Source organism: Anser brachyrhynchus, assembly GCF_964034855.1.
Source record: "Anser brachyrhynchus genome assembly, chromosome: 9".
NCBI classification, from domain to species: Eukaryota; Metazoa; Chordata; class Aves; order Anseriformes; family Anatidae; genus Anser; species Anser brachyrhynchus.
In genome coordinates, this window is record NC_137703.1 from 26,241,218 (window position 1) to 26,302,165 (window position 60,948).

The 60,948-nt window shown below is 41.8% G+C and overlaps 1 long non-coding RNA gene across 2 annotated transcripts; it reads right to left on the reverse strand.

Annotated features, from left to right (window-relative positions):
• Positions 1–30,674: 30,674 nt before the first annotated feature.
• Positions 30,675–43,154, reverse strand: LOC308199745. 2 transcript variants are annotated; one of them, XR_013954903.1, is made up of 4 exons: positions 42,298–43,154; positions 41,602–42,208; positions 31,989–32,047; positions 30,675–31,534 (listed from the first exon to the last, which is right to left on the reverse strand). It is a non-coding gene; the product is annotated as an uncharacterized lncRNA (long non-coding RNA). The 2 variants fall into 2 exon arrangements; XR_013954904.1 differs by having other exon boundaries at positions 30,675–32,047.
• Between the last annotated feature and the right edge of the window lie 17,794 nt (positions 43,155–60,948).

The following is a 60,948-nucleotide window of genomic DNA, read 5'->3' on the forward strand; positions in this document are numbered from 1 at the left end:
CTAACCAGCATAAAATCTGCCACCTCAAGGATCAGCCCATGGGAAAAGTCTGGGAAAAGCAAATCCTGTGTTTTCTCAGACTTCCCTAGGAGAAATGATGCTCCAAATAAATTACAGACTTAAACATTGGTACTACACTGTTAAACTCCAAGAGCCCTGTCCACATCAACAGCCAAATGCTGGCTAGCACATAGTCCTAGGAACCAAGGGAAGCATGAGCTTTTTGCCCTCTTAACTCCACCAGCAGTGGGACAAGCAGCTTGCTGTAAAATTGGAGTGGAAGTAGATGGGAAGTCTTCTCAGTTACAGTAACGTTAGTCTGGTCTTCCCAGCACAATTCCAGTGGCCACAGAGTGGTGATGGTGCAAGCAGTAATGCTGCTTCAGTGATGCTCCTTCCTGCCTGCCCCACTCTTTCCAGCACTCCTGCTGCAACCAGGCAGTCCTGGTGGCTTCTTTCTTGCCAAAATATTTCTGCCACTGCAATGATTTTCCTTTTGAGAAAGGGAAAATATTCCGTCTCCCTTTCTGTTAAAAATACAGTCAGGCCTTTCCCATCTTGATAAAAGAGCAAGGATGCTCTAATGTTGAATATGTAAATATATAAAATTAAAGGACAACCTTTCTTGAAATTAAAAGGCCATTTCTTTTTCTTATACTTAACATAAACCATATTGTGAGATTTTTTTATACATTATTCAAAAATATTGAAGCATTAAACCATGTATTATGTCACCTAGGGTCCAAGTGGAAACAAGCAGTTAATTATCTAGCCTCCAAATTGTAGCAGTGCTTACACAGGAGCCAAAAATCAACTGTGAAGAAAAACAGCACATTCAAGAAGCAAAATTAGACATATGCTGGATTGGATTTAATAGAATATAAAATATTTGTTTTCTTTATGAGAAGACAAACTGATAAATCTTTATGTCCTCTGATACATGTAGAATATGGAGTTTCAGATTTATTTTTGCAAGTAACAAACGTGGTGTGTATCTCTTAAATTCATAACAATCTTGGGCTAAATCAGTCTTGCAATTATTATAGTGCAATTTCCCTATCAAGAAATTCTGTGGACTTACTGTTTACCTTTCAGTTGATTTTATTTGCCAAATTATATACCAAATGGTCCCATGGGCTTGCTGAATATATGGGTGCTAACAATGAAAAATGTGCATAGTTTTAATACCAACTTTGTAAATTGCCTTAATAATAGCTTGTATAATGTAATAGTATTTTCAACCAGTACTTTTAATTTCTAGCTCATAAAGCCTTTTCATTGAACCCCAAGGGTGTAGCTATAAAAGTAAGATTTAATTTTGTATATAATGTGGCCTAAATTAGTTTTAAAGCAATAGGAGAAACATGCAGCTCAAAGAGATAAGACTTAAATTATTATAACTTGATGAAATTTCCTATAGCAAAATTAATCATTATTTCCATTTTAACATAATTTGACATAAAAATATAAGACTAATGTAGATCTAATCAAGGTATACATTTTAAATGACTTTACTATAAATTATGGATGCCATAAAAAGAGTGTTGCAATACTCATATGACAGTAAATATTTTGAAGACGCTTCCAAAGTGTAAGTTATTATTTCTACCCTGTTATGAGCTAATAAAGAAATACTACCTCATAATAATGAAATGGTATATTTACATTCATATGTTTGACCATAACTGGAAGTTCAAACCCAAAACCTGACAGTGCAGTCTCATGGTTGTCAGTCTTTGCATGCTTGTCAACCAGTTGTGACATTTGGTCATTCTGTATCAAAGTGCTTTTCCTGGACTCATGTGGTTATGCAAAAAAATCAGTTTCTCAATTTCTAACACTCACAACTGCAGAGAAAATCTAACAAGCATGAATGATAAAGCAGCTGAAAAGAGACAGCACATAAGGTCCAAAATTATCTTCTCAGACTTTTTTTTTTTTTATCTTCAATTAATTATACTTATATTTGTGCAGGGTTTTGATGCATTCTTGAATGTTTGCGCTTGGCAAGGATACCATGTTGACCATTTTAAACACATGGAAAAAAACTTCGAAGTCAGCAGACTGTTGCAAAATCATTTCCTCTGTAAGAAAATATTAGTGTTAAACAGCAATTTATTTTTTAAGTGCACTACATAAAGCAGGGCCCAAAATTTTCCCTGCTATGTTGTCTCTGACTCTACAGGAATACATCATCTGCTACATAAAGCAGGGCCCAAAATTTTCCCTGCTATGTTGGCTCTGACTCTACAGGAATACATCATCTGCTACAAGCTTTCTACTGTAAATAGTTCTCTTTGGCCTTAAAAAGACACTGGTCACAGCTCTCCTTGCAGCTAAATCTGATATGACTTCAAATCAGAAAAGTATAGGAGAATAAAAAAGGAGAGTTTTATTAGAATATGAGAAGATTTTGGTTATTGCCAGTGTTTGCAGCTTCAGAATGTTCTCGATATATACTAAAAGTTTGTTCCACTAACATGTTATATGATGATCTCAGCTCTGTGATGTTAATACCTACATATCTGGCTTCGTCTTGCAAGGTTTTGTCTTTTGTCTAGTACTCTGAAAAATTCTGAAAAGAAAATTTAAAAAAAAAAAAAACGGGGTGGAGGGGGGAAGGACTTATTCAACAAAACCATCCGCCACATGCAGTGACAGACAGACAAGCTACCTCAACATGTTCCTGTAGTGATGTACCCAACCACCTTTCAGACACAAATGACTGCATCCCAATCCATCAGGAGACTGGACTTTGAAAAACTTTGTCTAAATAACACTGCAAGTTCCTGACTCTGGCCAAGGACTGTTAGAGTAAATGGTAAAACTTCCCCCATTTTTGGTATGAACAGGCTCAGACTCATCAAGGTTGGCTCTGTGGAATATCCTCTGTCAACATTTCTTTTTTAAAGTTCATTTCATCTTTCTAAGCCTTATTGATTTTTACAGCAACTGCTGGTCTGACCCCAGGAATTGAATAACAGGCTGCAGCTCCCACAACAGCACCTTCCAGCCTGAAGTTTCACATCTTGGATATTCTGAATATCTAAATAGCCTTGTTAACTATTTGTGTATCTCAAGCCTTGTGACTTTTTCACTGCAAACAAAAACAAGTGTATGTATCAGGCAACACAAGTGCTTATGCACATTAATTACACATGCACATTTATATACACCAGAAGGAGGAAATGTCATGTTAGCTTGTACATTAACGTCAGTACTACTAACTTAGCCCATCGTTTGCCCAGCTGATGGGGCTGTGGGAAGCAGGCAGGGCAGCTGGGCCCTGCCCCTCAAGCGCTGCAAAGCTTTAGGCCTTGGAGGAGTCGCTGCAGCCTCCTGCCACTGCAGGGCCCAGGAGGATGTTTGGATTATGGAAGCAGAAACATTTGTAGTTCAGAAAGTTAGGTAAACAGTAAACAAAAGCCACTATGAAATACTTGTTTAGCAAGGTGTCATCTAAGTGGGAGTTAAATTTGTCTGGACTTTGTCCACTTCACTCACTTGATTTAGTTTAATGGGATTGTATGGCTGGGTAAGGCCAAAAGACCTTAAAAAATCACTACCCATTTTTAACAACATAAGAATAATATTTTACAATATTACTCACCTTTCAAGCTGACCTCTTTCCCTACCATATTCTTAGTAACGTTATCCTGCAACCAAGCCAGCATGGCCAAGGCCCTTGGGCAGGGTCTGCATGGGCAGGTAGCAGGAGAAGTGCAGGAGGCTGCCAAGCTACAAGTCGATCGCTGGGCATTGGTCACACGTCCCCCCAGCAGCACTTTCATGGATTGACTGTGAGCTACTGACAGGTAACCTCAAGATGGCATTCATTTCTGTCTGAATAAGCGTTATTTTTGTTTGGCATGTTTATAGGTTTTACTGAAAATCCACATTTCTCGGTCACTCAGGTGATTTTTTTGTTCATTTGTGCTGAGTTCAGCACTGGGAGCAACGGTCACGGCCAAATCACCACCAGACAGCAATTCAGGAGGACAATGGCAAATTCAAACACAGGATTTTTTGTTTGTTGCTGCATTGCTGGCAGCAACCAAACGGCCAGGAAAGGAGCACAGCCCTGTGCTGCTTCTCCTTGCTGCTCTGCCAGAGGTGGCCCAGGCATTTCCAAGTGGCATTCAATGCCAGAGCTGAGCTGATGCTCCAGAAAGACTTTCTAAGCATTGCCAAACAGCGTTTGAAGTGTTAACAATATGCTTTGAAATTAGTAAAAACTGTTGTATTATTTCCTTTCTACTTTGATACAGATATTTTTGGTTGCACTCAAAAGAAAACAACAATCCTTGAAAACTTTTTTTGGTTTTCCCTTTCTAATCTGTAAAACTTCCAGTCATCCAGTCTGGAAGCAGAAAGAGTATCTCACTATGCAGGGTGATCAATTACAAATGATAAATAACAAGTAGCAAAGTGCTGAAAATCCAGGCATTATGATCAGCTTGCAAACATCCTTTGTGCTCAGCATTTCACTAAAGTGCTCATTGAGCAACCATGAATAATGAACACAATAGTAAACAAAAAAAAAAAAAGGAAGAAGAAGAAGAAAAAAAAAGAAATAAAAATACAACTTTGTTCAGTTAAATACTGGCAAGGAATAAAGTCAAATAAATTATTCCATATGATCAGTTTTCCCCTCCAGTTACTGCTTTATCCTCCTCTCCATGGCAAGAACCACAAGGACCTGTCTGCTTTTATCCCGAAGTATTTTGACGATCTATTGGAGCCTCCCCCTCTGCCTGCAGCCCCAGTTTGTCTCGTGGCAAATATTTGGTGGGCTGCAGCCAAGCTCCCCTCTATGTGTGAGTGCTCTGAGCTCACCAAACAAGTGTGACGATTTTTCAGAATACAGAATGAGCTCCCTTATTTCATCAAAAATAGGCTTATATCAATGCCCAGATTTAAGCCAAAGATGCCTAGCAGTTCCCTCATGGGGAAAGAGTTAAAATTCCACTGCTTTGGACAAAACACATGTATTTGTTCAAGGAAAAAAGTTATAACAAGAAGATATGCACGCCTGATGATGAATGAAAGCCTGTTTGTACCTAATGTATCGAATAAATTGTTCAAGAGCAGTTAATTTCACCATTTCAATGTCTTTATGAGTTATCTGCCACAGAAGTACTTGTTTTAAAAAGATGAGTTGCCTGGCAACCACTTTAACGTAGAGCAGCTGACTTTTCTGAACTTTGGGAAATGTTTTATTCATCAGCTGGTATTCTGTGCTCACTTCCCTTCGTTTCCAAATTCCCTTTTCTGATTGTTTACATGCTTTTTACATTCTGCAGAGCAGCTTCATGGTCTATCCAGTGCCATGCAATAATGGACATCGGTTTTTGCACAACAGACACTGGTTTTTGCATAAGTCACTTAAAAAACAGTAGGCATTCATGTTGCAATTTTTATTTTACTCATATTCATATCAAAATGTGACTGGACCTAAGTTAGTCTTCTGGTGCCAGAATGTTTGGAAGAGATGTATTTTTTTATATATTAATTAATTTAAAAATTGATATAAGACATTACATTCCTCCAGGAACAGCCCACAGGTCTGTTAATACCAGTTTGCAGGTAGGGAATTAAGGCACTGGCAGAGAAAAAGAAAGACAAGAATTGCTTCAGGTTACAACGCTTGGTAAAATTACAAGAAATCAAGGAAAAAAAAAGAAAAAAAAAGGAAATATACAGAAGACAAGTTCCTGCCAATAATGAAAGAGTTCCCAGGGGAAATAACAGCCATCTCTCATTCTAAGCCTTTTCCTCTATAATTTGTGTGGCAATACAGAACCTGAACAGACCAAAAGAAAGACACTGACATTTTGACCCACCTATCTTTTTGAAGCCTTCATTATCAAACACAGTTTGATGAGGTACCCTCATGTGTTGGTTTAATTCTCCGTGCGGGAAAGGTGGCATTTGATCTCTGGCTAGGGGACCCCATCTCTTGAAGTGCTCATGCAGGGCTATGTACCTCCAGGCCTCCACTGTGGTGGGGATATTTTGGTTATTTTTGGTTATTTTGGATAACAGTTTACAGAAAGATAATGATGCTCTGAGAGGGGTTCACAGTACTCACACCCCCAAAACCTTAGGTAGATAGGTTTCCTAGAAGCACCAATAATGCACACTGCTCATTTTTAACACACTCTCTTTTCTAGGACGGTATTTTTTTCTTACATGTCCATGTAAATGATCTTTAAAGGTGTAAGAAAAGAAAATTTCCAAAAGTAAATGAGAAGGAGGCAAATAAAAACAATAACCCAGGCCGTTGGCATTACACATCTGGTGGTTTCATTTCATGTTTTTCCTCTGGTTCTGACTTATTCCTTTCAAAGTAAGTTAAGACAAATTGTTTACTATTTAAGAACAAACAAGCAGTCTTTGTCATTAAAACTACTCAACAATTCTCCTTATAAAGTCATCAAGAAACACACCTCAGTGTCATCTGAGGAGGACTGGAGTGGGGTGTAGTGTGCAGGAGAATGTTCCAAGCAGCACCGCTCAAGGCACCTCCACCCCAAGCACCGAGCAAGGCAGGGGTCCTGCTTCCTGCAAAATGGCACACGACCATACAATCTACATTGTCACTCAAAAATGCCCTGAATTAAAAAGTCCAGGCAGATATAATGCCACTATCTCCTAATTTTCAGATGTATGACCATGCGGGCTGTGGTGCTTTTTATTCTCTCCCAGTCTTAGTACGCTAGGTAGCTATATACAAATATTTTTAAAATTAGGATTGAAATCTTTATCCTAAAGAAGCAAACAGGTTTGTTTAAATCACTATCAGAATTCCCAGTGAATTTAGTAGAATCTATGCTTTATTGCAGGACTTTGTCAGAAAAACTGTTGTTGTATGTTTGGTTTTTGTCTCAGAAATACAAGACTAGCTGAAAGCCTCAAGTTGCATTGCTGTACAGCTGCACTCCTCAGAGAAGCATCTCAGATTTAGAATGACTAAGTCCTGAAGATGTTTACATGTATGTTAACACACTTAATTTGTAAGGCAGAACTACAGACACAGACTGTTCCAAAGCTCCGGACATATTTGTGTCTGACAGATATTTCGTAATTACAAAGCAGTACCCGCACATCATAGTCCTGGGAAAGGAGCCTGGGCTTTAGTCCTTCAGTACAGGCTTACAAAAACCCTTTTCATAAATCTGATTCATATCAAGAGCTTTCCTAAATATGAAGCCATACACAAGCAAGCACATAATTTGCATCTCGTTGCAATTCTGTGTGGTTTTGGCTGCAGTCAAGGGACTCTTTGCCACGATCAGTCAAAGCAAGCCGAAATGCAACCATGAAAGTCTTTTGACTGGCAAAGACCACAAGCTAGAAAAAAATGTGCAGAAATGTAGAAACTAAATCCTTCTTCCAGCTGTCATTTCCAGTTAATACATGGATGTAGTTACAAAAATATTTGTAATTCTTTGTAGTAACAGTAAGTTAAAATTCCCACTAATTAACAGATCTCTTCATCATTCTTGTCTTTTTTTTTTTTATGCTATTCCTTTCCCTCTGAAAGTCGCAATTTCTCTTACATATCTTCCTTACACATATTAGGACCTATTTGTATGTCAGTGAATATTTAGATTCTATTCATGCCCATACAATGACACACATTTACACCACTGCATTTGCATTAAATTATCTAGAATCTCTCTGATTCTCTTCTGGATGGTTGGAAGTCACCTTCCAGGTGCCTATGAAATGGTAACAGAAGCTGTTAACACCCAATCTTTCCTTCAAGGAGGAGAAATGATTCCCTCAAGTAAATCTGTGGTTTAATGGTCTTCCTGTGCCCATGTTTGGCCTGCTACACATTTGGTCTTAACCTGTTTCTCCTGTAGTTACTTAGATAACTGATGAGGTCTACTTTCCTGTCCTCATGGAGGAAGAGTCAGATTCACCGTACAGATTAAGTAAAGCTTCCTAAGAATTTAGTGCATTCAGCAATCAAAAACTTAATGGGAACTTCTTGATTTCCTTCAAGTCTTTCTAATTTTCTGTAGAAAATCCAAGAACTAAAAACTAGACAGGTTTTGTTATGGAGTCAGAAAATATATAAGGAAAAATCCAAACTCCTTTTCCAACCTTCAGACATTTTTATAGTTTCCATCAGCATTCCTAGTGAAAATTTTATTTTTGTTTTTCTCTGAACAGATGCATTGTCAGAGGCAAAATGGACTTCTCACTGGCCCCAAACATGGCCAAGGTGCTGCTTAGATCTCCTGTGTTTCAGGGAGACTCAAAACCTGAATACAGATGTAAAAAGAGTGATATTCATAAGGAGAGAGAGAGCAGGAAACGAGGTATGAAAACATCCTGTCCTCTAGTACTGTTCTTTCTTAGAGAAATGTAGGATGGCAAATAAACAGAGGATTTCAAGGTATGTATAGATGCCCTATTAGGTCTTATGGAAGGGGATGGAGCACTCTGGCTCCGTCCAAGTCCCAGACAGTTCCCCGGAGTCTGCAGCCCCTCTCACTTCCACTGTAAACTGCAAAAGCCACTACTCAGGATCAGATTTACCGCATGTGTGTCCAAACTGCAGGGCCAGTCTGGCAATTTCAGGCAAATGAGAAATTTTCGAGCAATTTCATTGCTCAAAAGAAACAGTGCTCAAACGGCATAAAGATAAATGTCTTGCTTAGATATGGTTAAAACGCAACTTCTTAAAAAAGTTTACTTATTGACCTGCTCTCTGTTGCACACTTTCATGGCATGCTTTATTTATGTATCTATTATTTTATTATATTACTACTATTACCTATTATCTGTTGTTAATATACTGATCATATACCTCTATATCTGTCACATATCTATATGTCATTCTATTCTAAGACTACTTCTCTGTGTATGGAGAAGAAAGTGTCTCAGGAGCATCTGACCACCACTGATTAGGTACCAGTAGCTAATGCAGATGGTACCAGTTGGTGGACTCATTACACTGCCTGCTCTCCAACCCCAAATACATTTTTAGAAGACTTAAGGAGACAGCAATTACGTGAGGTAATGGTTATTCTTAGCCTATTATCTCTCATGCAAATTCTGCTTCCATAAATAAAACCTGAAGGATCCGTCAACACATGGAACGCACTCCAACGTGTCCTCATGGCACGAAAATGAAATAGGATCTTCAGATTTGTTTTCAGCTGAGTAAACATGGTGATTTTTAGGGTAGGCCTTCAGAGGTTTCCTGGTTTAGTAAATACATGCAGATGGTAAAACAACTTGACATAATATTAATAGGAACGCTCGCTATCCTTTCAAGAGTTATTGTTTTAGTTCAGTTTTCTAAAGGAAATGAATTTGTTGCACTGTAACTTGATATTATTACTACAAACTCAATAAAAATATTTTTTTAATCGAAAAGGCTCCTGGTTTTCTTAAATATAATAGTAATTGAGTCCACATTTTCTGAGCTATGCAACAAACAGCTTTTTATGCATAACTTGTATTCCTCTTGGAACACGATATATTTTCAAAGGCATTGTGGAACAAAGTGCATAAGCAGTCAGATTTGAATATAACATATTATACCATTCAATCAGCTTACTACAGGCCATAGCCTGAAAAATAAAATTATACTAGTTAATGCTTGCATTTGTGCTCCAGAGGGAGATGGTTAATTCTTCAATAAACATTAGGAGGATTTGCATCTGCCCTGGCTGAGAACATTAAAGATCAACATTTTTCCTATACTTAGGGCAAAACAGTCTCTGTAAAAAACAAGTTTATACAATATTAAAGCTGCAGAGTTAAGCATATAAAAATGAAGATAGGCACAGTTAACGATGAATATTCGACCTTAATTCTGTCTTTCAGTGTGTTTGCTTTAAGATGTGGCTTGTCATTGTGTAATCACTGCATTAGTAATATAATTAAAAATATGAAGCAGTGCAAGATATAGGGCAATTATGTTAAATCTTCTCCACTGAAAAGAAAATTTAAATAAATTTACTGTATATGTGGTATATTCCAAGTTTACACCATACTGTGGCTTGGGTATGAATTTATCTATAACAAGAAATGTAACATTTCTTATTCCTCACTTAAGAAGTTACTCCAATACTCTTCAGATACGATATAATCAGGGAACAGGAGCATAAAAAGAGATGCATGCACTCACTACATTCTACATAGATGACAGATGTTTTCAAACTTTAGGACGCAAATGAGTCAGTCTGAATACTAACATTTTATACAAAACATTTTATTCTTGAAAGTCCTAGTTTCCAAACGCTGGAAATATCTTTTATTTCAATAAAAGCCATTGAATAAATAGAATAATATAGTTTTTTAATGAGTTTCTTGAAAAGGCAATTCTGTAATCTATTTATAGTGAAATAAACGTATTTTCAAACCAGAAATCTGAAGCATGGAACCGCTACTAAACCCAAAATATCACTTCATATTACATTAAAAAAAAAAAAACTTTTAAACTTTTAAGTAACAACTGTATTTGTCTCAAAAGACAAATATCTTCCTTAAAAATCTTTCAAATTATTTTGAAATCAAACTGGCAAAACAGTCAAGCTGCACCTTACTATACCTTTCTGGTTCACAATGGCAATGCCCCCACACCCAGGCCTTGCCTACATATAGTTTCTGCACCAGAATAATTAAATCAACAGGAAAAATGGCTCCATTAAAATCAGTACCACCTTGTATCACAGACAGAATATCACTGGCACAGAGTTTATTTACACCACTGCTTCTTGTTTTTGTTAAAGCTATGGTGAAATAAAGATCTTTGCAGCTAATGCACTTGTGTCCACACTAGGCTGTTACTTTGATTTAAAGAGCATCTGTTCTCCCAGCAACTTAGCTAAATTGTTAAAACAATGACATAAAACAGGGCAGAGAGAGCTAGATGATAGAAACGAACAAACAAACATTCACCTCTTGTTTTTATCACCTTTTGTTTGGATTAAAAACTTGCAGATCATGCCTATGCCTATAAGTCACAAAAATACAAGTGCAGTAAAAAAGGGGATTTAGAGTGCTTTGCAGTGTTCACCTCTTTTCAGTAAGAGCAGCAAAATGTAGAAATATAAAGAAAAATTGTCATCAGTTCAGTAGTGTATGAAAGTGTCTTTTAACAAGAAAATGTTCCTCTTTTAGTTTCTTCTCCATTCAAAAACAAAACAAAACAAAAAGCCCCTTGAAACTTTTCCTCGTTATCTGTGATTTATTTCCTATTCCTGGATCTGGAGTGTAATAATGGTCCAAATGTAATAGCCTTGACCTTTGCAGCTCTTCCCAGGGAGGTCACTGAGAATCTCGTTTAAGTCACGAGCAAAGATTTCAACTTGGCAATAACATGATGCACTTCGATAACACCTTACTTTAAAATATATATAAGGGCTTTATCTGCTGGGACGCATCCCCTGTGGTTAGACGTACAATCAACATATTTTTACAAGCAGGAAAACTGAGGCACACCCAGAGTGAAGTACCCCTGACTGAAACTGGCAAAGATGGAATGAGAGGTCAGATTTTCTATATCCAATACTCACTTTAACCACAGTCCCATCCTTCCTCCCAGTACTGTCCGTGTCTTCCCATAACAAGACAAAGTTATTATTTAAAAATTGAAGCGTGGGAAGGTTTGTGCAGATGAATACTGCTATTACTGCTCCTCTGTGGTGCTTATTTGAAAATCCCAAGGAATTTCCATCTCGTTAGGCAATGCCCTGTCATAAATTTCTTCTCTCCTCTCTCCTGCCTGCTTAATCCTGTTGTCTCCTTTTCTAATGCACTGCACATCAAGACTGCCATTTTTGGTACAGTCTGAAATTCAGTTCTCTCTTTCTAATTATGGGAGTCTCAGGCTGTTAAAAGAAAACTAAAAGTAGAATGCTGTTTTCAAAAGGGGCAAGTGAACTGCCATGAAGTGTGCCTGGAGACCAGACTTATCAGTGAGGAATGACTGGTGTCTTTTCTCCCACCATTTTGTCAAACCCATAAAGAAGAAACAAAATGGCAACCACTAATATTCAGATTAATAAAGACCCATATGATTCCCAGCTGTTGACTATAAGTGGCAATCCGTGTGCAGTCTTTGTACCCAATGTGGTTTTCACAATACCCATATTTGTTTCTGCCTCTCAGTCAAGCTCCAAATAGGAACTGGTATGTAGTAGGATCTGCGCAAATAATTTATTGTCTGTCATACATTTAAGGAACTGCAAAAAGAATGTGAAAAAACAAGGAGGAAGGTTTTTGTCCATTAATCAAGACCTTATAGAGGAATAGAATGGAGTTTTATTTGTTAATACTGAACAGCGGTTAATGCCTTTGGATTTCATGACTTTCCATAAGGCACAGGCATTCATATGGCTCTCACATTTTCTGAGAAGTCATGCAGAAGTTAACTTAAGTTTAAGCATTTACCAAAAGCTGCAAGGAGCGCTGTTTTCTTTGAAAACATTCATGGTTCTCCTCACTGTGTCATCTTTTTAAAACACAGTCTAGGGTCACATAACCAAACATGTATTAAATATTAATATAACACATTTGTATCCATTCCTGTTTATTTTCTGAGGGAGCTTAACAAAAAGCATTGTGCAGCGTGACAGCATTAGCTACATTATCTCCTTTTAAATTATCTACTTTTAAATGCCATCTTTCAACTTCATAGGGTTCCAGCTAATTGGAAAACCAAAAGGAGGGAGTACTTTGCCTGCGTGCCCCCACACCCAGCTGGTCAGCCCTGCCGGCTCTGTCCCCGGGAGGTTTCCCACCGCAGGACGATGCCGGGAAGGAGGCAGTGCCACCCTCCCAGCCGTGGGAGCATCGCATTCCTCCGCCGATCAGCTATCGCGGCGGTCCCAAGGGTGTTGCTGCAGCCGGCTGTAACTTAAAACAGCCTCGTCGAGCGCGCTGCCGGCACCCCCCAGCCTGTGGGAGCATCTTGTACGGCCTCCTTTGAACACCCTCACTCCTGAGTTCAGAGCCAAGGCGGGTCTGGCCACACACAAGGTTGGGATCGTGTGGAGGTGCGGGCCAGGCTGCTGGTGAAGCAGTGCCTGGGGGGCCGTGAGGTTGTCGCTCTTTAAAGAATAATAGTGGTTTACACATAGTGACTTCATCTGAACTGCACGGTTTTGCAAAATCAACATAAAGGTAAGGCTGCTTGGGGAACAGCTTATAGGAATGGAAAAAAAATCATTTTATTTCCTGCAAATCAGGAACATGTGTTTACTAGTTAAAATGGACTTGTATGTTAACTCTTTAAGGCCTAAACATCACATATCTGGTAGAAAAAGGACGAGGATGACAACTGAAATTTATCATACGTTTGCTATGCAAAAGAACCAGATTGCAGATTACAGATACATTGCTAAAGAGATGCAGTTTCACAATATTCTTCCTTTGCAAACTATTCTTCCATTGCATAATTTTACAAATTATGCGAAAATATTCCTATTGAAAGTGAATATGATTTATACTAATCACTCAGCAGCAGCTGGAATATGAAGAAAACTTGATGCATTTACTGTTTGAAAAACAAGACACTATATTTATGGACACAAACAGAAATCAAGACAACAGTGCATGGGAAAAGATACAAAAATTTTAAATCAGGGATTGCATTCTCTCTTTCACTAACTACATCATTAAAACAACAATATGAAACAAAGCATGGCTTTGTATTTGCTTTTTTAGTTGGCTGGCTTTATTTAAATATTTTCAATGGCAGTCACTGGTATTTAAAACCTGATAATACACCATTAATGTTGCATTCAAACATGAGAACAGGTTAGCAAAGACTGATCATTTTTATATGCTGGCTCCATTTTGATTATATCAAAAGTTTCAAGGCAAAACTCTGGGTGAAATCTACAGCCTGGATTATAGAGCAAGTCCCTTCTAATTGTAAGATAGATGAATATTACAAGAAGACTTTTCTATCTCTAATAATGAATTGCCTTAGTAACTTCTACAAATAAACACCATTTATAAAATGTTAATAAATGCAGTTCCATTTATCATCTGCCTCACATATACTGTTGCATCTACACCACGTTTAACCCATCAGCCACTTGTTACAGTGTTTGCAGCTGCAAGTCTAAAGGTCCCAGCTTGCAGGCCCTCTCAGGACATGCTCTGTACTCCTTAGCACACATGCTGATGCCAACCAGCCACACATCCAGACTCCAGCTGCTGCAAACTCAAGGACTTTGTGCCATGCAACCACAGGCCTAAAGGACAGAAATACATGAGTCCTAAATACACTGGATTTTCTCCCACTGTTGTTCCATATCATTTATTTTGACTTGTCATTTCTCTCTTTGCTATAGGTGTGCAAACCCATCAGGACCTGAAGGTGGCAAAGGTACCTGAGTCAGTCCTGATACCCATGGGCTGGGCAGGGCCATGGGCAAGACCTTGCACTCTGCTGCACTCACAGACACACTGACAGATACGTTTTTAGGTTTTGAACCCATCGAATCCTTACTTTTCCATCTTTAGCAGTTAAAGACAACTTAAAGATCCATGCTGTTTAGTTGCCAAGGCTAAGTGTGACTCATGAGCAATCTGCCAGACTGTGGTTTTATATTTGGCAATGGTGCTGCTTAAATGAGCTTATACTGTCCCTCCAGCGCCTGTGTCCACCCCAGAACTCATTTGTGCTGCAGCCACAAATGCAGCAGCATCAGCACAACATGGGAGCCTTCTCTTTCGGCAGCTCAGTACTTGGGAAGATTTCGAAAGTGCTCATGCCCCATTTTAAGCTCTACGATTCAGCAGCCAGATATCAAAAAAACATGTAGCTTTCAGCATCTGTTCTGAAAATGTAGACAGTTTAAGACCTAAAATCCCAACAAGTGTGTGAAGCACCTTGGAAATTCTGACCTGCTGAGAACAAAAACAGATCAACCAAGAGGGTGCTCATCTGGTGTTGGAAGGTAAGATATTTGTCATGGCTGCCCTTGTGATGGGACAAAAGCTTCAGAGATGACAAGGCCATGGGTAATACACAGGGTGAAACCTGAAATAATTGACTGCTCGAGACAAAACAGCAGTCTCTGGAAGGTCTGAATTTGTCATGAAGATAAAATAGGGGAATTTTAGAACCATGCAACATATAGCAAGACGTCTTTTTGGCAATTTTTTTGTTAAATCTTTAACCAAAGTAACTTTCATGATAAATGTTTCCCCAAAAATAACCAAGTAACCCCAGGTCTTTCATTGGCCTTTCCCTTTCCTAATATGGTCCCAGCTTTACCGGCTCGTGTCTAAACCTCTATCTGTTTGCCATAGACCCAAAAAAAAAAAAAAAAGAAAAGAAAAAAAGAGTTAAAATGTTGATTTAATTATATTAGCCTGTTTTGGTGGTATAAAAAATCCTATGAATACCCAGAACAATGTGTGAGTGGGGAGTGTGTCCCTTGTAAGCACTGAAGTTAAAATGTTTCTGTTGGCTTCCAGTTCTATAAAGATGGTAACTTTTAAATTTAAGCACATGCTCAATTGCTCTGCGGCAAAGGGATGGGATTACTCATGGGCTGAACGTTAATTTCTGGATATTGAAGTACAACACGTACAGAAGTGGAAGAGATAACTGTGGCTGTGGAGGCTTCATAATACCAATTGCATTAGACAGTATTTTGGAATGGTTGCAAAAGGCAGGTAATAGTTTACTAAATATGGTCATTACATACAGATATGGCTCTAAATACCAAAAGTGAGTCATTTATCTCCTGTCCCTGATTTAACTAAGGTTTATTCTGGTACCAGTCAATAATACACTAATAGCCTGAAGTTTTCTGGTGTATTTGACATGGAAGTTTTAGGAGCAGTTAAAATATAGACCTCCTATGACAATAAATACCTGGATAACAATTTGGTACTGTATTGAAGAGGCATACTCACAACATGAGCTACATAAACTCATTCTCTAAATGGGAAGATTTTAAGAGATATCAAGTACAGATGTTTCAAAGTAGAATTTAAGGTCTCCCTGGGTGTTTCCAACTGGTGATCATTATTATAAGCTTAATTCTTCACAGACAGAGTTCAGATTCCAGTTATCCACCCAAGTTTTCATCAAGGAAGAACCACTGTTATGTTTCAGCAGTTCTTTGCACCCAGTGCCTAATATAAACCATGAACAGCTGTAATTTCACTGCCCAATCCTTTCTTATACCCTTACAACATTTGTCCTGTTAATGTAGGTTAATTCTGCAAATAACACTTCTGTAAATTGTTCTTGCAAACTGCTACATCATTTATGTAAGGACTTCTGTGAACTTTGAAAAATTAATGCCTTTAATTTTAGTTGATGGCAACATCAGCAGAGCTCTGTAAATTGCACTTTAATGAGATTTTGCTACAGGGGATAATCTGCTACTGACAGAGTAACATCTTGAAAACATCTGTAGACCTATAATTTTTCTATGACGATTAGATCCCACCACAAGAGTCCAAATACAGTGCAGAAATAAAGGAAAAATGTAAAGTCCTAAATGAATATCCAACCTGTTCTTTAAAAAGAAGAGACATGCAATGAAAAGTTTCATATGCTGAAAATAAATCATTTTTTCTGACTAATTAACATTTAGCTTTATTTAATTAAGAAAGACTATTACTGTCTTCACTGCTGTGCATCTGTATGTAATGAAGCAAACAGCAGTAGGTATAAGATACCACAGAGGGATATGCCCAAGTAACCCAGCACTATAGGTGAAAAGGAATGTCTATTATTGTTAAGTAACTGACATCAGAGCCGCTCTTTAATATTGTCATAAATAAAAGAAAGATTTTCACAGATGCTTTCACATATGGTTTCTTATTTGTCTCTGATGAAGACTGGGAGTTAGATTAGATGCCAAAATTAAATGGTTTAAATGGACAGCTGCATAATGCAAGCTACTAAATAACACCTTTTGAACACTTTCTATTTATAGTAAGTTCCAAGTCACAGACAGATGACAAATCTTATTTTGCTTTTACTACTGTAGGTTGTTGCTATAAAACCATCACTTTTACAATACCATAACTTCAAGGTACACTGCAGTCTATTTGAAAGTGCAGAGCACTCAGGATCATCATGGCAAACAGGAGTGGAAAGCTCAGAATCCAAGATTAACTTTAATAGATTAACTTAATCATTGAATATGCAATTCATGATTATCTGTAATAGAGCTATCCAGGATGAACTGGAAAGGCAGGCTGAGAGGGGACTTCAATGCAAACTGCTGGAGAATTTTCAGTCTGTCATAACCCAAGTTCAAGTGAAGTGATGGACATCAGACAAGGCTCTCACTTAATGCCGAAGTGATAATCTATCACTTACCAGCACTAAGGTATTATATCTTGGGGATAAAACTTTTCATTAAAAATATTGTATTTGGTGTAAGCAGAAATGCAGGTGTGTAAGTACTGGAGATGTTGCTATGCCAATGTATTCAAACTGGCACAGGTAAGCAACATTCTAGCACAATAAAAATACAGAGGGAAGAAGAAAAAAAATCTATAAAAAACTATATGCGTTGAGTTCAGTGACTCAGGTCAAAAAAGGCCTGCAGCATTTCAGGATATGTATTGTATAACTGTATATCTGGATAAGACTGTATAACCATTACATTTTCCTTGAATTGTTTATCTGTATCCTACGTAATGATAAAAATAAGAGGAAGTAACAGTTCACAAGTATGAAATCTGCATGAATTATTCTGGAAAGGAATTGGAACTGCCAATCTTACTGGGCTCAGAAACCTGCTCCTGAGGCAGTACTGGTTATTTCCAGCAAAATGGAAGGAACTAGCTAGTGGACAATTCTGAAATACTGTCAGTAGAGACATCATTTCCAGAAACACAAAGATAAAGAGGTATCTCTTGAAAGATTAATCTGGTGTTTCTACACAGCCTTTCCCACTCTCCATGAGAGTCAGCAAAGCAACATTTAATCCCTTTGACAGGAACAGTGCAGCCCAAAATGTGCATCCCTCTTTGTACCTGACATAAGTAGCTAATGAATATTAGAGATATTTAAACCCCTTCCCCACCATTTCAGCCTTGCTATGGCTCCACACCAGGGAATCAGACAACTTTCAAACACACCTACCCTCTTCCCACCCTGCTAAAGAAAGCAGGACATGAAAAATAGCTTCAATCTGTTAGAATCCCCATTTTACAGTCAGAGAAAATAAACCAGGATGTATATGTTTTGTAACAGAAAGTTAAAGAGAGGAAGGATGCCAACACTCCCAGCTCCAAAACTAGTTATGTGGATTATGCTGCCTCCTTATAGTTTGGTCTCACAGTGCACACTGTATTTGTCAATACCACATGGTATTCATCCGTTTTGCTTTTTCTAGACAGTACTTTTACTGGGTAGCAGCATACGGTTGATACCATTAAGAAGAAACTAGCATTTAGTGGTGACAGTAGTTGCCTGTAGCATGGTACTATGTAAACAGAGGTAATGAGAACTTTACCACGATGTTTATAAAGCCCTTTAGATAGCCAAAGCACCTTTCATGCATTCAAATAAGTAATGTCAACACAATGTGATCCCCATTCTTCAGAGAAAAAACAGGACTGAGCTCCAATTCAGAATTTCCTAATACCATTTGCTTTACTTCTAACAGTTTAAGTCTGCTATAAGTAGCTCTAGGGAAAAAGTTCCAAGTGGCATGTGTTTTATTAACTACATTTTGTAGGAATTAATACAATTAAAATAGTACATTTTATGTCAGTGTCAGCTAAATTACAAAAGATACCATTAACAAAGACCTGAACCTAAAGAAAATGTATTTTCACTAATCTCAGTGTTTCTGCAGTCTTAGTGTAACAGAAGCTCTGAAAGATACAGATGTGGATGCACGTAGAAACATTTAGAAAAGACTAATGTAAGTTTGAAATGACTTTGAAAAGTTTGTAAGTTTGAAAACAGTGAGATATGACAATAGTCTTTAAAAGCAACCTCTTACAAGTTTCCCCTTTTAATGATTCTTTTGGCTTGGAGAAGTCTCCTTTTCTTTCTCTACTAAAGTGCTAATGCAAGGGGTGTAGCATCAGCTTTCCAGAAAGTTTTGTTTTTTGTTGCGCTACACCATAAATGATTAAACTACAGAGGGAAGGGAAGCTTCGTCTGATACTTTTTATAGGAAAGTCATTAAAGCTTATGCGCACCTTTTCCCATCAAAAATCTGAGGAAGCTCTCAACAAGCAGTCATGTAAATTTGTAGCACACTGGGCAATTTATTTTACATGTCAAACACGAGCAACATAACCAGAATATAGCACATGGAAAGCCACCAGGCAAGCTGAAACTTAGAGTAAAAAATGTCTGAGCACTTGAAGAGCTCTGGAACAAATTTCTATGCTGTTATTTCTATGGCACCACGTCCCGTGGTTGTGAAAAGCTCTGCCTTGAGGGGCTGAGTAACCCTTCACCTACAGTACCAGAGTGCTCCTGCCCCACTGCTGCTCCTAAAACAGATGTCTTGGAAGAGTATGTTTGGTTTTATGCTATTCAAGGATTCCTTCAAACAGAGCAAGAAAATAAAAAATAAAAAATCAGCACTGTAAGACAGCGTTACATTTTCTTTGCACCACTCTGTGCAAAGCAAGAGAAACTTTTGAGTACTGTCCAGTTCACTTTATTTTGCTTCACGTCTCATTGACTCAAGCAGAATAATGAATACTATCAAAATAGAGCCCACTAAGAGTGATAGATTGGTAAATGGCTGGCCTTTTTGTGCAATATATATATATTATGAATGTATGCACTTTTTATTATCAAATGTACTTTTTATTAAGTGTCTGTCACTACCAGCATTCACATTATTTTTTGTGAGTGCTTTGTCAGTATGTGTTACCATTCAGTGGGTCTCAAAACTAACAAAGTTACTAGAACAGGAATTATACGGCAAAGACAGCAAAAGCAGGTAGTGACGCGTGAGTGTTTACCTGATTTCTGAAGTGATTGTCAGATTAAAAATCTAAAGAACCCACTGCTAGGGAAAAAAGGTCAACAGTGTCATGAATATCAGAAGCAACATTTTGTAAGGCTGAGTTCTTAATAAAATATATGTAGTATAAAGCACAACTAAAATGTTTGAAAAATTGAAAATAAATCACTTTGGATAAGGCAACCGAAAATAATAATGCTGTTTTATTTCTGAGTATATCAAGTAATTAAACAATTTAAATCAGCCTAAAATGCAATAAAAATGCAGCATTATGGCAAGAATATTTATCTGTGAGTAACATCTCCATACTACTATTGACCATAGAAAAAAAAAATAAAAAGCATTTACTGAGGAGGGGCAAGTATTTTTAGAGCCCATATGAACCTAACTATGGAAAAAAATTGCATTTGGGAGAACCTTAATAGAAAAGGGAAGATTGAAATTAAATTGCATCACAACTCAGAAAAGTATTCCCAATATTATATTACCATCTGATAATAAAAACATAAATGCCAAAAAAATGTCAGCTACCTTCCCCAAGACAGAAGTGGTGAACTATGCCCACTGAACAAGCGTGTGGCTTATTTTCAAGGACAAAGATCGGGATCCAAATGATTGCTGTATTATCACAACCCAGAGAATTTATTATCTTCACTAACAATAAGCCAGGAAGATAAAGTTTATACTTCACTGAAGGATAATGCCAAGATTTATAACTCCTAGATGATCTTGAAGATACTGCTTAGATAAGGCAGTTTGGAATAGCTCTCACATTGAAATGTAGTTGAAAATGGTCAAACTAAACAAAAAGAGTCTCTCTGTACTTCAGACAGCTAGGCCACATGCAAATAAAAATCAAATACTTTTTCCTGCCCTACGAATGCTTGTCAAATGGCTGGGTAAAATCTAGGGAGCTCAGCCTTACCAGGAAAACAGATGTTGCCTCATCTGGTTTGATGCTCATATGGATGTTGAAGTCTCTAAGGCTAATAGTACAGTTCCAACAGTAGCTCTGACAGAGTTTCAATGAATACATTTGTGATATATTTCATACACCCTGATAGTCTATACACCCTTGTAACTACAAACTTTGATCCTTCCCTGGAAGTACAGGAAACACCTGGATAGTCTAATAAACTCCACTACACAGTTGACCACTTTGTGCACTGCATCCAAATTGTAACCAGGTCTCAGAAATATGAGATGTGGATCTCCATTTCCTCTGTATCACAGGCTTCGATGCAATACTCTCTATGCAAAAGTGAGCCCTTGGGGAGGATAGTGATGGAAGAAGAGACACAAAACAGATGAAAGAGAGTCAGTAAACCTGAATGCATTTCTTTATAATGTGTTTCTCTTCAAGCAAGAGGATTCCTTTCCCCTGTATGCCTTCTTTGCTGAGTACAGATGTAGTAACTGGGCTTTTACTGCGCTCTCTACTCCTTTACTCTTCTTTCTTCTCAGGAACAAATATCATTATTTCCACTTCAGGTTGTCAGTCTCAGTCCAGAAATTTTGAGCATGAGGTATTTTGGCCAGTGGTGACTCTGACCAATACAGAACACCTGGCTTTCCTCACCCCTGCCATATTCTCTTTTCAGCATCTCTGATTACTAGACAAAAGCAGAACTTGCAGTACAAGTCAGAGAGGAAAACAATTCAAGTTTAAAAAAAAATCTTGACATCAGTCATTGATCCACATCAATGTTAAGACACAACTTTGTTACACTGTTTACTATGGATGATTTACGTCAGCTTAATGTTTTTATACCACTAAGCTGATTTGGTAGGTCACCCTCCTAAAAGACTAACTTGCTGTGTTCATGTTTATAGGTTATTGTAACTTTAATATCTTTGCATTCCTTCCTCTTTTTCTATTTTCTTTTCCTCAATTTTTATTCATTCATCCATTTATATACTGAAATAAACACAACAAGCAGTAGTGCATACTTGGTTTGTAATGGCATTATTCAATCCTAAGGAGAAGGGGCAATACCTGGTATGGAAAAGACATCTCATCTCCCCTTTCTCTAATTTTTTTGTTTAAAAGAATGTGTTACACAGCTGAGATTCTCCCAGTCAGAATATGAATCTGTATTGATATCTCTGGCCAGTAACTTTCTATCTTACCAGAGACAACTAACCTGGAGAGTTAGGAGAGCACACACAACTAATCCCATGGGAAAAAAACATGCTGGAGCAAGTTTTATCCTTTACGTTTCCAACACACTGCTTACATTCCTTGTAGAAAGTTACCACCCTGACAGATAGGTACACTAACCTTTTTTCAAGAGAATGCTTCAGGTTTTTCTCCTGTCATTCTGATCCTGAGCTCCTTGTCATCCTTATCTACCCCAGAATTGGCATGTTAGCTGTTTGCTAAGTGCCACACACAAGCGGTATGATACAAATGTAATAGCAGATAATGGTCCGTAATATGGTTAAGCTAAGCTTAACCACACCTAAGCTGCTTGTGGTAATGTTACATCTTGTCAGGGTTTTGTAGTACGTTGCTTGAAAATGATGTTAGAGCTAATGGATGCTCATTGCATGATTATTCCTATTTTATTTGAGAATGAGCACTATATTTGCTTTTATCCCAGCTTTCAGCATCACTCAGAGTCTTTTGGATGGTTCTGCTGAACAGTGGTTGTATAGGGAGGCTGTTAAATAGGTCCCAATTTAGGAAATGCACTGAGGTACTTTTCCAGCCTTCCCTCCTCAAGAACAGATGTGCTTTACTATATCAGCATATCTTCTGCTCACCTTACTAAACACACAAATTAGATTGGCTGATGGGTGTAGATTAAAATTTGGCATGAATTTCCTTATACATTTTTTACCTCTGGATTTTTTTATTAGCTTTCCTTTCTCATTTGCACAGGCATTAGTTCTTTTTCTTGGTGCTCATTTAAAACATTGGTTTTTAAGTTCTCTATTGCTACCTTATCTGAGTTGCTATTATTCTCCTCCTCACTTAATATTTGTATACTCAGTAGGGCAGACCAAATAAATTAGTAAAACAAGTTCTTGTTTCCAAGAAACAACTGTAGTGTCCATGAAAAGGTTCAATTATAGTAGAATAGCTCTTCACTTCTTATAAACAACATAAAATATATAAAAAAATAAATGTTTTTTCAAGAAGTTTTCCAGCAAATTAAAAATATTTTATGTAGCTACAAATTCCAATCAAGGTAATAATATAAAATAATTTTTAAAACTCAATTAAAAATCCAGATTAATTCTGAAGTGAGTAGACATACGTTTGCCTCAGTGTAATACACACTGCATTCATTTCAAATGAAGGGAAAAACAGTCTTGGATTATTTTTTTTTTTAAAGAGTAAATCAACATGAATGTTGTTTATGCTCCTATTTTTTTGCTTTAGAATCGCTAGTATTTTATACTGGATTCATGCCTGGTCCCCAGAATCTTATTTTAAACTCAGCACAATTTTGCAAAGTTCTGCAGGCAATTCCTTGAAATTCTTACAGAAATAAAACCATATTTCAAAATGTATGTAATAGAAATAAATTATAGCACTATTTCATAACAAATAAAATTAAATAAAACTGAATTAGAAATTACTGAATAAGGAAATGTTCCTTAATTGCTTTTAACAGGGGCCTAAGAGAAGATAATTTAAGCAAGCAATGAACTCCCCACATTTACTTTTGACTAAGCTTCTACTTTAGCAATTACAATTTGAAATACATTTTTCAAACTTTTGATTTAATGCAGTTTATCAAAACTGACTGCATGTCTTAATTGAACCTGCCATTAGAATGTTAGTTTGCATCCTCTAGTTTGCAACATGTTTGCAATACACACGCAGAAGGGAAAACCATTTTACTATTAATGAAAAAATGTTTCTAAATATATGTGGCATCCTTCCTCACATGATAACAAGCCACCAATTTACGGTTTGGGTTCTTGTTTTTCTACTCACTGCTGATTGAATTATGTTTAGAATATATTTTTTAAATATATTTAGAAATATGGTATTTTTCTTGAGATCAAACTAAGGTGTCTCTTCTCTATTCTTACTACTGCCAAGAGTGTGATTTACACACAGTTTAATTATTCAGATGTTTATTATGTTCTACATAATGAAATTTGGACCCTCATATTTTTTTCCTACATGCTCAGTGCAGGCTGCAATTATAGCCACAGATATCTGTTTATTTGATGAATTTTGCTTCTTCTGCATAGTTTGATAAATATGGAAATAAGTCAAAACCTACTTTATATACAGTAATTAAAGTGAAAAATCTAGTCATGATGCAAATCCTTAATTGGACTCCAGGAGAGATATGCAGAATTTCTCTTTAATAATATGGAATGACTGGGGACAGAAAAACAAAGCACACTAAAATATGGTTTAGAAGCACAATTAATCACAAAATAGAAAACAACCAATTTAGCATAGCTCATTCAGTGACTCTCAAGGCTCAGGTAATGTTCTTTTAATCATCTGGCTCTAATATTAAGGTTGTGTCATGTGCAGCTGAAATAAAACACAATATATGTGCTGATCTTCAGTGTGAAACGTTCTCTGGTGTAATTTGTAAACACAGCCTTTTCACACTAAAATGCTCAGTCTAGTTAATGACATGTAATTGAACGATCAAACCAATGTAAAATGTTTAACTATTATTATTTAATGTATTAATTCATTAGCAGAAATAAGCCCACTTGCAGTTTTTTGCAGGGAGTACGTTTTTGTTAGCTATATATAATTCATTTTGTTTTGTCATTTTATTAGAACAAAGTCATTATTTTTGCTGATGTTCCAAAGAAGAATATAGTTGTTAAGCGGTGTTAAATTGATGGGTAGTAGCACAGTGTAGTCAGGACTGAGATACAAGTCTTTCGGAAAGAGAAGTCTGCACAACCTAAGGAAATAAATGTTTTCTTTCCAAGCTCTGAACATATATTGCTCTAATCAGCCAAAATTAACCATCACTGTCACTTAATTTGATTGTAAAAATATTATTCTCCATATAGCTTTGTGTAATACCCCACTAGGGGAATATGATCACACTTCGATCAGAAGGTGTTGGATTTATTGTGTTTAAACTATAAATATAATTAGTCTGCTTTTGCACTTCTCCTAAATAAGAAATACCAGAATTACGGTTTTGTCTTCAAATGGATTATAGACATCAAGTAGGAGCCAGAGGTCATCCTCCCACACTGCCAAAATTATTGGAGTAAAAATCTGCTTCCAGACCTACAGCATTTGCCAAGCGTTCAGCCTGCCTGACCCAGTGACGGCCGCAGAGCGCACCAGAGGCTCTGTGGCTGAGACATGACCAGGAGGACCACTCTTCTGTTACCCAGATGTGCCCATTGGTAGAAACCATGACTGCAAGCTTCCATGCTGAGAGCAGCTGAAATTAGAGAGGCTTGATGTCCAGTATTCAAAATCACTGTTAAAAGTCTTTCTAAGTCAGGATCCCAACTGTCTTTGACAGATAAAAGGAGTCTTATGCAATCTAGTTTCAATGTAGTCTACTCTTGACCACCCTGAGATGACCTGGCACCTCTTCATGCACCTGCCGTAAAACTTAAAGGCTTCAGAAATTCCTTTCTTTGAAGTGTCCTAATAATAACAGTCTAACCTTTGATGTTTCTTCCTGTACCACATGCTTGAACTTCTTATAATCTAAAGTGTATAACCTTCAATTGCTACACACAAACTGGTTGCACATCTTGAGAACACAACACTATAAACCTAACACAAACTGTAGTAATGATGTTTTTATTTCATTTGTATTTAGCATTTTATTTATATAGCATCATAAACCTAAATGCTTAGCACAATTGGGCATTAACAATCTAGGCTGATTAGCACTGAGCAAAATTCACCTTCTACAGCCTGAAGACAGGAAAAACTCATGCAAAATAAACTTGCTGTGCAAAAACGATATTTTAGAAAAAGATCTTTTTCACACCAAAAATCAAAGAGAACTTCTGTTTCCAGTGACTTGAGATCACTTTCAGAGAGTATTTTTTGATGTATAAAAATTACTGGACCTTGAAGAAGTTAGAGAAAGTTATTTTTAAAAACCCTTCTTAGCCTGATTGTTACCTGAGGTTTCTGTAAGTTTTTACAGAGCCCTCTGAGAATGTCTGTCCAGTTCTGTTTTATGTTACTTCACAGATTTTTAACATTCAATAGTCCTTATCCCGTGCAAATGTTTAGATCTAAAAAGAATTGTTTCTAATCTCTATTTTTAACTCATACATCAGGGATGAATTTTATCCAAGATGCATCGTTTATATAGCTCTGGGGAGAGAAAAAACACATCCTCCATGTAGCCCTAGTCCTGCAAAGGCTCATGAACAAGCTGAACTTCCCTTGCTGTAAGCCATTCTGCTGAAATTGTGTGCAACTGCAGAGTGCTGCTCCAGCATTATTTAAATTCCTGCTTTTCCTTTTAATCACTCTTTTGGGTGGTCATTTCCAGCTATTTTTCACCTTATGGTTTTCCAAAACTTCGGGGCATTAAATCTAAATCTTGCCCTTTGGTTGGAGATTATTTTTAAGATCAATTTTTTGTTCTTTGAGAAAACTGAGCTTAGGAAGTAAAGAATTTAAACAACAATTATTATTCACATTTTAGGGTAATGTGGTTTGTCCAATTGCTTACAACAACTGCAGGGTTCACTTTCTTCATAACTAATTTTAAGTCAAAGATTTGCAATGAAATAATCATCAATGAAGAGAAAGGTCTTCTTGAGGGGATATAGATTGCCCTAGTACATCCACAAGGAGAACATGTTCCTCTCTTCAGTTTCAGTTTTGTTACTAGATCTTTGCAATGGATCTATATTGATTTCTATTCAGCTGAGTTCAGAGCAAGGTTCAGTCTATTGGTCTCCAACTGCACGATTAACATCTAAATTTACAAATTACCAAAATGAGAGCAGATGCAGCTACATCTATGTACCCAGTAAAATATCTATAATAAAACAGGAAAAGGTTTGGAAAAGGGGTTTGGAGAAGGATAACCAGTATGATCAAAACTCAGCAATAGCCTCCAAGTATGGGTGGGTTAAATAAATGATGTTCAAACTGGAAGAAAAAAATTATAGATATATATATGTACTTAAATGACTAATGGAGACATAGTAAAGCTCCATAATATCAAGAATAATGTGAACAGGATATATAAGGAATGAATGCTCACTCTAAAACTGTTGAGGGGCTATCAGATGAAACTTGTAAATGTCAAGTTTAGAATTAAAAAGAAAAAGGGCATTCTTGATATACAGTGCATAGTTAGGGTAAGGAATTCTTTAACCTGGAAGACACTTGGACCACCAAAAGCATTTGGAGATATTCATGGAAAAGAAACCCATTAGGACTAGTAAAGAGAAACATGGCATCTCTACAAGAGGAAATACCCCAAGAAGCTTGGAGTGTAATTCTGAGAAGTACCACTGCACAGTTGCTTTTGTATTCTTCCCTAGGCATCTTTTGATGTCTCTAGTCAAATACAGGATATTGGGCCAGATGGACCTTTATCCTGACCTAGTGCAGGCACCCCTACAGTTTGAAAGAAACTGTACAGCTATGTGACTCATTTCAGTGTCTTCAGCAATAAGGTAAAAGATATAGAATATTGAGATTTAAAAAATTCTGAAGAAATGGTATATCTATGTACACAGAAAAAAAATCAATTAGATTTCTCAAAGACTATATGCTAAGACTATATGCTACTATATAATGAGGGAACCAGACACTTCACTTAAGAGTTTAGTTCAGAATATCCCTTGTTAATACACTACTGGAGGTAAAAATAAAAAATTGGTAAATGTTGGGTTATTCATACTGTTTTGTGACATTTGTCTTTTAAATCACAAAGGAGCCTCCTAAGTGTTTCTAAAGCAGAGTGAAATCAGCATTTGCCTATACACTTTTACCCCAACCTCCAAAGATTCCTCAGATCAGTTCCAATTTGTGAATTGATTCTTGGTGATGTTTTTTCTACTATTAGTTTCCCACAACTCAGTGCAGTTTTGCAGACACCATTTCACATAATAAAGGCATTAGCACCTCCTTGTTTCAAAAAAAGATATCTCTCCAGCCTGAAATTACTTTTGCTGCAGTATCACTTTACAAGCTCTTTCCTAATTTGCTACTCCCTATAATTCTAGGTATTTTCAGTCTGACTGCTTTGTAAGTATCTCCTTCCATTATGTAAAGTGGTTTCTTTTCAGATTCTAGATTGTAGAGCTACTCAAAGTGAACAAAATTTTTTCACTTGCATTTTTCATTATCATGGTGCACTTAAACCATTTCTTATGGAACTTAATAATATTCTGTAGTTGATTAGAGTTTAAAAGGTCTACATTATTCCTTCAAATATGTACAAAAAGCTCCTATTGACTGACTTTAATTAACTGAATTGATTTCAATTTAATGGTCTAAATTCATTCTTCATCTAAATCTACTGAAGTCTAGTGAGCCAAATATTGCGTGACACAGCTGAATTCCACATCCAAACCCAAGGCAATATTTTGATGTTGTCCATTACACAGATGAACAAACTGAGAATACTCAGCACTGAAAATTGAGTAACATGCATATGCTGAGCTATACGGAAATTTAGACTAGAGTAGGTTAGTCCTTACGTTGCATAACTATAAAAATTCTCCTCCTAGGCCTAGTGATTACCACCCTGAAATTCTGGAGTGGGGTCACACAAATAAGTCTCCCTTAGACTTCAGTAGAGGTCAGGGTTTCCCTACACATCTGCAGAATAACAGCTCTAACGCAGCGGCACTATGTTTATTTAAAGAAACTCAAAAATAAAAATAAAGCAATTAGGAAGCTTTCCAAGAGCAAACAAGTTGAGCAGGAAGAGAAAAAAAAAAATCAAAGAAAGCAGGAAGCAAGGCAAAAACTGTAAGTATTTACATCTACATATGGAGTTTGAAAATGCAGGTGGTTTCTGTTTTGCTCCTATTTACTTCAGAGATTGAAATATCCAGATGTCAGTACAAAAATATACTTGAGAACTGTAATACTTTAAAAGAAATTGAAAGTCATGCTCCGTCTATACTACCCTTTAACTGACAGTTTATCAGAGACTTAAGCAGTTAATACAATAGTTGTAATAACAAAAGTAAAAACTGCAAATTATTGCTCTTTCCAATGCCCAGCCTAACTTAAAATGAGAGTCAGCTTGTTGAGTCAATGACTTCAGAAAGATTTGAATTAGCTTCAAGTTAGAATAATAGTTTTTAGTAATACAGCTATTATATCTCTAAGAATGAACGTGCTCTGTCTCTTGGCTGTTTGGCCAGTTAACCTACTTTGGGACAAGAACAGCTGTGGTAGGTAAAACCAAGGTTTATCAGCTGGAGTATCCTATTTTAACAGTGGTTGATAAAGGATGCCTGGGGAGGGAGGTCAAGCATATTGCAAGACAAATTGGAATAGTCTCAATTTCAGCCATTTGTTGCACAGAGACATCCTGAACCACTTCCTGAATGCTGAAATTGGAGTTTCTAGCTCTTGATAGTGTTTTCTTCTATTAAAATGTCCAATCGTTTGTTTAACTCGTATAATATCTTAGCATCCCGTGGCAAAGAGTTTCACACTACATACTGTGTGGAAAAGTTTAAAATAACCCAAAGTTAATACTATCACCTAACATCATCACTTGAGCCCCTTCTATTCTTGTATATTATAATACAATAACAAATAAATATTAAGGTATTTTAGTACCTGCTGCTCGGCAATTTTAAATGCATCCTATATTCTATAAAGCCATCGCTGTATGCAATTTAAGTCATATTTTAGAAGATTATACCAGAAATACAGATAATATGCAATTGATAATATTGTTTTGATTGAATAAGCTGAATTAGACCATGAAGGAAAACATCAGTCAGTTAAGTTGGAAGGAGATACCTTTCTTGTTCTAAACCCTGGATTATTCTACAATCATCAAGCATTACTTTCAACACAACATTGAGGAGAAAAAGCAATGTTTCTTCAGATGTACTTCTGGGTTCAGGAGCCAAAAAACACCATCTGAGCAATATATTTTCCAGCACAGGTGTCTGACAAACACAGGGACTCACCTCATCTGCTCAGTATACTCAATCCTGTTTAGAAATTGAACAGTGTCTTAATATTTCAATAGCTTGAAGTTGTTTCACTAGGTCATGATGAACTAATCTAAGGCCACAATGGCTGAACTATTAAGTGCATAAATGAAAATAAGCAAATAGTAGTTATGACTAAAAGCAAAAAGAAAATTGCATCCTTCCACTGCCAAGCAGAAATTAAAAAGTCTTAGCTACTACAGTACCAGGCTTTTATGACCAAAAAAAAAAAAATCTAACAACTTCCTCCTGATGAGAACAAAACCCAACAACGTTCATATCTTTAATTTTTTTTTCAATAAAATATTTTTTTCTGCAATCCTTTTGATTTCTACACTTTTATATTTCCGTTATAGACTAGTCTGGGTTGAGAGGTGATACAATCTGAGGTCACCACAGGATTAAATAGCAATCTTTGCTGCCACCAAGCATAAAGTTTGGGGATCACGATGGCACACCCAGCACTAACTGAGGTAATCATAAGAGATTTCATCTCCCATGTCTTCTTATTTGCCCTAACCTAGGTATATCATTTTGGTCTTGTTCAGGTGTGTTGGTGACAAGCCAAATGAATTAAGAATCCATCAGTACTGTTAGCGTAGCAACCACATAACCACCAAGTGATTATATGAAGGTGCTTTATTCAGCGCTGGAAGCCGGGGCAGGTGCCCAAATCTGGCTTCAAGTCCCGTTACTTCCCAGACATTATTTATACATTCAACATTACGTAAGGTATACATATTCATTACAGGTTGCAACATCAGCCTCGCATTCCATTCTAATTAGCTCCCCTCCCCTTTGCACATGCGTGGTGCACTCTGGTGGTCGTCCAGGTGGTCGTCCAGGTGGTCGTCCAGGTGAAGTAAGGAGTCTTCCTCTCCGCTAAACTTTTCACCTTTCTCACTCGACGCATGCTCCCTCCGCTCCTTGGTTCTGCTTCAACTCATTTCAGCATTTCCAGGCCCTTATCCAAGGTCAGGTTGTACCTGTTCCCTCCCAGGGTTCCCCTTCAACGATTCATTTAAATGTTCAGTGTACTCCCTAAGTTTCCAGTGTACATAGATTAATTGATAATGTAAGTACATTTGGCAATGCTTAATTATACTGTATGACCCATCACCTAAGAGACATTAGTAAAACATCCATTCGATTCTCCCCAACACTAACAGTACCAGCTACAAATAAGAACAGAGCCGTATATGCTATCTGTATTCTAAAACTATAATGACATCTGTTTCCACAGCAATCCTGATAATATCTTCACATATTCATTGAGCAAAAGGGCACTATGAAGAAAACAGAAGTGTTTATAGAGCAAAGACTAAAGGTTAGTCTCATAAGAGCTTGTTGGAGACAGTGCTTGAACATGCATTTTCCCACAAACAATGAACAATGGTGATTTACAATTTCATAGAAGCATTGAACAAATCCCTTCAAAGGCAGTGGAGGTGCTTTTCCTGGGCAGAGAGAAGAAATATTCAGAATACATTCTTTGTCCTAAAAAACAACCTTACTTTCACTTGTATACTAAAATTCAGAAAATTAGAATATTTTCTTTCCAGTAACTTCCCTACCCCTCTCTATGGAAAAAAAAAAAAATTAAACCTTAAGAACAATTATGTTTATCACAAAGCTGTTGCATAAGCAGAGATAGACAATCTACTTGCTTTTGCATTTAATATTCAAGCAGAAAGAAGTCATCATTTGCATAAAATTAAGGAGTTGCCTGAAAACTAAGTAGTTGACATTAATGTGTTCCGGCTTAGAATATATTTTTGTATGACTATGACCAATATTTTTATTTAAATATAATCAGTTCCAAGACCAAAAATGAAGATGTTGGTCATGACCTTCACAAAAAAAGCCTCATCTTCAGAACTCAATTCAGTGGGGGAATGAATGGGCTCATACCTTACAGGGTGGTAGATCACTGAGCTCTGTGTTTGTGTTATCACTTCGTTCAACTGTACCTACAAAAGGTAAAAGTTTATGGTAGCTCCTGTGTGATTTTTATTCACGTAGGAGGGAGGAAAAACTTGATACACTAATTAAGAAGATCTAGGAAATACTGTTATTGTTCTTAGAAGGATGTACTTTAATGCATATAATCATAATGAAAAGATGAAAATAAATGAAGACCTTAGAGGAGAACTTTAATGGGCAATTTCTGTCTGCTTTACAGGAGGTGATAGTAAACTAGAGGTACATAAAATAAAGATTGCAGAACCTAATGATTTTTATTAAAGCTTTGGTGAGTTTTTCAGCAGAGATGGGAAACTCCAATCATGAAGATCTACCAGCCCTTATTAAAAATCTATACACAATAGTTTGTATTAAGCTCTCAGCGTCTTAGACTCAAAGCAAAAATGAGTTCAACAGTTTTTCTTGACCATTGTGAAACAAGCAAGACAACAGAAAAAATTCCAGTCCACAAAGATGATATTACAGAACTGAGTACATTTGGATGTACTGCATTCCTAGAGCACCTGCAGTATTCAGAACTCCATTACCCAGAATTTATGGAGAAAGTTCTTTTTAGAAAAGTATTTTTCTATTGACAAACAACTTGACAAATACCTCATTTAAGCAAGAGAAGTAATTTTATTGGGCATAAACTGATTTTCCTGCAATACTGGACTCGATTACTTTGCTAAGTAACTACAACTCCCTTTTGGCACTTTATTTTAGTTTTCCCTTGTATGTTTTGAATGCTTCTCCAGCTCTGTACCATGAAGGTCACCCACACACTGACAACAAACAATTTACACAAAAAAAAATTAGTCCCTGATCTCCATAGAGGGAAGAGAAAAAGACGTCTTAAACGAAGCTTCTCTTTTCTTTGTCTTTTCCTCCTTTAAAGTCTGTTCTGTATCCTTGAAGAGAAGGGGATCCCATTTGTGCCTGCCTACAGAATGGCTACAGATCCATTTTTATCCTACATCCTATACACAGAGTTCATGAAGCTCTGCTCAGGTAGTACTTCACACCTGAGAAGATAAGCCGGTCATCACTTAATATTTCACCATTCAAGGTGACTTCAAAAAGTATATTCTACTGACTGAATTGTAAATGGGAGTTGAAGTAACCCTTAGCTTACCCTAGATCAGACAAAGACTAAAATTATTTAAACTTGAAACCATGGCAGAACAGTCTTACAAACCACTAAGGGATGCAACTCAGAATTTAGCAGAGCTGAAAGAGTTAACACTATGTGAAGAGTCCAAAAAAACAGTAACCCAGAGACTTTCTGTCATCAGTACGTCTGAGTAGTGACCACAACAGAATGGAAGGGATGTCTGTCAGAACTTAAGTGGATGAACTATTAATCATAGAATGGCTTGGGTTGGAAGGGACCTTAAAGACCTCTAGTTCCACACCACCCCACCCCCCTCCATGGACAAGGATGTCACCCACTAGATCCTTGAACACCACTAGGGATAAGATACTTAGAATGGGTGATGCTTTTATAAATAGCACATACAACTAATAGTATATTGAGGATATCAAGAGGGTGCTTCCTTGGAGAGAGAAATACATGTTAAAGTACAATTTTAAACTACAGCTTTCATACCCCAATCATTTTGTTCTCCCTTCCTAGATCCTAAACAAGAAAATCAAATTATATTATTTGTCCTCCAGACTCCTTTCCTCAGTCCCAAATTGTCTCCAATGTATGGTTCAACACCAACATAACGGGGGTTGAATCTATAGCTGGAAAAGGAAGATTGAGCAGCCCAACTCTGGAGGTCTTTTCTGGTCCTGTTGTTTTATGATCCTGTTCCTTAAGGAAGAAAATGCTTGATTTTCTATCAGAAGCTGATGTTCCAGTAGAAAGCTAATTACCTTGAGAGAAACAGATGATACGTTTGTTACTGATACCTTGGGCCCAGATCCAAACAGAACATAAATCTCCTAAAATGAGTCTTAAACAGAATGTAAACACCCACAGGTCAAGAGCTGTAAAAACCTCTGCAGAGCTGCAGTCAAGTGTTCCAACTTGTATATTTTTTCCATACCTTTAGAAAAAAAAAGTAATAAATTACTCAGAAAGTCTGCCTGAACACGCACTGAACTTCCTTATGTTTTTTTCTAATCACAAGCATTTTGGCACCACTCCCATTCTCAAGTCCAGTGGAGGTACTGAAACCAATCATTCCTTCCCCAGCAAGGAAAACTGGCATTCGCAGAGCACAAGTCAAACACATTCAAGCCCCCCACAACATTCACTGACTGAAACAGGTTGATTTCAAGCACAACTAAAGAAATAGTCTATTTGGGACTCTGAGGAAGTAACATCCTAAAAGGCATTCAGTCTGAACAAGAGATCAGGTTTAAATCCTACCTGCCAAGAGAGAATGAGTTGGAAGCTTGTTAAGATGTGCAAACAACCTAGCTACAAACCCCTCCAAACAGCGATGTTCTCCATCTTTTTTACTGAAGGTATGCCACCAGTCAGGAACGAACAATTATTAAAATGTTTAAAAAATAAGGTGGGGGTGGAGCCCAGGAGTTAGAACTCCTTCTAGAGAAGTGAATAGCCTTTAACATGAACATTTACTGGCAAAAACAAAGGAACAATCATATTTGCAAGAAGACAAAGAAGCACTGGTCACCTTCAGAACGTGTCTAGTTGCCTTCTGTTGACTGGTAAAGGACTATCCTGCACTGGAACCAGTTGGACTTTTATTGCTGAAATATGAATGCTATTAAGTTTGTAACTGACAATATGGAATGATTATTAAAGGCTCATTTTGCCCTCTTCATGTTCCCTTTACAGTGTAAGTGCACATATCCTATCTCATTTTAATGCAATAAAGATGGTTTTGAAAAAGAAATGCATTAATGATGCCTGAAGCTAGGTTTATAATTGAAATATAGAAGCTTCAGGAGAAGCTTAGGGCTAAAAGACATTTTGTACATGAAGATATCTTCCTCCTCTGGCCAGTTAGTCAAAGTGGTGAGTTTTTCTGATGACCTATCAGGGCACTTTCCTCAGAATCCAGCCTATGATTGAAGAGCCCCCCTCTCTCTCTCTCCTCCTGCCAAAGTACAAGTAGATAACCAGGATCTACTGTTGAGACATGATATTTTCCTGTTGGAATAATTCATCAGAAATTAAGGGGAATCTTTAATCTTCACCAACACAAGCTTTATAACCAGTCCTTATCTTCCGATATTTTTCCAAACATCACCAATATACAACAGCAGAGTAAGTCAAAATGTATTCAGACAGAAACCTTATTTCTGTAGTGGAAATTTCCTTTGTTTTTAATAGCTTCTTCTTGGACATCCAATCAACAGCGCACAGGAAAGTTCTTTGTGAATCTGCAGGCACATAAGAACTCCAATTTTAATAGCCATGAAAACATTTATACCTTTTATAATATTTTGTGCATGTTCCAGGTGAAAATCAAAAAGAAAAAAAAAAAGAAACAAAGTTGTATTGTTTTGGAGCTTCATTTCCTATTCATATGCTCTCAACTTCTTTCCACTTTCCCCACTGTGCCCCCTATCAGAAGACAGAAGAGGGAGTTCCTGGCTGCAGTGCTCTGAAGGACACAGGCTGATCGTGCAAAGGGCAAGGATGCAAGAAACTAAATTACACAACACTACAGGGCATCATAGTGGTATTTTAGATGAAAACATTTGTGGGTGGGGAAGGCTGTGTCAAAACCATGCTAGCTTTTTAGTTTATTTTATTAAAAGTAAGAAAAATATGAGCCCAAATTCATAATAAAAAAGACTGTTACAAAGCAGCTTCAATAGGAGCAGCAGAGTAGGCCAGACAGACATCATTCCCGGTCCATGACTCAACTCCCAGCCAGAAATTTGTATCGCGTACTGAGGATCAGACACAGTCCCCCTATTCTATAGAAAATCCTCTCTGCTGCACTGCATGCATGTCTGCCTGACCTTGCCACATGGCAAGGGCCATACGAACAGAGCGCTGGGGAGCAGTGCAAGAGATCACCGCAGCCCTGGAGCAGGAGCGGGACCTGCCTTCAAAGAGGAGCGTTCCAATTTGGCGTTTCAATTTCCAAAGATGTTGGTACACCTACCCTGACAGGCTGCTCCCTGTCTCACCATCCCAGCAGATGGAAATTGTTCCGAGTATCCAACCTAGTCTTTTCTTTCTATAAATGAGGCAGTTTTGAATAACAGATGCACAGAAGTAAAAGATTTATGCCCAACCTATTCCCCTTTATAACCTTTCTGTCCCAAAACACCTGTGACACCTCTCATTGTCCTGTTTTTAATATTAAAGAAAGCATCTAATTACAACATTTGCCAAGCCCCCACGGTTGCTTGCTGTTCCTCTGGCTTCCAGCACTTTGCTTGCATCTCTCCTAGCGTGGCTGACCAGAGCTGGATGCCATGCAGTAGAGACCTCCCCTTGTTTGGACACATTGCCCTCCAGACACATCCAATCATACCGGAATGGCAGCTTCACTTTTTGCAGAATCATTGCATTGCTTTGATTTGACTGAGACCCCCTGAAATTTGCAGACCCTTTTCCAATATACTGGTAATCAGGCAGACATTTTTATTATGAACATGCCTTGACTTCTGAAGGGCAGCATCCTACATTTTGCCTTCAAATTTTGATTTATCAACAAATATAAATTGAAGGTGGTTAGTTTCTTTTGTCTTTTAAAAAATCTAACTTGTTTCTATAACATGTCAGAAATAGAGAGTGGATTTAAAATTGCACATGTTCAACAATGCTCGATAACAAGGCACTGAGCATTGTACAAATGAGCATATTTGATTTAATCAAAATAAGTGTTGTAGGAAAATCACGTAGGTTTAATTTTTGAAAAGCTATTAAGTTTCAAATTAAATGGAAGATTAAAATAAAAATGAGCTTTAGCTGTAAGTGGAGGCTAAATTTGGTCAATTTTTGTTGTTTATCTGTGCATAAAGTCCTTGCATTTACCATTTGACAAATCCTCTAATAAAATACTTGCTGCAATCAGGTGAAGTAGGTTATTAATGGTTCTAAAAAAGATATACAGGATTGCCTCATCCTGAGGCAATTAAGTCTGTGAAGTAAGTGTGTTTAATATCTCTGGGGGCCTTACTGGAATGAAACAGGTGATCTTTCTACAATTACCATTGTTTCATTTAGAATTTCTTTAGTTTTGTTTGTTTTTAACTGGAGAGTGACTCCTTGGTTTTTATTCCTGTTGTTAAGCCTCCAGTTTGGTGTCTTTCAAAGGCAGCATGTCGCATAAAAAGTGGAGAGGAAAAATTTAAACACCATTGAAAAGCAACATAACATTTCACTTGAAGTCTTAGAACCTCTCATTGCAGAGGACAGTCCGTATTTACTCTCAGTCACCAAAATCAGTGACTCAGTCCAGACCTCAATGCCTTAAGTCAACTTCTCAAGAAAACAGTTTGCCCATACCGCCCACTCACTGCCTCTCTGGCTTTTTATCTTCTTCCATGCTCCCCTAAGGGCTTCAGGGACTGATGGATGAAGGCACAGGGAGTCAAGCCACCACACAGCCTTCCTGCTTCGCCCTCCAACACATCCTCATTTCAAAGAGATGCTAACTTACATACAGATCTCAGCTTACAGATCCCCAGCTTCAGGCACTTCAGTACAGAAAACAAATTCTTTACCACCATTTGTTTTCTGAGGGATATATTGTGTATACATCAGGGCGTTGTTTGGCCCTTTGCTATAAAATCTTGTATTTTTCATTTCTTTTTTTTTTTGTCCCCTCCACTGTGTTCTTTTTTTTCCCTGGATTTATTAGTGGGGATGGTGTGTGGAGGTATGGTTAATTACTAGAGCTTATGGCCTGCTGTGATTGAAAGCTGATCTCACCAGTTTGGGGTCTGCATTGTGTTTATTCTGTATGTAATTAAGTCTGAATACCATAACTATGCATAATGTTGGAAAATAGTGACAAAGCTTTTTTTTTTCCTTTTTCTAAGTGAAAGCACATCTGAAAGGTATTTTCTTCCTGCAGTACTGAATTTCTACAAAACACTGCACTTTGCACACACACAAACAAGCAGCAAGTCAAAAGGTCAAAAGAGGCAATCTGGTCTATGCTTTAGATAAAAACAAATGTTTGTTTATCAGATATATGTGATCCATTAAAAATAAAGTAGGAATTCAAGCAAACTGCGATCAAGGTTATCCACATATCTTGGGGTATTCATAACATCACAGACATATTAAAGGCATGCAGAGAAGAGCCAACACAGCAGGGTGAACATGAACAGCACATCCTGGAAGCAGCAGCATCCAATTGAACACAGGAGATTTGGTTGGGGAGTCCCTAAAATAAAACAAGTTGTGGGAGGCCAGGCCACTGCTCTGGCTATGGGAATCAAAAATTCTCCTGATTTCCTTACCTAAGGAGGGGGGAACAGACTAATATGGGAGAGTAGATCAGACACTGTTTACCCTGAGGTAAATCAGGCAGAACACTGCACAGCTCACTGGACCATACCAGAATTAGGCCAGACATATCATATATAGAGGGTCCAGTCTTTTTGTTTTGTATTTTGCTCTTCTACACATAAATCTGAAGTCTGCTGAGATCCCAGTTATTCACCAGTGTGACAGTGATCTGAAACTAGAGGCCCCTAGAATATCAGAAACCTTTGGCCTGGAAATTTCTCATTGCCTGCACGTACAGATAATGTTCAGAAAAACACATTTAGTATGTGATCTAATGTGATGAATGACACAGTCAGTCAGGAACACACAAAAAAAAAAAAAAGTAGGTGCAAGCCAAAGCAAAAATAACTAGAACAAATCCACAATCCTTCACAATAGCAAAGCAATCAGATCCTAGGGCACACCAAGCAAGACACGCCAGGCTGGCACATTAACCAGGAAATTCCCTTTCAGGCTTAAGAAAAGGAACAATGTACGAAAAATGACATTTTTTTCCTGAAGAACAAAGACACAGCCCCTCTCCCCAAAGTATTGAACATAGGGCAATGGTAAGTCAAAAAAAAAAAAAATCATTGAAGAGCCAATGTGTGAAATACTTCTAGGAAGATCTTGGTGTCTAGAAAGGTCCTTTTACCTCATCCTGTCACAAAAAGTAAGGATTAGACCTGCCTCTATGAGGTACAGAGAACCTCATAAATCATTCAAATGCCCAGGCACTGCATTACTAGCAACTCTCTTTTTCGGAAAGAAAGCTACTGTGTCTAGGGCCACAGCCGCTAAAGGAATGCTCTTTGAAGAAGCGATCAGCAAACTCCTGTTTCTGACATATCAGCAGACATCCATTTTTCATCCTTGCCAGGCTGCAGATGCGTAACTGAGTAAGTACTTGAACAGTCAGACTCAATCTGTGGATCAGAAAGCAGAGTGAACCAGCCCTTGTGGGACAAGATTAACTGTGCAGGTGTCAGCAAGGCTGTTTGCACCAGCCATCACCAGAGCTTTAACAGAACCAGATGTACCAGCTACTACAGCTACTTTTTTCTAACAACCTCAGCTACATGCTGCACAGAAGCCAACAGCAGCTAAAAGAGAGAGAGAATAAAAAGAAAAGAAGGAAAAAAGTGAAAAGAAAAAGAATGAAGAATGAAAAGAATGATAAGTCAGAATGACATTGATTTGCCAAAAGACATTACCTACTCTGTACCAAATTGGATATCAGCCTCAGAGACGGGAGAAAGACCAGGCAAGGACATGTCACCATTTGCAGCCTGTAGAACCCAGAACCAAGACCTAGCACCGCAGGACCAAGCCCTATCACCAGTTTGCAGCCTATGCCATGGCCTCATCCTGCAGCCCATGGCCTGCATTAAAGCAAGGCAAAAGCACAAACCCTTTCCCACCTGCTGTCCACTGGTTTCATCATAACATGCATCAGCCCGCATTTACTTTCTGGATAATCACAGACCAGGACTCCAGAGAATGCCAAGGAGAGTATTTGCCCCATAGGTTGGACTCATCCTTCAAGTCATAGTGCATGAGGAAGTGGTAGCCCATGAGAAGCACCAGAGGTGTTTGTTTACTGCCTTTTATAGGAGCTCTGCAGAGCTCAGTTTCAGGATGCCTTAGGCCATCCCATCCCTGTAGCCAAGGCTTTTGCCCCAGCTACTCGCAGCACTGCAAGGTGACATCAACTGTAACAGAACAGAGTTCTTGTGGATAATCTGCCTTTCTAATGAGTTCTCTATAATTTGTGGATCACACAGAGAGGAAGTTTGAATTTTTTATTTCTTCAGACTCCCTTTTTTTCCCCCCTTTTTTTGGTGCTGAACATGTTCAGATAATCTCATCAAATAACTTATGATAGGCCATAGAGTAGAGAGTATAAGGAATCGTATTCCCAGCTGCACAAAGTGCCATCCTGTATCAAGCTAAGTCTGCCAGTTTTTGCACAAGTAACATTACACGAGACTTTCCGCTTTATTTTTATGTAAGAACACATGCACCAAAAAAAAAAAAAAACAACCCCCTTCCTGTGGGTGTCTCTACAAGCAAAATCCAAACTGCAAGACTATTTCCTACACAGAAAACCATGACATTTCATAAGACCAACAAGAGAACAAATAAGTTTTCAGTATATGAAAACAAAAATGTCAGTATCCATCCTCCATAATAATAGTAATTTCATAAATTGTAGGGTTTGTATATGAGTTATACAGACAATTAATACATTTCTGAAAAATTTTAGCCAAAGGAGAAAAAAATTAAGAAAAAAATCACGAACATGCTGAAAGTCCCTCAACACCACCACCACCTCACATGTAATAATTATGTTGTCATTTGTGCTCAGGGAGAACAAACAAGAAAAAGACACACATCCCTGACTCCTCCAAAGAAAATGTTTGTTCAAGAAACACAAAGTAGAAAACATTTTCACAAATCTTATTGTGCCCAAGAGAAGCTGTAAGCTGCACAGCAGACATTTACACTTGCCAGAACTCCACTCTAAACGACCTATTCAATACAAACGACTGTCTGGCATCGTAATTGCTGCACTGCTCATGTGCTTGTGTTTTTCTTCTCAAAACATGTGCAAGGCAAACTTTTCAAAATGAAATTATCACAAGTGAAGCTTATTATTTCTGTCACATAGCCAATGCCCCAACTATTTTCACAGAGCAAGATGGAACTGAAATCCCTGAATTTTGACTGCATTTTGCTAAAAAACCTGGGTGCTTACTAGTAATTTAAGACAAATGACTGATCTTAAAGCCTTGCTATAATTAAATGTGAAAAGAAACAACATGCTGATAAGTCATGCATATGGTATTTATTTTGTACTGCATTCCTCCCAATCTGATTTTTGCTTCCGAATTTGCTGTCTTCTAAAATTCATGGAATTGTTCATACCTACAGATCATTTCAGCCTCTCCTCAACCCAAAAAGGCAATAAAGGATTGTTTTATGATTTGAATTTATTTTTGTATAGTTCACTGTGACTGAGGCTGCTAGAATCACTTTTTTTTTCCTTTTAAATGAAAAGTGAGAAGTTGATCCACAAATATGCAACAAGCAGGAGGGGAAATACCATAGCAAAATCCATACCCATCAACCTGTGAAATACATGAAGCTTTCTTCACATCCACTGTTTAAACAGAACCCCCACAATGACTTCACTTGAGAGCCTGCATAAGAACAAATGGCACAATATCTCAAACTTTAAAACATACAATATGTTTGCAAATTATTTCCATAAGTTAGTAAATGGAAAAGAAAAAAGCTCAAATCAAAGCAGAGGAAAGAGTGGGAGTTCTTCACCAAACATCTTGTCTCCCATTAGAAAGAATGTTTTCAGGTTCACGTAAGAAAAAAAAAAATCATTTTAAACTCTAAAGCTGTATCCATTGCTACCAGGTGGATATATTTGGAATGGTACTGCTTATGGGCAACACTTGGATGACAACTAAATTCCAGGGAAGAGCACTGTTGAGCTGTTTTCTGCTTTCCGTTGGAAATAGTTCTCTCCATACTTCCCACCACCCCTCATAAACTTCCTCCAATACATTAAGAAATGAAGAACCAAGATAACATATATTGGTTTTCCTCAGCCCCCCGTTGTGAAAGAGCTGTTTGTTTGATTTCAGAGCCACACAGGTGCAAAGTCAGTTAGGTTTCAGCATTTGGCCAGGTGCTGATTCTCATCCCCAGCGATCTGGTGGGTAGAATAATTAAAACTAAGAAGCTTGGACATGTCCAACGAGAACACCCACACTGATATCAAAAGTTAGACCCGTCACTTACTTCAGGAAAGCTATCAGCTCTACAGGTATAGATTTTCAAAGTTAGGAATATCTCAGTACCTCAGGACACAGTCTGAAACAACCTCAGTGGAGCACATGTTAGCTGGAGACCTGTGCTGCATTCAGTCCTCTCACCTAGCAAAGTTCTCCCTTTCACTTGGCTTGTCCTTTATTGCTTAATATGGTAAGTACATGATTAAATACTTAAATACCTCTGCTGCCAAAGCCTGCCTTATTATCCTCAAAGCTAGCCCTGCTTGCTGGGAGCAGTAGCAGAGGAATTACATACAGAGCAATTCCTTTTGCAAAAGCTTCTTCCCCTTGAGCATACTGATACTACAAGATTAAGTTCTCTGACTTTATTTTTCATTAGTGCTGAACCTGACATTGCTCTTACCTAAGTGATACAGATTACAACCAGAGAGATTTAAGAGTGACTCTCCTGCCTTAAGGCAGGATCCCCACACTCACGTCACACCTAGATGTTTGTCTGCCTTCTCCACCATGGCTGGAGCCCCAGCAGCCTTCCTGGCAGCCCCAGCACTCAGTGCTCTTTACAGCTGGAGACCTTGCCCTGCCTCCAGCCCGAGCCACCTTTGCTGTAGTTTAAGCCCCTTCTCTCTTCTCCTGTCTGCAGTGAACTAGGAAGTGTTCAGCCCCTCTTCTTATCAATATATATATTTTTAGTGTATTCAGAGGCTCTCCTAAGCTCTTTCCAGGATGAGTTTTATTTGTGCTATCTTTCTTCACAAATTGTGCCCTAGAGCTGTGATCAAACTTGTGATTTTCTTGAACAGCTTCCTCATTTCCCTTTATTTAAAGCTCACTTCCTACTAAACCTCCAGTTGTCTTCTCTCACTTCGCAGGAGCTTTGGGAAGGGAGAGGTTGTGCTCTCTCCTGTATATAGCCATGGGTCAGACCCGCAGGTGATATACATTGGCACAGGGCTGTGCCTAATACAAGTGCTAAGGAAATTTGGTGGGTGGGATAGTTTTTCTCACTGTTGGATTAGAAAAGATGAGGTAGGGAGAAAGGTTAGGTTTCTTTTATTTGTTTCAATTGTAAGAAAGTTAGGGCTCTTGATTTGCTCATGTATGAGGGGAGGGCGCTATTTAGGAGACTTAGACTTGTGTGTTGTTAAATTAAGGAATCCATGAGAGGCGCTCCTGGGTTTGTAAGGGACACTTTAGTATCGTCTTTCTTCTTGGCTGGGGTTTGTTAAAGTAACACAAGCAGCACCGTGTTACATCCCTCTGGGAAATGGGCTTCTTTCTGTGCAAAACCTGGTTCTTTACTGAAACTCCGAGGGTCGAAAGAGGGCTGTCCCCTGGCCACTCACTGTCGGGTAACAGTTAGGAGCCAGGGGTCACTCCTGGAGGGGGAAAAAGGTCATTCTTACTGGTGCTGTGCTAACACGCTCCAAGAAACACGAGGGAGAAAAAAAAAAAAATCGGAGAGCGCTTAGGCTGCTGAACTGATGCTGCCTGGCCCTCAGGAGAGCCCAGGGGGCTCAGGGCCAGGGCTGGGGGGGCGGCGAGCGGCAGCCCCGAGCCCCGCAGCGGGTCCGCGGCGGCAGAGCCGGCGGTGCTGCTCGGGAAGGACCGCGCTGGGCGACGATGAAACCCGAGGAAAAGTGCGTCTCTCTCCTGGCTTAGGAAAAGTTGACATCAACTCAGTTGAAAAGTAGGTTAATTAGTAGTGTCTGACAGAGCTCCCCAGCAGTGACTTACTTCAGGTGCCGCGCATTACTGCTACGCTGCTGAAAAAGGCTTTGTTTTTACCTAGCTTTGTAGCCTCGAGTGTCTGAATATTGATTAATTCTGGGTATTTGATTTCTTTGAAATACGCTCGCATTATTCCAATAAACCGCATCCTTTAATCGGGTTATATTTTTAATATGTAATTAAAATATTAACAGCCCTTTGCTGCCAGAAGTGTGACCTTTTGCAATGAAGTCGGTTCCCCGTTTAACGTCAGGGCTTGCCAGTGTCCCTCAGCGAGGGGATGTGGCTGGCCGTGGCCAGCACACTCCCTCTCAGGGACCTACCCCAGGCAGGGGGTGATTTTCTCATAGGAAAAACTGAAATATTTACATTCCTCAGAGGGTCTTGGCGAGCTCGGCCGAGCCCCAGCCCTGGCCATGACCATAGGAAGCCCGAAAACCTTCCCACTTCCGAAGATGTCAAGGGAATCGCCCCGGAGCGCAGCAGTCTCCAGCCTCCCCCTTGGCCCCGCGGGCTGCTGTCGCGCTGACGGGGCCCGACTCATGTCGCGACAGGCGTAGTGTCGCGACGGAGGGGCGCGGGGCGCTCCGCGCTGCCCTTTCGCGGGCGCGCACGGCCGCGGCCAGCCCCCAGCCGGGCGAGCAACGCGACGCCTTTTGCCTAACGCCAAGCCCGGGATTTGCTCAGCTTTCCAAAGGCCTCTGGTACGATTCTCTTCCTTTCTTTTTTTCTTTTATTAATTGAATGAGGACACGCAGGGGAAGGCATGCAGGGGTAATGGTAGTCGTGGGATTAAACAGGAGGGAAATAAAGAAGGAGTTGCTGCGCGGTCGTTCCCGCTGCTCAGGCGTCGCTGCACACAGCTGCCCAGCACCGGTGTCCCGCGCAGCAAGTTTCTCCTTCCTCCTCTGCTTTCTCGGAAAGTCTGCGGACAACTTTGTGATCCCCAGCAGCCAGAGAATCCCTGCCCCTCGCCTGTGTTTAACCTGTCATTTTCTCCCCGAAGAGCTGTGCCAAAGCGTGCTGGTTGCTCTCCCCGCGTAACGACGCCTGGCGAGGCGCAGCTCCTCTCGGAGGAGGAAACCTGGCGGCGAGAGCCCCCCGCAGAAGGCGGGCTGGCTAGCTCGGGGGCCGGGCGGCCCCGACCCCATAGGACAACCCCTGAAGCTCCGCGGGAGGGGGAGGAACAAGGGTCGGGCCCTAGGGGCCAGCCGGGGCCCCAAGGATGAGTTTCGCCTAGGGGTGCGTGCCCCTTTCTCAGCAAGGAGATGCAAAACCCGCCCGGAGATGTCCTCCTCCTGCAGGGCTCAGCCGTACCTTCCTCGCTGCCTGGCGCAAGGCACCGCTCGAGGTGGGGAGGGGGGCGCCTCAACTGCTCCCTTCTGAAGCCCTGGGCCCCACCTTGATGCGGTTTTCTCCTCCCTGTAAAGCCAAGAAAAATCAAACCCAGTTGTCTTGATCTAATCCAAAAGATGTACCAGATCAACTCCAATCTCAGCAGAATTGTCCTTGTTTCAATTTCCTCTTAAGTCTATTGCTTTTTCTTCTCAGGCAGGCAGCCGCGCAGCCACTGTTTTAATGTGCGGGGTGAAATGTAAGGTCATTGGGGTTTTCCTGTGCTCTAGGAAACTTTTTATTTTTTGTTTGCAAGGTGGTGAACGAGAGAAGTCCCCAGCCAACCCCTCTCCCGTTAGAACATTTGTAAGTTAGACGCTGCCTGTTGACTTTACCTAGCTGTGTCGGGGCGGGGTTACAGGAAAGTGCCTCTCAAATATTATAATAATAGTAAAAGAAACACAGAAAAACAAAAGTTTAACAAAAGCTCCAGCCCCCAATTCCCACTCCCCCCCTATGAAATCCAAGCACTCCAAGTGGCCAGGCTGGGAGGGCTGAGCTCTGCTCTGCTGGAATCACAGGCTTGTCCGCACTATTTATACCGTACTCTCCAAAGCTTGCAGGCTTCATGGATAAGAAGCAGAGTGTTCCTGGAATCGGTTCAGAACGTGTTCTGATGTACAGATAAACTTCTGGAAAGTATCTGATGACTGTGCCCATGTGCTCTGACCCGCCTCCTCTCGATGGGAATAAAGCGATAGCGTTCGACTTAAAGAAAGCCGCAGAACTTAATTAATTCGATGCTTTAATGGTTATAGAATCTGCAAAACACTAGTATTAATTTAGACGCTGGCATCTGGTTTCACTGAAATCCATGTCGAAAGCGCACACTACCCCTGCCTTCCCGGCTGCTCCCCGCGCACGAGGGGGGCGCGGGCGCAGCGCCGGGGAAGGTGCCGCGCTCGGAAGTGCAAGGAGAGGTCACGGCGGGCCCAGCTCTGGTGGGAGCTCGCCCCGGCCACATACCTCACAGACTTGTCGCACCTGGGGCCTGCTTTTGTCCCCCCGTGGGTTTTCAGCACCGTGCGCGCACGCCCCCGGGGCCGTTTGTACGCGCTTCCGAAATCACGCAGCGGCGTGACTCGAGTCAGCTTTTTTTTTTTTATTTTTTCCGGTTGTGAAACCTTCGCGTTAAGACAAAGAGTCCCCTTAAATCACGGCAATGACAGACTTGAAAGAGAAAATTGATAATGTTAGTAAATGGAGTTTACTGGGAAGATGGCATTTAGAAAGGGGTGAGCCATCCAAGATTTAATTTTCGGTGGTGAAACAAGACAATTCTAAAAGGCCACATATGAGACGATTTTTGTTAAACATTTGTACTATTTTGGAAGCTCAGCCATAACTCATCTGCACTAAAATTTAACGACTTCGATTCATCAGAAAAGTTTGCGCTTTGACTCCACTTCAAAGGCAGAACAACAACTCCAATGACAGGCTATAATGATTTTCCCCTTCTGATTTGCAGTGGGTTGGTGTGTTCTTGTGCCCAGACCGAAGATTCATATTCAAATCCCGAAGTCATAAAATTTAGGCTTTCCCATTTGTCTTTTCCAAACCGAAACTTGACTAAACCAGAGTCCAAGATCAAAAGCGCGCAAGAGCTATCAATTTCTCAGGGGACTGCAGCAGCCACTTGCCGCATAGCTACTCTGACAATGTTGCGAGCAATTTGGGCAACACTGGGCAACACGTGTTGTCCCTGGGAGCCGAGATGGATTGTTTCTCCTGAGGTTTCCCTGTCAGCTCCGGTTTGACAAAAGTTTTGCTTCAAGACGGTTTCTCGGGAAAGGCAAGCGAGGCTTAACTTTTGACATCCTCTGCCTACCTTGGGGAGGGGTTGGAGATGAGCAGACTTTGGGAAGAAGTGCGTTTGCTCGACTTGGGGCTTTGGTACTGCTCCCACCTTGACTTTGTTTTCCCCCTTTTTTTTTACTACGGACTTTCTGGAGTGACCTGGGTGAGGAGGGAGGCGTGCGGAGGGTTCCAGGTGGCGGTAACGGGGCTTTGCCCGCGGTCGAGGGGCAGTATAACTCCCTCCAGGTGCCTCAGGAAAAGGTGCCCGGGAGCGGTGGAAGAGGTGCCCGGGAAGAGGTGCCCGGGGAGCGGTGGCTTTTTGCGAGGGGCGCAAACCAGCTGGGAGCCAGCGGGGCCGGCCCGGTGCAAGCCCCCAGCCGCAGCCCGGTTGGGTTTTCACTGCCCTGGCACATCACCTCTCCTGCCAGAAAAAGGCCCTTTTGTGTGCTCTCCCTTCTCTTGCCGCTGCCGGCCCCATCCCGTGCCACTTGCGCCAAGCACGGCTTTGCGCAGGGGGACGGGACCGGCGGCGAACAGCCCGGCCTGGGGCTGGGCTCGGGACTTTAAACGAAAAGAAAGCGGCTGGTTGCTTCTTGATCTTTTCATTTCCTTTCCCTGACCTGGGAGGAATCCCCCTGCCCTCCCCGCACGCTTTAAGCCATGTCTGCGGGACTCCGACTAACCCTAGATCTGTTTTTTAAAACGTATTTAAGCTGCAGAATTTGACACATAAATAAGCCATCAAGGCTCGCGGAAGCTCATGAATCTTTGACTGAAGTACGTGTGGGGACTTACACACTTGTTCCACGTCGTGATACTTTAAAAACTTTCACAAAGACGACTCTGGACAAAAAGCACCTCTGTTTAACAAGATAATTCTTGCTTTCAGTTTTATTTCTATTTTCAACTTCCTATTCTTTTGTCCCGTGACATGGCGCTTTTTTCCCCCTCGGGGACTCCTTTCTCTTCTTTCTCCCCTCCTATTCTGAACTGTTTTACAGCCCCGCTTTGTTACTGTCAGGAAAAAATGTCTGGAGAGCCCTGTCTCCTAAAGAAGGAACAGAAAAGGGAGGACTGGAGCTGCAATGTTGCCTATGCATGCAGAACATCCCAATCTGTTTTTGTGCATTGAGTTGGGGAGAGGGCAGCAGGGAGCGTGCACCCAGCCTCAGCCCGGACAAAGGGAGGCCGGACAGCTGCGCACCCGCCACAAAAGATTCACTCTTCTGTCAACTCTGTTTACTTAGTGTTGTTTCTGACCTCTGTGCTACACTTGTTGCTAATACATATGCTTATCAAACTATTTTAATTGGCTTTCTTCATAACATTAGTCCCAGCACTTTTTTCTGCATGTGTTTCCAAACAACTTAATTGACTTCTCCAATATTCATCTTCTTGAGCTCCAACCAACGGTGCTCTCCCCCCCGCGCTTCCCAGCCGCTGGGAAAAAAAAAAAAAAAAAAAAAAAAAAAAAGCCCAAGGGCGTGTGGGCGGAAAGAGCTGCACCTTTCTGCAGGGGTGGCTTGGCAGGGAGGCGAGCAGGCGGGGGTGACCCTCTCCCCGAGGGGACAGCCGTGTCGCCGCTGTCGCAGCGTGTCGGGGCCGTGCGTGGTGCAGTGGCAGAGAGATGCGCGCCGATGAGTGAGCTGGCTCACCCCCCCACACACACCGGCGGCTCGCTTTTGTTTTTCGCCGCTCGGAGGGCCGCTGCCGGCCCGAGGAGACCCGGCCTTCGCCCTGGGAGCTGCCTCGCAGCGCCCTGCCCTCCAGCGCCGGGCTCAGCAGGCGCGCAAGGTCCGCGGGCTCGCCCCCTGCGCGCACGGAGCCTCCGTGCCCGGCACAGGTAAAATGCAGGGCAGAGCTGAGGGTCCTGGGCCCCGCCGGGCTGGGGGGGTGACCTGCCCAACCAATTCACATCACTCTGAACCCCTCGCCCCCGCAGCCTGCATCATCTGGATCAATCGCTTTGCCTGAGCCTTCCTCCCCACCACCACCCTTCTTTTGCTTTTTGTTTGTTTGTTTGGTTGGTTTGTTTTGTTTTGTTTTGTTTTACAATTTCGTAATTAATTGTTGCACTCGGGTTTGTAATGGAAACAATCCTGCGAGGCCGGATGGTTGTTATGATTTGCTTTCTTTAGCGTTTCTCCCCCTTCGCGAGCATTGTTCGCGGTGACTGTCTAGGCTCAGATATGATGTTGGGACAGCGCTTCCCTTGAAATGGAAACAGAGGCCTGAATAAAGAGGGGTGGAAAAAAAGTACTTTGTAGTCTGCATCGTCCATCTTTAATTCAGAGGCGCATCTATACTCCTGGGAGCGCCTCCTTTGATCTCTTTGATTTTTACACCAGATCTGTTATGGACTAAAATTCCTAGGTTTTCCATAGAAACATCTCCATTCCTTCGGGATATTGATGTTTTCTTCTTCCTAGGGGTTATGATATGGTAAATCAGATTCAGAAAAGCATGGACAATGCCAGCATTCATGGGTCGGGGGGTGGGGGTGGGGGGGCGGGAGCCTCTCTCTCTTCTCCCAATGAATTAAAATATTGTTTATTCTGTTGCTCTTTAAGCCCAGTCACTTCAGCTGCCTTTCAGTGCCTTCAGCTCTGGAAGAGGGGCAGCAGCAGAAGCAGCAGCAGGTTGCGTTGCCATGGGGACCCTACTGTATGGCAGCAGCGCCAGCCCCAAAGACAATGCCTCGCAAAGGGGCTTGAAAAGTGAGGTTTCTCCCTTTGCCACGCAGCCACTTCCGATGGAGCAAGCATTCTCCTTTCAGGACCCTCGTCTTGTCACTAGAACAATGTCTATCTTCGCCTGCCAATTTTTTTTCTCTATCCTGCCTTTGATCTATAAAAAATCAAAAGAACAAAGTCAAGGGAGAATAGGGGGCTTTTTTTGTTGTTGATGCACAGAACAGGCTTTTATAATTTGGGTCTACTTTTGTGCCTGAGGATTGCAGGGGAAGGGAAGGAGGGCAGTTGATGTGTGTGCTGGGCTCTCTCCAGCCCCGCTGACCCCGGGCACGGCATGTGCCAAAGGCCCCCTCCTTCTCCCCACCTCCTCCCCAAAGCAGCCAGGAGGATGGACGGGTGCTGCCCAGCCCAGCTGTCCCCTGGCCTTGGCCCTAAGGGCTCTACTGCAGCCTGGGACCTTGCCACCTGCTGGGCCCAGGCCACCAATGGAAGGCACTGACCCTGCCCAGGGCCAAATTAGGATAGCCTGAGCCTACTGATTAATGCTGATATCAAGAACAGAAGTGGGTGCAAATAACAGCATGCCTATCATAGATTGTAATGCATGATGCAAAATGAGGCTTTTTTCCAAGTCATGATTTTGTGTGAACATTAGAGGAATCAATGTGACACTATTGTCCTTTTCTTAGAAATCAGACAAATGTGGACAGCGTGAGGACCTGAAATGCTGAAATCTTGGCTTTACGTGCCAGTAAAGCAAAGCAACTGGAGTGTCCATGCAAATATGCAAGTATGTGTTTGACTTCTCTGTTTGTAAGTGGCAACAGGCACTGCCACATATGTGTAAGACAGGCTGCAAATAATCCTGGAGAAAAAAATGGGCCCAGTCCTGGTTCCATCTATGAGGACAAGCGGCTGGTTGGGCTTACATGTGACACTGCACATGTAACCCTCCTGGAATTAACCCTAATCACAAGGCTTGGTTCCTTGCCTAGCTTCGAGCAGTGGGAAGTGTTGATTTCTCCAAAAGGATTGCATTACAGCTACTTCCTCTTCTTTAAAATGTCAGCTAAGGAAACAACAGAAATGACCAGTCTGTGCTGTATCAGTTACATTGGCCTTGGTGCCCATACGTGTTCCCATACGATTTGGTGATTAACTCCAACACAGACTGGTTTCCTACTTTGTTGGAGTCGATTTCTGGGCAATACAATACAACAGGTTGGGGAGAGAGTGGGAATTAGAGGAAGTTTTGTTAAATTTCAGCATCCTTGGTGAGAGCTTGTTCAGTCTCTGGCTTCCTTTTCTTATTTATTTTCAAAAGGAACTCCTCAGTTTCCAAACTTCCAGCTAAAGTCAATGTAAAAGTGCTTCTGCCCACACGTCTGGCTGTGTGCTGCTGGTGAACGCTCACTCCAGTCTGCAAGTGGAGGCAGAGGCACCCTGGCTGGAGGGCTGGAAGCAGGGTGGGTGCTGGGCTGGCTACAGAGGGCTCAGATGCCTCACTCCTGCATTTTTGCCAGACAGACACGAAACAGGGACAACACTCAGCCTCTTCCCAGTATGGGAGACTGTCGGGTGGGCACAAGCACCACAACATGGATGCTCTTGGCACACCAACCAGCCAAGTCTCCACTGCTGTACCTGTTTGGCATCGCCTCACACTTCCAGGTGTCCCCCAGCACCTTCCTTAGGCTTGCATGGGGCTTCTGGTCCCCTGGTCCCATGTCCAGCCCATGGCACCCCCAGCTCTGAGCCAAGGATCAGACCCTTCACTGTCTGGGGTATCCCCACTCCCCGGAGTCTGTGCCCAGGGACTGCAGAGGGGACCCGGCTGTAAACACAGTTCCCAAGGCAGCAGATTTATATGGCACTGGGAGGACTCAGGGACCACAGCACCCACTTGCAGGTAGTATCTGGGCCTTGGAGAGACGGAGAAGAGAAGGGGGTCGGGCTGCATTTCACCTGTCTGAAAGATAAGTACTGGGAGAAGATGTAGCAGGCCTGGGGCCCAAGATCAGCCCACCTTCCCTCCACCTTCTCCTCCCAGTTTCCCGGGGAACTGGCTCCCACCCTATCTGGTCACATTCTCTTCCCAGGATGAATTGATGGGTCAGGGCGGATCCACCATTGTGTCTGCCTGCAAGTGCCTTTCTCTTCTGTTTTTTCTTCTTGTTTTGTTTTGTTTTGTTTTTTTAAGAGCACCTCAGTCAAACTTTAGGCCCCCTCTCTTCCCTCCTCCCTCATCTTACGGGGTGGGAGCTGCTACCCCGCTCCGACGTTCTGGGCTGCGAGACATCAGCCATGCCTTTTAACTGTATAATTATGCACACTCCCTAAATGTTGTTTTAATAACAGTGTTTGAAAAACGCCGCAGCGGGTCGGTGTTCAGAAAAGCAGGGAGTTGCCTGGGGCAGCTCGCTCCCTCCCTCACACAGGCACAGACACACCCCGGGCAGCTGTTTTTTTTTGGGGGGGGGGGGGGCACAGTGGGACACCCCCACATGTCCCCCTCCAGGTGATGCCGCGGCCACCCGGACCGCGGCGGCTGCCCAGGGGAGGGAGCGGGGCGGGGGGGGGGAGTGGGGGGGCGGTGGCGGCTGGGCTCGGGGACAAAACCGGTGGGGGCCGGGGGGGTTGGCATAGGGAGGTGCTCACAGCCCCCGGGGCCGGCCGGGCTGGGGGGGTCGCCCAGCGCTGGGCTCGCCCCCCCCGAAACTGGAGGAGAGAGGGGAGAAGCGGGAGTAGCCCCCGGTGCCCACCCTGCGGGCAGCGCCCCTGGGGGCACCCCCCCCCACCTCCGGCACTCGTCCCCGCCCGGCTCCCGCTCCCGCAGAGACCCACAGAGCCTGGCACTCGTTTTCCTCCCAAAGCTGCCGTGTAAAAGGGTGCTGCGAAGGACACCCAGACACCTTCATATCTCTGTTTTTCTCCTTTGGACAGGAAATGTGTGTGTGGAAGGGGGGCGTGGGTCGAGATCGTAAATTTCATTGATTACTTGCAGATTGTACAGAGTATATTCAAGTTTTCATGACAGCTTCTGGAGACATAACGACTGGACAATATTGCCCGAACAGTACAAAGTCTCTTTAACTACTACAAAGAAATCAGCAGGTAATTATAGGCTCGATTGTATACATAATAGGCATCGGAAATCGGAGAATAACTGTAGGCAGCGATTCTGAACCAGAAGAGGAACTGTTGTGCTTCAAACACCCGTACAATAGCTCCTCATTGTGCGGGGTGTCTTATTCTAATCAGAGATACCTGCACAGCATAGCAAACATACGAGAGACACACACATCCTTGATCTTCCTGCCAGTAAAACTCATCCTTTAAAAAGTGAAGGTATAAAGACAAAGAAAACCATCCCTGAAACGGGCGGTGATGCTGAGCTCTGCCCTGTGCCTCTGGAAAGAGCGCTTTTCTGGGCAGAACGAGCACACGTCGTTTGGGGGGGATTTCTGGCAGGAATGGGGCTGCTGGCAACACAACTTTCCTCAAGGTGCCCAGAGAATTACCTTTAGCACAGAGAAAGTTAATAAATGTAAACGAGAGCTTGGCTAAAATTAACCGAGATCAACAATCGCTTTGGGAAAATATCAAGCTCTTATTTCATATAGAGTTTATAGTATTTAAAACTATTTTTATTGGCTTTAGGAAAAATAATAAAAAGGAAAGCTTGCTCTTCTTTACATAAAGGAATATATATATTTCTAATGCCGAGATCGTTCCTTTAAACAAATGTTTCTGTTTTGAAATCCCTCTCCCTGTGCAGAGCCATCCGTCTCTCTTTTCACCGGCAATTCTCCTTCCAACTGCCCCTAACTCCCAGCAAAAACACGGAAAACCCTCCTAAAAAACTTTCCTGACATCGATGCCCATTTCAGCTGAGGGCTCCCCGGCTTTCCGTTTCCTCCAGGTGCACTTTTCCAACGAGTTAGTTGGGACGAGGCAGTGCGGGGCACGTGCAGATGTGCGGGGCTGCAGCCCCGCAGCGCCCGTGACCACCGGGCTGAGCCCTGATCTCCCCGCCGAAGGGAGCGGGAGCGGGGTGCACACAATTTGCTTTTGAATTCTCATCTGGCCTTACGGTTCACTTCGGTCGTTTTGCCTCTAGGGGTAGGTGCTCTGTTATTCCAGGTCACCAGTGACCTACAAGCCCAAGCGAACGTGTGTCCACATCAAGAAGAGCCACACAGAAGCAAATCATCTAAAGGATCGGTTCAGCCTATAGGGAAGGTTTGGTTCCGCCAGGTCAAGTTTGGCTCTGGCAAAAAGCAGAACTGAGCAAAGCCGAGAAGTGCCAAATGCAGGGCTCCTAACCCTCGGCAGAAGCCTCGAGCGGTGTCCGGGCACAGAAATCCCTCGCTGCCCTGCCCTTTGCAGGGATTTGGTGTTGTGCTGCAGCCCAGCGCACTGCTCGGGCTGAGCAGGGCTGGCAGAACTGGACACACGCTTCACGGTTATCTGTGTGAGCAGAAATAAACTCATCAGGGAGCAGTCAGACTCCAAATACATTAGATTTGGATTCCTTTCATTTACAAATGGATTATTTGAGAAGTCCGATTGCTATTTTTCTAAAGATCATTTACTACATTGTTGTAAACGAGATAATGTAATTGTTAGTAAAAAAAAAAGAAATGATTGATAGAAATAAATTCTCTATATAACTGGCAACTAGTAACAGCTGAATATTTCCTTCGGTGCTTTGCAATCCGGCTCCTATAACAAGCGTTTCTTCTAAGCTACGTTGCTGATTTCTGCCCATCTATTTGGTTTTAATGCCATGTTAACGTTAGATCTAAAGCAGGATGTTCATATAAATATGGATCAACTTCTTTTTTATTTTTTTCATTTTTTCAAAATGCTCCTGACTAAATCGTGCCGTGAAAATAAAACACAGAGGGAGAGAAGGAGGGGAAGTTGTGTTTCCCAAAATTGAAAGACGGTAAAAAAAGGTCATCAAAAACCTCCAGATGAAGACAGTAAATGTAAATCAAAGCAGAGCAACTGTTTGCAATCCCACTTGTACTCTTCCTGTTGGGCTGCGCAGTATTTTACCGAGTGGAAACCCCAGCAATATGTGCAGGTATCCGCTTACATTGCAAAGTGCACCGGGGATAAACATTCTGTTCCAGGGAACAGCTTTATCACAGGCTTCCAAACAACAAAGTAGCCTTTCAAACAAAAGCCCCACGTCAGGTGGCATTTTGTTTGTGACCGCCGCCGTGCCCGCTCCCTCGGAGCAGCGGCTGTTCTCTGCCCCGTACCCCCGCTGCCCCCCGGCCCCCCGAGCTCGCACCGGGCGGGGAGCGCCGAGCCCCCGTCGGACAGCCCCGACGGAGCGCCTGCCGCTGGCTCCAGCCCAGCTCCAGGTCCCTTCTGCTCACGCTTTTCTGCGGAGACGAGACTTTCAGCGAGCAAATTCAAGTACAAAACACTCCCATCGAATGGCAACTTTTTTTTTTTTTTTTGGCTGAAGTTTTGCGGTCTTTGCCCAATCGCGGCGACGTCGGTTCGTGGGTCAGGTGTAGAGGAGGATGATCTGCCTGCCTCCATCCTATCGCCTGTGTCACCTGGGAATTTCTCAGGTGCGCGGTCGTGCGTCAGCCCGCACATCTCTCTGCCATCAGCCTCTCCGGCCAGTGCCTGAGCTCAGCCCCTCCGCCAGCCGGTCCCAAAGGCAACCCGTCGGGGCGGCTCGGCAACCCACGCTTTGCACGGGTCAGAAAAAGAATCTGTTGCTCTCCCTGACCACGACTTTGATTTTCTGCCCTTATATTCTAGTCCGGCTGCTCATTGGTTTCGGTCCGGTTTGGGCTTTTTTAAGCCGACTTTTAATCTACGCGTTAAATGGTCGGCTCTTTAACCAGCAACTAGCAATCATCAGACATTAATTTATACGGCTTTTACAAATACCTAAGCTATTTAAAATGCTGAACTGGGTTGTGTGTGGCAGGGAACATCTATCTATTGAATAGGCAGTGTCACACGGTAGCATGCTCTCTTGTCAAGGGTGATTGTGTTTTAGGCAAACATTTGAGCAAACATAAAGGCAAAGGTCAAGTACTGTTCAGTTGCAGTGTGTGCTAATTCACCTAGCTAACCAATGGGGCAAAAGTTGCATTTTATGCGAGCGCCGCAGACCAAACCTCTGCGAAGGGCATTATTAGCTGTGAGCTGGCTGTGATCGCTTCCAGACAGCTCCCGGGTGGAAGGGCTGGGGGCTCCGAGGGTGCCCGGGGTGCAGCTCCTGCACCATCATGTCCCCTCGCTAACAAGCTACTTCCAATAAGCTGGTGCTTTTTGTACTCTTCTGTTCTCCCCCTCCTTTTTTTTTTTTTAATTTTCTCCTTGCTATTTTTTTTTTCCTTTTTTATTTACTTTTTTTCCTGCATTCTTCCTTCCTCTCCCTCCCTGCCCCCTGGATAAACGAAGCTGGGCTGACCGTCGCTGGCCGACTCAGCGGGCTCCGTGCCTGGAGCAGCGGCGCAGGGAGAAGGGCGATGTTAGCAAGTCCGAAGGAATTGGACGAGCGGAGAGCAGTGGCAGGAAAGTGCAGTTTGACTCCTCATTGAGAGTGCGTGGGGAGGAGGAGGGAGGAGGAACCGAGTTACTTTATTATCCTCATTCCTCCCCACGTCGTTGCAATAAACTAAAGCCATGTTTTGAATAGGAAAGGCTGGAATTTATCTCTGAGGGTGATCTGCCTGCAGAATTTTCCAAAGACACCTCATTATTTCTCATAGGGAAATTCTTCCTGCCATCCAAAAAAATACAGAAGAATCAAAGGGTTGGGTGGTGGTTGTCACACTCGCAGCTTAGAAGTCTCTCTCTCTCTTTTAAGGAAAAAAAAAAAAAAAAAAAGCCGTCGACCCATTCCTTCCTTCTCGGTTCAGCCTGGAGGGCTCGCACTTTGAATCAATAGTCATTTTGTTTGAACCAATGGCTGTGCTTCCATCCAGGCTATACATACAGTAGTTTTCATAATAAACCCGGGTTTCACAGTTGTGGTCTTAAAGCACTCAGGTTTGGCGTTCGCACGTGCAAAATAAATAAATAAATAAATAGATAAATACATGGAAGTGACACGTTTAAAAAAAAAAAAAAAAAGACTCTAACTAAAAATGATTATTCTGAACCCAAGCGAAAGCTCGTGAAATTCTTACTTGTTGCCTTGTGCTATAGAGGCAGTCGCCTAGCAGTCCTGCACTGTGGGGTCTGACTGCTGCGAGGCTCTGGTGCTGAGAGAATCTGGATTTTTTTTTTTTTGACAAAATTCCAGGAAGAACATCAACAACGTTAGAGACGTGATTCTAAGCACAAAACTGGTTTATGGCTAAAATAACATTAAAATCACGAGGGCACATTTCTTCGCAGCGCAGACTTTAAATACAAGCATACACACATGAGAAAACACGTTTTAAAAAATAAACTTACCCCCGCCTGCCAAATCATCACAAATTGTGGCACTCTTCTTTAGCGCTGCAGACAATTTGATCCTTCAAGCCCTGCTTTGTACACGGTGGATACAGTGAAACAAGACTAAAATATTTTAAAAAAAATGTTGTGTCATATATTTCTAAATAGTCTAATCTCCTTCAAATGTCTCGGATTTCTTTACAACCCACTGGCTACGGTCCTATAAACACCACCTGGGCAGTTTCACAAGCTTTAAAGTTTTGTGTGAGTGTGTGTGTGTGTGTGTGTGTGCGCGTGTGTGTGTGTGCGCGTGTGTGTGTGTGTGCGTATGTGCAGTAAGTTGTTTAAAAGGCATCGTTACCATTCAGAGGTATAAAAGTAATGCCCTGATCTTTGGAGCGGTGGAGTTTATTTTTTGGATTTGAGAGGTTTTTCTACATGCACCTCTCACTTTGCTTAACTTTTTAAAAATGGGAAAAGCTGGAAGCTTTAGTTTTCGAAAGACTTTTCTCGTTATTCATCTGTTTGGTCGCCTTAGCTGCACAAAAGCGTATCAGCTGCGTTATGAAAAATGGCCTAAGCCCAGAGAATGTCACAGTGGTCGACTTATTATTTTAGCCCTTCTTTAAAAAAAAAAAAAAAACTCGGGAAAGTTTGCTTTTGATGAATTCAATAAAAGCGGCACTGCAACGGAAGAGATTTTAAGCTAAAATCATAAAGCATGGGGGCAAAAGCTTAAACCAGCCAGATGGTCAAAGGTAGCCAGAGTCTGCCCGCTTCAAACCCAGCCACTGAAGTTACAGTCCTCCAGACTATTTGCTTGGGGTTTTTTTGCTTTTTTTTTCCTGTTTAACGTGCTTTGTTTCTCCCCATTATAAATATCTCAACAAACAAATAAACAAAAGTGAACTTTTACGATTCACGTGTCACGAATCGTTCTTCTTCCTGCCCGTGGAGAAGGGACAAGGCATCTTTTTTGTTTGTTTTTGGTTTTTTTGAAAAGGTGCATCGTCTCGAAGCCCCTGGGCAAGGTGTTAGTTCTAATGTACCAGCACCTCATCTCTGGTCCCGGGGAGGGTTGCACGGCCGTAACCAGAAAGGACAAGTCGAAAGGACTGCAGGGATTGCAGGCTGTGCTGTGAAACAGCTCCTGTCTTTTGAGTAATAAATAGATTTAAATAATAACTGCTCCGAATAATAATAATAATAATAAATAACCCAGACCAGGGACTCTGTGGAGCAGGGCATGAATTCGGTGTGGTTTTAGTTGTTATTAGGAAACATCTATAAACTGTTCCCAAACCTCGAATAAACTCTATCCTCTCCTGGTTTAAAAACCTTTGTAATTCTTGTGATCTCAGTGCCAGGAAGAGGCTACAATTGCCTTCCAGAAAGCTGTCCTGGCTCTAAGAAAGGGCAGAGATTTGGCCCTTTAGCCTTTATCCGGGACTGTGTCCACCTGTTTTGATAGCAGACGGAGTTTCTGATGCCCCTGCTCCGGGGGAAGAGTGAGTTCGGCGTGTGTAGAGGGGAGGTTAATTGCTATCTAAACTGCCCGGGCTCTCGTCTCCGCTCTCCCCTTCTCCCACCACTGTTCCCCTGTGCACAGCTAGCATTCCCCCACTCGGGGACCGCAGGATCTCGCTCCCTTCCTTCCCCCCTGCCCTGGGGTCGGGCACTGTCCCGCAGGTTTGGGGCGGGCGCACGGCGCTCCGCGGCCGCCGTGCGGTCCCGGCCAGAGGCCGGTGGCAGCGGCAGAGGCTGAAGCCACCTGTGTCCCGGCAGCGACAGAGACCCACCGGCCCCACCTGTGGAACCGCCGTGCCCACGCGTGGGGGCAGATGCTGCCCGCGGGGGGGTCGAGCTTCGAGTCCTGTCGTGGCGCAGGTCTCGCTGCGCAGAGACCCCGGAAGCCGAGAAAAGAAGGGGAAACCCCCGGAGCTGTCTGTTTTCCAGGGAGGGGGGGTGAGGTGCTGTGCGTGGGGGGCAGTAAAATGTAATATTGGGCTCGATTTGTAAAGGATTAAACGAAATAGAAGGAGAACAGCGAGCAAAAAAAAAAAAAAAAGTGAACCATAAGGCAGAAGGAGTGCGTGTTTGCCTGTCTATAGGGGAGTGCGAATCGCGCACTGGCGCGGTCACCTTTCAAAACACAAACTTGCTGCGTGGTTTCCTAACCCTAATGATCTCCGTGTCTGGGACTTGGTCCCCGACAGTCCCTGCCCAGCTGACCATGGGTCTGGCAATGCCAGTGGTCAGGACGAGGAGACACCTTGCAGTCGTTTCCATCGCTGGTGCAGCTGCTCACAAGAAGCGCTGAGATGCGCAAGAGTGGAAGAGCTGGTGAAGAAAACTACGAAAAAAAAAGCTTCAGAGCAACCCCCCATTCGTGTGTTTACGGGGCTGAGCCGCGCTGGACAGCGGGATGGGAACGGACACGTGTGTCCCACTTGGCACCCCCTACTACCCTGCTGCAGCCCTCCTTGCAGCCCTCGCTGCAGCCCAGCGCTCGGGGATGAGCCCTGCTCCTGCCTGTCTCTGGGGCTGCCCCCGGCGGTTCACCTCGGTGTGGGCAGGAGACACGTCCAGGACAACCCTGGTTACCTTCTGGAAGTCTTTTTCACAAAACCCTTGGGAAATCCGTTAAATCAAAGCTATTAGCGAGGTTGGCAATTGCCCTTTGCATCCCCAAAAAGCGCAGGCTGAGGGAACTTGGAGAGACCTCATCCCGCTGGGAATGGCAGCGCACAACCGAGGGGCGTTTGGACAATTTGGAAGAGGCGGTTAAGTCAGGCAGACAAAGGGGTTTTGGTTTTGGTTGGGGGATATTTTGTTCCCCAGAAAACACTATCGATTCTGAGTTGGTTTGTAGAAAAGGGGATAAATCGGGCGGTAGAGGAGTGCGCCCCAGCCGCCCGCTCCCAGGCGCGTACCTGTGCTTCTCTACACAAGCGAGCGGAGAGCAGAGCAGAGCCACCCCCCAGGTGCTGCCCTCCCCCGGCACTTCCCCCCCTGCCCCGCACCTCTCCCGGCTCCCTCCGGCTCCGCAGCCGGTGCAGGGCTCCCGGAGACTCCGTGCAGACGGAGGGAAAACGGGGGTGCTGCGAGCGCAACCGGCGTTGGCTTCGCCCTTGGGGGTCTCCTCGGGGGAGCGACCCCGGTGCTCCCCCCGCAGCGGGGGCGTCGAGAGGGGCAGGAGGGGCCAAGGGGTCGGGAGCTGCGGGGGCTTTATTCGTTGTGCCCCGACTCCGCACCGCTCCCCGGCCCCCAGCACCCAGCTCCGCCGCTGTGAGGATGCTCCGGGGCGGCTCTGCCCCGCTCGGGGCTCGGAGGGCCCGCAGCATCCCCCCGCTCGCTGCAATCTCGTCGCTCCCCTGGGCGAAATCCCGACATACGGTCACGTTCACGAGTATACGGGCTGCTAGGAGGGCTGCTGGGTCCTCTCAGCTCCACTCTGCCCCCAAAAAGCTGATGTTCATCCCCCCCCCCCCCCCAACCCCGTTATGTCACCCTTCCTCAGCTTTGCGGGGAAACTCTGAGTTCCTTTGCTCCAGACTCTCTCTGGGGACCGATCCCGGAGTTCCCGTTCAGCACAAAGTTCCCTTGAGTCAAGAGGA